This window comes from Equus caballus, chromosome 5, assembly GCF_041296265.1.
Source record: "Equus caballus isolate H_3958 breed thoroughbred chromosome 5, TB-T2T, whole genome shotgun sequence".
NCBI classification, from domain to species: domain Eukaryota; kingdom Metazoa; phylum Chordata; class Mammalia; order Perissodactyla; family Equidae; genus Equus; species Equus caballus.
In genome coordinates, this window is record NC_091688.1 from 31,101,361 (window position 1) to 31,173,449 (window position 72,089).

General features: G+C 41.3%; 1 pseudogene; it reads left to right on the forward strand.

Moving 5' to 3' along the window:
• Nucleotides 1–25,114: 25,114 nt before the first annotated feature.
• LOC111773413 (eukaryotic translation initiation factor 3 subunit J-like) lies at nucleotides 25,115–31,227 on the forward strand (annotated as a pseudogene).
• The last annotated feature ends 40,862 nt before the right edge of the window (nucleotides 31,228–72,089 follow it).

Sequence of the window (72,089 nt, forward strand, 5' to 3'; positions counted from 1 at the left end):
TTCTTAAGTGTGGACTTCGTGAGTTGCATGTAATGAATAGAACATGGCAGAAGTGATGGTGTGTGACTATCTTATAAAAGGCAGGCATCTCCTTCCTGTTCTCTGTCCAGGATCACTCACTCTGGGGGAAGCCAGCTGGCACGTGGTAGCAAAAGGGTGGCCCACTTGGTAAGAAACTGAGGCCTCCAGCCAACAGCCATGTAAGGGACCCATTTGGAAGCAGATTCTTTAGGCCCAGGCAAGGCTTCAGATGACTGCATCCCTGAGCACATCCGAACTGCAACCTCGTGAAAGACCTGGGCCAGAACCACCCAGCTAAGCCGTTCCTGGATTCCTGACACAGAAACGATGAGATAGTACATGTGTGGTGTGTTAAACCAATAAGTTTTAAAGTAATTTCTTACGTAGCAATAAATAACTAATACAACTATACCTTATTGTCTTCATTCTGTTCACATGCCTTTCCCCTTTTCTTACCCCAATCACTCTTTTAACTCCTAGAATTAGTGCTATATCAATAGCTAATTGTTTACTGATTATTTCATGTCATAAGCATAACTATTTCCAACACAGCAAAATCGAATTTTACAGTGACTACCTATATACCACCACCTAGATTTTAATATTTCACTAGTTTTACTTTTTCATATATCTATCCATCCATCCATCCCTCTCCATCCGCCAATCCCTCTTATTTCTGAGGTATTTCTGAGTAAGTTGCAGACATCAGTACACTTTACCTTAAATATTTCAGTATGCAAGTGTGCATAGTAGTAAATAGGTTTCAATATTTATTTACTGTAATTATTCTTATGAAGTTAAATACAATGAAATGAACAATCTTAAGTGTACCTTTGCTGATTTTGACAAATGCATAGACCTGTGTGTATGCCAAGCCCTTAGGAGGACAAGAACATTCATGGATGTAAATTTAAACTCACCGACAATCTGTAAGACTATTTCTTATAATTCTCTGCCTCTCTCATGACATCTAATATTTGATCTGATCACATAGTAGGTGCTCAGCCAATACCTTTTAATCCATTAATGGATGTCACCGGGACCCTTGAAAGAGCAAATAAATGATCCTGATCATTGTGTTTCTGACAGACTGGGAAACAAAGACATTTTGGAGCCTTGAGAAGGGAGAGAAAGGACAGAGAAGCTGCCCTCTGTTCTTTGTCTCTACAAAACCCCTTAAGGAATAGTTTGTCCACTGAAATTAGCATGGTGTAGAGATAGTAAAAATGCTTATGAAAGGCAATTTGTTTTCCATGGAATTCACCAGATGGCCCACACTGTTAGGTATTACTTAAATCTCCACTTGGGAAAACCTGTTATCTCCTTTTCTTATAATAACCCCTTGGCCTGAATATTATGACCTGTACACACAGCAACTGCAAAGCTTTGCTGCAAGCATTTTAATGGCTTTTGAGAGCATGTGAAACAAAGATAAAGTGTAAGTAAAAAATAAAGAGCCATCTTCCGGTTTTAGCATGCAGTAGATAAGGAAAGGAGACAGTTCCACCTCTGTCATTATAAGTCTCAGCTCAATCAACCGGAGCTACCTGTGTGCTCGAACCTGGCGCTCACCTCTGCCTCCTGACTCTCCCTCCATTACTCCCAGCCTGTCCTAGCCCTGGCTGACAGGAGAGAGGTCTGAGCAAGCCCTTTGAAACTGCATGCCGCAACACGCCTCAATTTACAGTAGAATGCCTGCTTTTTTTCTTTTTTGGCTTTCTCCTGTCTTCTTTCCTTGGCCCTCTCTCCTTCTCTCTCATCTTTGTCTATTGCTCTCCTCCCAACACATCTTGTCTTGCTCTTTCAGTCTGTCTCCTCTCACAGTCTATCTTGCTCACATTGGCTCTCACTCACATCATTTTTATCTCTACCTTCTCACGTTTCCTTTTTCTCTCTCTCATCCCTCTTTTTCTCTTGAGCTTTCTTTTTTCCTTTTCACACTTTCAATCTCACAGCAAACACACACTTGCCTAGTTCATTCTCCTTGGCTGCCCTCCTCCGCGCTGAGCCAGCATATTGCCCATTTTAAAACCTTTGTGAAATAGTGCCATTCCTCTTTCCTACATTGGCTAGACTCAGTCTTTTGTAGCAAACTGAAGAGACACGATTTTCAACCGTGAAGGTTGTCCAGAGCTGTCTAATTTGTCAGCCTGCTTCCACCTGCTATATGCGCAGCCTGAAGCCCCATGACAGCCCTCATTTTCCAAACTGAACTTCAACCTTTGCCCTCTGACCCTTTTGTTCACATCCTGTTATTGCAAAGGGACAGAAACACAACCCACTGGCACCTTATTACAGTTTTAATTTCCCGCGTAGTTCCACCATCTCATTTTCACCTTCAACATCTCGCTCTCTCTGCGGTAGCTCCCCTGTGCTCTCTGATGAAACAGAGTCCTGAAATCACATTTGCATTTTCTCTGAGTAAGATCAATGCTAAGATGAGATTTCTTTGAAGGTTTTTTCAGTCCTCTGACCTTCTCTGATTCTGAATGAATATACTGATTATCTTATAGCTCTTCCTCTTTTCACATTCAATATAAAACACATAGATTAATATGACTCTTTTAAGAATATATTTTTTTTAATTTTCTGAGATTTCGTTGATGTTATTGTTGTTATTTCTGCTACTGCTGCTTCTGTCCTGCATCTGACCAATAGACTTTGTGTTCCTCAAACCAGGCTTTCAGTCCAGGAAAGCAGACATTGCTGGTCAAAAGCATCTAGTTTCTGTGTGTTCCCACATGGTAAGTTCATTTTGTTCTGAAATTATGGTTAAACTGAATGTCTAGACTAGTTATAAATTTCTTTTTCATTATGCCCCCTCATTAATTCCAAAAAAATTAATTTATCTTGAAACTTTTAGACATGCAACTAGAAAAGTCAATGAATGATCTTAACTTAAAAATACTTAATTGAAATCCTTCAGCAACATGAGTGCATAATTGCATTTAAAACATCTCTATGAAACACTAGGTGGTAAACAGCTTCCCACTCAGCACCCAGCAAAGGACCTTACACATTGTGGACTAGACTCAGAGCTGTTATATGGAGGAAATTATGTCCTTTGTCTTTGAATTTCTAGCAGTTAGCAAGGTAGCTGACTCTTAATATCTACTCAATAAACTCACGAAATTAATTAATCAGATCCCATTAATGAACCAAATCATTAGTCAGCATTATCTTTTTGCATTCTAGAAGTTCCAGGAGGAAAGAAATTGATGAAATCTGTGGATATCCACAATAGCATGCTTGGAAGGAAAAATGTTGCTGCTTCTCTCTGTATCTCAGTTTCTTCATCTATAAAATAAAAAGAGTCAAATAGATAATGTCTTAGGTCTACGACGTGTCCAATATTATAAAATGATCATCCTGGTCTAGCCCCATGTGAACACAACCTACGTACATAACCAGGAGGATTCAAGATTTAACAGAGAATTCACAAGACTTTCAGTTACACTGAGCATGAACAGCGTATATATTATAGATATAAAGATGACTAAATGTGCTCCATCTTCTCCAAATTTCCACAGTCTAGCAAGAAAAGCAACTGTCTATAAAAAGTAGTCTGATGGTAGTTACCATTCTGAGTTTCTTAAAAAAAGGGTACATATTTTTCTCTCTCTTTCTCTTCCTCCCCCTTTCCTAAAAGACTTTCCAACCGACTGCATTCCCTATCTGTTTTTAGAGCACCATTTTTTTTCACATCAATTAAAAAGAACTCAGCTCTGAATATAAAACATCTGACCTAGGATATTAATAGTGAGCACAAACAGGGGGCCTTGACTTTAACCATGAAAGTCCTTGGGGGCTACAAGCAAAGGATCAGGAGGGAGAGGGTAGATTAAGGCTCAACCAGATCAAATCAAGGAGGGCAACATAAAATCCTTCAAAGAATGGAAAGCCTGCCATACATCAAGCACTGTGCTTGACACTTTGACAACAGCAGAAAGGGAATCACATAATGAGGAACAAGATATTGTTTCTGTCCTCAGAGAACTTATTTTCTAATAGGGAAGAGGCATGGCTCATATCAAAGGAGAGAAATAAGCAATGCTCATTGGGAAACACTGACAAGACCCTGATGCCAACTGGAAGAATTGAGAAATGCTATGTTTTATGGGGATGCTGGACCTTAAGCAAACACTTGAAAAATGAATGAAAATCTAAATGACAAAGATGGGGCTGGGGGTAGGTAAGTAGTGTGTGGAGACTGGAGGAAGATGTCCCAGATTACTCTGGAAAAATAGCTTGAGAATAGATGGTAATGTCCCTGTACTGATTTTTAACCTGATTCAGAAGGAAAAGTGGAGCTGTGGAGGTTTTTAGGTAGAGGAATTCTAAGTTTTAGGCAGATTACTACGGTAGAAGTGCATAGAATAGGTTAATGAAGGGAAAAACAGGAACTCAGTCAGCTATTAGAGATGCTAGAAGAAGTCTGTTCAGTAGTCTTAATTTTGTTCGCTAAATGTTCCAATTTTGCTCCCTCCCAGAACATGATAGGATTTACTTCCCTACTCCCATGAGGTTGAACATGGCCACATGATTTGCTTTGACCAATAAAACTGAACAGAAGTGACATGTATTGCTTCAGGACAGAAGCATTTTATTCCCAGTGCAAAACACTGTGCTTTCTCTCTATCCTTCTCTCTCTCAGTAACTCAGTAATTCTAGATGACAGGAGCTTCTTCAGTCTATATCTCTGACTGGAGACGATGTGGAACAGAAGCCCTGTGTACTGATGTGCGATGGACATGCAGCAATAAGAGAAATAAACCTTTGGTATTTTAAGCCACTGAGATTTGAAGGTTGGTACCACATTACCTAACCTCTTCTCGCTGATGACTTTCTTCTAATATAGTCTTGCTTTGGGCCAGTTAACACTTTTTCTCTTCACTTTTGTTACATGTTATCTTTTTTCTTTAAGAAAAACTGCTCTGTAGCCATGCCAGCACAGTCAGGAAAAGTACATTGTCTTTGGGTCTAAACCACTTTATCACTTACAAAGACCACGGTCTCCAAACCATCACCCTATCACTCTCCCTTTAGGGTGTCGAGGAGAGGCACAGACTTGACCACAGGCTGGATAAGTTGAAAGAGTAAAAATTGCTTCTGATGTAAATTGGATAACAGTACATTCTATCCCTGATTCTCTCCTTTTAAAACTCTGAGGGAGCTGTTTCTAGTGTTTTCCACAATAGTCAATTTCCACTTCTCCTACACTGCATAATGTCTTGACTTTAAGTAAATGGCTCAGCCTCCTTTTTTGTAGAGAAGAGGATGCTTAGCTCCCTCAACTGTCAGCAGTCTGATGGAGCTTTGGACTCGGAGGCAGAGATTGGCTCAAATGTCACCCACCTTCTCTGGGAAGTCTTCCCTGATAATGGGATGCCTCCTACCCCCCCAGCGAGGACTGCCACTCATAATCATGAAAGTTGAGAGGAGGAGGGTGAGAGCTGGAGGGAATCTAAGTTAGAGTCAATTTGCCAAGCTTTGTGCCTGGCTGGGGGTTGCATTGGCCTGAAACAAGAAGCACATTTGTCTAATTTCCTCAGTTGCATAGTATGTGCTAACTACGTTGCTCCAATTCCACCAAGACCCATACCACAATCACCGAACTCTACTCCCTCCCCCAGGCAAGATGCTCATTCCTGTACTTCCACATCATCCTATGAAGGCCCTCTCCCACCCTTTATAACACCATATTGTAATTATTCTTGGACTTTGCCTACTTCTCCCACAATGCCATGAGTTCCTTGAGGACATATTATGAGCTTTATTCACTTCGGTATCCTTAGATCTTAACACTATTTACTAAATATTTGGTGACTTAATAACTAATAACCAGTGGATGAATAAACCCAGATTCTGCTAACTAGTGGTGTGACTTTGAGAACAGCTGTCCCCCTCTGAGTCTCTGTTCCACTACTTGAAACAAGAAGATTGGATTGGGTGATCCCGAGTGTCCTTCTGTCTCTAAAACCCCTTTACAATAAGTCTAACTTCACACCTTTCCATTTCAAATTCCTCCATATTTTCCCTTTCTCATGCTCTCCTTCCTCTCTATTTCAGAATCTCAAGGTGTCCTTCTTTTCCAAGCATTTTCTCCCTCCTCTTGTGTAAGTATCTTCTTTGTAGAGTCTTTAAACATCTGGCTAGTTCCTTTACTCTTCACCTCATTACCACATGCCAATTTCCTAGTTGGCCTCTCGTATTGACTGAAGCCTTTGGTATTTGGTTGAGTCAACTGTTCTAATCTAGATTTCATCATCATTCTGGGTGGCTTCCGTTTTCCTGTAAAGAACAGAATCCATTAATTTTGTCTCAGTTCTCTCCCTCTTCAATTCCTGTCATTTTTAACTCCTTGGAATCATTCACACAAATGGCCACACCTAGACCTTGATATCACAGGGAACTACTCTACATTGTAACTCTTAAAGAACTCCAGCACACACTTGCACCAATCACAGCCTCTTAACGGTCTCGCTCTCCCACTCCCCGGTGTGGATAATTTCTGTTGTTCAGTTTCCAACCAGAGAACCATTTTCTTGATCACAATTTTCTCCAAAACTTACTTGCCTCTGCTTGATTTTATTTCCTTACTTATCTGGCTCATAAAACGTGGCTTACATCATCAGCCTCTTTCTTGTTAACACACTTCAGCCAGCTCGAGCTTTGTCTTTCCTCTATATTCAGTCAGCCAGTGCTAAATCAAGTATTTGCCATTTCTGATCCTAAAGCAAACCTTCAAGCTCTACTAGAGAAAATGCCACAATCACTCATATTGGTTCCACAGATTCTTTGTTTCCAACTTCAGCTTCCCACCCCTCATAGCTCCTAGAAAACGTTCTCTACGTCTCTGGATAGCGATCTCTCCCCTTCCCTTCAAGAAGGATTTTAAACAGTCCTTAAGCTTCCCATCCCAGTACTTCTTCTCTGACAATTTTACCTCCTCATTCTCTTGGGAAATAGAGGTATCCAGGCAGACTCTTGAGTTCTTGCTCTACTGTCATGCCATCCCCTCCTCAGAGAGGTTAAGTGACTCATTTAAGTCACACAGCTGTTAAATGATAATGAGGCTTGTAATCCAGGTCCATCTGACTTCAAAGCCTATATCTTTAAGCATTATGCTACATAGAGAAGTGATTAAGAACATGGACCCTTGAGCTACGCAGCCTGGTTAAATCCTAACGCAGCCACTTACCAGCTCTGTGACCTTGGGCTGTGTCTCAGTCTCCCAGTAATGAAGTTGTTACAGTACCTACCTCATACAGCTGTTGTTAGGATTACATGAGTTAATACTTATAAATTGCTTAGAACTGTGGCTGGGGCACAGAGTTATGCTCACTAAACCGTAGCTATTATTAGAGGAAAACTAATCTGGCGTATTACTGGATGATAGAAGTCAAAGGGGAATTTTAAGAAATATGGATGAGAAATGATCAAGCGTATTACACATTGCACAGAAGTTTAAAAGGATAGGTAATTTAAAAAATAATATTGTGTTTGTTGAATAGGGGGTCAACCATGAAGGGTGAAAGATTTCATAGACGAACCTGGATCAAAGTCCTGGTTTTTGCAGAGTCTTGGGAAAAGTAAGTAACTTATATGCTTAGTGCTCAACATGCAGCACAATTTTATTAATATTATTGCTTCCTCTTCAGCCACACCTTCACTGTCCTGCACTGCTCCTCTTTTCCCCGCAATTTTTATTCCCAATGTTTAATTCAAGACTCTCCTTTTCTCTTTTCTCTGCCCCCTCCATCAGAGATCTCATTCATTCCCCAGTTCCAATTATCAGAAGTATGACTTTATCCACATCTCTAGGAGATGCCTACTCAAGGCCAGTGATTCTCAAGCCTGGCTGAACATCAGAGTCACTTGGGCCTCACCCCTCAGGGATTCTGATTCAATTAGCCTGGGATGAACCCAGGTATTTTTTTTAACTCTCCAGCTAATTTTAATATGAAACTAGCTTCTAATTTGCAAATCTCTGCTAAAGTTTTCTACTTGGATTGTGATTACTCTCAAATTCAACATGTTTAAATCCAAATTCATCATTGCTACCAGTTGTATTAATTAGGCAATTTTGAGTTCAATTATGAGTAATAAGAAGCCTAACTAAGCTTAACACACAAAGTGTTATGGGTTTGGGGGTTTTTTTTCCCTTTTTCTGCACAGGAAATGCAGAGGTAGGCAGTGCTGGCTTTAGTTTTAGTGAGCCAATGATGCCAGGGCTGAGGTCTCTGAAATACTCTTGGACTTTCCTTCATGATCCTGGGATGTTAACTATAGTTCTTATCTTCTTTCCAGGTAGGAGAAGAAGGAAGGACAGAAGCTGGAAATGGTGGCACCTCTGCCAAGAAAGCAAAAGCTTTACCCAGAAATCGGAACAGGCTTTTATTTGTTTCACTGGCCAGTGTCCTGTCACATGACCACTCTATCACATGGCACAGGAATCTGAGGAAGTGAGGTTCTATCTTTCCCCCTATGATGATAAAGGAAGGAGGAAAAGGGATTGAAACAGATGCCATGTATAGTATCTGCCTGCCGTGAGGTTTGTCTCAGGAATTTCCTTTTTTCATTGTGTTTTTGTTAATTGAATAGTTGTTTTCCTGGTCAACCAGTTTTAAAACCTGGTGTCACCCTCAGCCCTCCCCCACTTCTCCAATTCAATACCTTTCCAAGTGAGACTTTAACCCTAAAATGCTTTTATTCCTTTCCAACTGTATTTGCCATCATCCTAACTCAGACCCTTCATATCTTTGGCCTGGACAGAACACTTGCGTCTTTGCCTCCAGTCTCTTTGTACTCTGCCCAAACCATCTTGCACACCGACAGTCATCTTACCAAAGTAATCAGAAGCTGTTCATGGACTTCCTGTTGCCAACCAAAGGCCAGACTCCTTGGCCTTGCCTTCAAGGCCCTTCACTGTCCATTCCTGCAGACTGGGTTGCTCACTGGATACGTTCTAGACTTTTCCACTCTGTGCTACTGTTCATGCCCTACTTCTTGTCCAGAATGCCTGCCTTCTCTCTTTTTTTCCTCCACCTCTTTAAACTTCTCCCCATATGATAGTTACATCAAGATCGAGGACAAGGACTTTTTCTTAAGCCACAATGCTGGAGTCAAAGAACTCATTGTGATAACTCAACATGTTCCAACACTCAACCCACAGAGGGCTGCATTCCTCTGGGTTTATTCTCTCACATTCTTATGACTGGAAGTGGCCTGAGGCTCTTGCCTGGAAAGACATGAGACACACAGGATAGGCAAGCGCAAGATAAAGAAATACTATTTGACTCACTGGTCTTCAGAGAACAATTTTATGGACTTACTTTCTGCCATTGAAGAGGTAACCTCTGTAGGTCTAGGGCAAAAGAAGCATGGTTTCAGCTTGCCTTGAGCCAAGGTAAAGGATGCTTTCTGGGGGCTAGCCCAACTCACAAGGCGGTTACACTGGGACTAGGACCAAAGTCTCATTTGTAAGAACACATATGCATTTAACTCTCTCTCTCTCTCATTCTCTCTTGCTATCCCTCTCGCTCGCTCTCTCTCTCTCTCCCTCTCTCAATCTCCATCTCTCTCAATCTCTTCTTTTTTGTTGTTGTTGAGAAAGTATGAGATAGCTAATTTTTGTATGTGTGTGTGAGGAAGATTGGCCCTGAGCTAATATCTGTTGTCAATCTTTCTCTCTTTTATTTTTTCTCCCCAAAGCCCCAGTACATATTTGTATACCCTAGTTGTAAGTCATTCTGGTTCTTCTATGTGGGATGCCGCCACAGCATGGCTTGATGAGTGGTGCATAGGTCTGCATCCAGGATCTGAATCTGTGAACCCCAGGCCATGGAAGCAGAGTGCACAAACTTATCCACTCAGCCATGGGACAGGCCCCATCATTCTCTCTGTCTCAAGATGTGTATGAAGAAAAGAGAGGCTCTGTGGCTGGGGTGCCCTGGTAAATGTTTAACAACCAGCTATTAAAGGAAAAAGCCTTTATTTGTCATGTTTGTCAATTTCTATACTGTAAATACTCCCACCATGACCAATTTCAAGCTACCAACATGATACCACTGAACACAGAGCTGAGAAGAGAAGCACGCAATAGGCTCTTGCAAGCCCATGTGAGCTGGTACCAACACACTGTTGTGTGTTATTCATTTACGGAATGGCTATTTATTGTCTACTATATTCTAGGTTGAGCGATCTAGATACCGCAGGAAAGAAGACAGACGTGATCCCTTGCTCTAATGATGTTTACAACCTACAAGGGGGACAAAAGTTAATTTTCCAGGAATCCAGGCTTCTATCATCTTTTCCACCTTTGATCCAATTTACTTTTAATTTATGCTATATAAATTATTATTTTTATCATTTATGTGTATAAATTATTATGTAGATGTCTTTTGTCCTTCATTAACTCCCTCAGAATTGCTATCCCCTCAAATGATCTTCCCAGCATTTCTAACCAGCATCTTGTACCTAGTAGGCTTCTGTACATATTGATTAAAGAAATGAGTAAGTGTAGGAATGGTTGATGGGTTCACTTGTTTTTTGGTACAAGGGGAGGGTAGCTGAGATTGGAGTTGAAGTGGAGAGAATATCCATTAACAAAACCTCTTCCCTTTTAGTTCACTCTGTTCCCACCATTCCCAAGTAAGTGAGTTCATTATGCAAGTCAAACTTGGAGTGACTTCATCCTTACCCTCCTTCCCCATTCAGTTCCAAATAAAAATGAGTTACACAGAACCCACCAGCAGCACTTTATGAGTGCTAGAAATTGCTACCGTGCATCCTTAATAGCAGAGTAATCAAAAGTTATGATGCGTTTTTCTGTAATCACAAGAAATGATACCCACTTAGTGCTAAGTAAAGCAAATTCCTACCAAAAAAAGGCAAAAGCATTTCAATTTTCATTTTGAAATGAGTGAGTCAGAATCAATTTGGTAAAGCAGTTAACAGCAACTGTGCGCCCCTTTCCAGTTCATAACAGGTACAATTTTCTTTTAACAAACAGCCGAGCAGAGGTCTCTGATGCTGGATTAACATGGTGTGTTCAAACCTTCCTACTATTGTGTATTTAAAGTGGGTAATAGAGGCCATTAGAGAGACACCAACATGAATCTTAAGAAGCAGACCAATTTGCCAGCATTAAGAACATATCCTTAGAAAAAAATAAATATAAATAAAGTGGTAAGGAGTTTTTTCATGGGATTTCAGAACACTACAGCCTAAAAGTGCATCCCCAGTGTCTTTGTGTGAGCTATTAGCAACTGTGCCAAACCCAAGTTAGTGAAGGAAAGAAATATCTTAATTTTCTAAAGAGCATTTGTGCATTGTATATCCTCACTCTTTCCCCCAAAATGAGGATGTCAGCTAAAAAGAGACAAGTGTTAAATTTTAATTGGGTTGAGAAGACCAACATTCTCCCATTTCTTCGTCACACACACACAGACACACACTCTGTCTTCTCTGGGAACTGTAAAGACAGTTGACAAAATATATTTGTCTAATGTAATTATGTGTCCTAAGGAACTGATTTACAAAAAAAAAAAATCATTGTACCTTAAATTAACACCATAGCACATTTTTCCTATGTCTCCTTTCTTCTTTTTCCTTCTCTCTCTTTCTGTCTTTAATTCTTTACAAAACCATATTGTAAACGTGTGTGTATGTGTGTGTCTACACAAATACTTTTTAAAATTTAGCAGCAAGTTTTAATAAGAATTGCTGAAGCACCATGAAAAACTCATATTCTCGGAAGCAATTGGCATTTTTGGTCTTTTTGTTTTTCTTGCAGTTTATTTAATTAGTTAGTTCAACATTTAAACAAGAAAACTACATTGCAGCTGTTAAGATAAAATCCCTAATACACAGCATCCTGAGGTTGCTATCCAAAGACACCACAGTCATCTGACAGATACACGATCCTGGGTACTATTATTTTTTTGAAGACCTACAAATAATGAGAGCAGACTGGGTGGATAAAAATTATTAAAACATAAACCACTAGAAATGAAGTCACTTCAATAATGCAATGTCCTAGTTTCTTATTTTTCAAACTTCAAATAAGTGCTTCCCAAATTTTCACTGAAGCGGCTGTTGAAATCAATATTGTAGGATTCTAATCGTAAGACTCAATTAATATGATGCGGGCAAAAAGCTGGGTATTGATCCAGCTGATGTGAATAAAAGTCAATGAGCGCTCCTGTAGTCAAAACACACCTGGAGGAAAAATAACAAGGGTCCTACTTTTATTTATATGTGGGGGTTACGCTTCTTATGTGCTCCCCTAGCCCCGGGGATCCAGTCTCGCTTGGAGAGAACAGATCTTGTTTCATGAACTTGGAGAGACTGCCGTGCCGTTACTAAAGCAGGGACCATACTTTGGATGCAGTATGGTGGATGTAGATCCCAGGTTTGAAAATACAGTAAAATTTGCTGAAACTATTTATGAAGAATAGGTCATTTGTCCTTTCGTAATGACCCACATTGAAAACTAACCTGGCTTCTGTTTTTATCTGAAAGAAAGCCTTTGAGGTGAAGCTGAATAAAAAAGGAGACATATTTCTGTTGGAAAATTTATTAACAGGATGATTCCTATACACAGATACAAATGTAAGAAGGTTGAGAAGTGCTTATGCCGAAATACTCACAGTGATAGGTTATCGCCTATTAATAAGATTATAGGTACTTTAATCTTCTTTATGTTTATGATATGTATTTTCTGATTTTTCTGTAATTACTCCATATTACCTGTCAAGTAAAAATGAAAACAAACACACAACTATCCAGAGATGTTTTTGATATGAGTGAGATGCACCCAGGGGAAGAACCTGAGATGACCCAAAGAGTAGAACCCAGTGGAAGCCAACAAAAAGTGTGCAAGTCGAGGTCAAGAGACAGCAACTGGAGAAATGGTCTGAGCAGTAGAGAATGGCTAAAATGTCCTGGTCACGGAAGGGTAGCTGGCGAGCTGCAGCCTGGGAAATAGGGGGAAAGATAAAACCATTAAACCATTAAGACTTCAGTCTGTTGTCAGCTCATCCCTTTCTATGGAACTTTTGCAGGTTATTGATCAGACCAGCCCCGGCCAAGAGCCAGCATATAAGATTGGGTATACTGGTTGTACCATGCACAGGAGTCTCTGTAATTGACTGTGTGGGAGCTGAGATCCAGTCCACTCTGCACTTGCCATATCTAGTTCTCTGGCATGGAATAGAACCTCCGAGAGGAACCGACACCTTTTTCTAATCACTGAATAGCATTGTACGGGCCAGTACAATGTGAACTAGGGAACTAGTTCTATTCTAAGAACAGGTATTTTAAAACCCAGCCGTGGTTTTCTATCAGTATTTTTAGTATTCAAATGCAGCTGAATGCAGTCATAAGGATATTTTCATGAGTGCATCCCAATGCACCATCACTTCCTCTGCCAAATCCACATTTGGGCAATTGAGCACAGTAGTTAAGCAGCCCCAAGGGGCAAATTTGCCAATTGTTAAAGGCAATTGAAATAAGAGTTTATAATGGGATACAATTTTGAAACAACAATTCTATTATTTGACACTAAGAATGTTTCTTCTTTTATATGAACTAAAGAAGGAATTATCACCTTAAAAGATGGTTTTAAAGAAAGGGCAGATTTGACACTAAATGTGGAGGAAAGTGACAATTAAGAAAGGGAACTAGTAAAGTATAACCATTTGGCAAATATTGTCTGCGTGAATGCCTGTGACAAGTACACATCACCTTGCAAATAGAGGATTTACAGAGGTTATCATGAGTTTAGCCAGTGGCTAAACATAGTCTAAAAAGGGACTACAGTCACCCAGCTCCTTGACCTGTGTCCTATAGGCCTTATCTATGGTTATAGTCACCTTGGATAGGCCCAAAGGGAAGAGAAATATGAAAAGGAGGAAAAGAAAGCATTACTGATTGTCTATGATAGGTGAAGCAGTACACCAAATCCTTTTCATGTAATATTTCATTTATTCATAATCTCATTAATTTACAATTGATTGTATTGATTATTGATTGTTCAGTATGTAATGTCAACATTAGATCTTGGCCAGGCCTGGCATTCAAGGAGATAGGAAAGAAGTTATCACCCTGGTCCTGTAGACAATTGCCCATAAGAACCAGGGTATGAGTTGCCCAAGAAATGCCAGGCTGTTCACAAGGATGAGAAATCCGGAGTGGGAAGCAGAGGCTGCATAGGACAGTGAAGGAAGGGGAGCTTTGTCAGTTTTCTAAGTAACTCATCACAGTGGCTAGAGGCCCCAGGGAAGTCTGGGGCCACAAATCCCACCCTGAGCCTTGGACACGAAGAGTAGAAATGAGCTGAGAGAGGAGGGTAGGGATGCGTGAGGCTGTCAGTTCAGGTGGCAAAAGATTCCTTCTTAACCTCTTTTTTTTCTTTTTACTAAATCCATCCCTATGGATGCTTTTAAAAGGATATTGTTGAATAGAACACAAAAGGAGCACTCGATTTTGAAATGTAGGATAGGGACATGATAGAATCAGAATCATAGAATCTTATAGCTGGAAGGAAACATGGAGAGCCCCTAGGCAAGTTTTCACAGCGTGTTCTGTGGAGTTCTGTGTTCCGTGGCACCTCAGGGCTTTAGTAGGGGGCTGGAGGGGGGCAGTGAGGGGCTTGGCTGATATAGGGCAGAGGCTAATTTGACTCTCTTTTCTATATTTTCTATACAAGATCTCCTTTAGAGGAAAAAACAGAGAAATTCTAGTGTGTTAAAAAAAATTAAAAAGGAGAGGAGTCAAGCATCTCTTTTTACCAATGAAGTCCTCGGGCTGAGCCCGAGATAAGGTGACTTGCCCAAGGATCTGCAAGTTGATGGCACTTCCTCCAGGCTCCTGACTCTCACCACTACACCAGGCTGCCTCTCACTATGCAGCCTAATTCCCTATGCGATGGTTTAATTAAAACTGTGGCCATTTTGGTTTCCATCTTGAGATTCTAATTATTTTATGTTAAATATCTTGGTAGCTAATAAAGATGAATTAAATGTGTAAATACAAATTAAGTTTAAATAATATTTTAAACAGTGTTCGGGCCCTCCATCTCTCTGTCTGCCTGGACTTTAATATTTTAAAGATTTTTTTTTTTTCCTTTTTCTCCCCAAAGCCCCCCGGTACATAGTTGTATATTCTTCGTTGTGGGTCCTTCTAGTTGTGGCATGTGGGACACTGCCTCAGTGTGGTTTGATGAGCAGTGCCATGTCCGCGCCCAGGATTCGAACCAACGAAACACTGGGCCGCCTGCAGCGGAATGCACGAACTTAACCACTCGGCCACAGGGCCAGCCCCATGGACTTTAACATTTTAATCTATTACTGCCTCTGCAGATAAAACTTTATGCCATTTCGAGGATAATGCCTCATAACTTCTTTCTTCAAGGTCAAGGTATTATTTTTTTATGAGGAAAATTATTCTCTTAAACGAACCAAGTATAATTACCAAGTGTTTTTTATCCTGCAAGAATTTACATAGAAGTGATAAACAGTAAGTGACAATCGAGTTCTAATTCCATCCCAACCAACTCTGGTACTGCCGTAAACCTCTGGAAACAAAGTCGGAAACCACAGGAAACCCAATGTTGCATTTACCACCTCTGGTTTTACGCTCTTAGTTGCAGACGCAAAGGATTAGGGTCTGGAGCTACGAGAGAGGCAGGGTCCTAGAATCCCACCTGCCTTACCAATGTCTCCCCATAGAGGTCATAAATAATAATAATAATAATAATAATAATAATAAGCACATATGTGTGTCTATGTCCAGCATTGTTAATGTGCTCTCCATGCATTATCTCATTGAATCCTCACAACGACACCATCAGCGGGCACCAAGTATTGTTCTATTTTAAAGAAAAAGAAATGAAGGCACAAAGATAAAGTACTTTGGTCAAAGTCACAGGATTCAACCCAGGTGGCCCAACTCCAGAGCCTAGAAAGCAGGACCCCTAGAGAGGCAATGCAGATGTAATTTAGGTGAGTGACTCAGAAATCAGACCAAAGAAAACAAAAATAGCCGCTGTAAGAAGGACTGTGTTAGAGATAGCACAAAAATGGAAGGACATGGGACTCTCCTTTTGGGGAGGTCAAACCTCCCAAAAGGAATCAGGGAGGAGAGATGAGGACAGAAGAGGTGGGGGCAGGGGGTGATGCTGTACGTTAAGATGCTCCACTCTTGTCGATCCATCCTCCAATCTAAGAACTGATTCTGGAAACTAAGAAGCCAAAGGAGTACAAGAGTAGGAAGGAAGGAACAGTTTAGACCACCTGGGGGTGGAAGTGGCATAGGGGGAAGCTTGGGGAGGGGGAAAGGCCCGGGCACTGGAGAATTGCAAGCAGCAGCTGTGGGGAAGCTGAAAAAGGCCTGTGGAGATGGACAGGGGAGCTCACCAAGAATAAGCCCTAGTGGGTCATAGGAGAAGCAGAACGTGAGACAGGAGGAAGAGGTGCCAAATGAGCCGGGAGTGGGTGGCACCTTTGTCCATACTCCTGTCCCCTAGAGAGCACATGCCACCTCATTCACTACTCCTCCATCTTGACAGACTCCTTAAAAGCAACGACTATGTCTAGTTCCTCTTGAATCCTTCACGAATACCACATTTTTCAACACCCAAACAGGGCAGAAAGTAAACTACACACAGTATTTAAATTTAGTGCAATCCTGGCTGGACATAAAGTTGTCATCTAACAGTGTTTTGCACACGCTAGCAATGGACACTCAGTAATTACCAACTGGATCAGATGGAGCTGAATGAATTGGCAACTCCCTTGCGGGGAGTTGCAGGTATCAGGCAGAGATAGTGATAAGTAAGCAGATTTTTCTCCACTTCTAAAATCACCCCTGGCTTGGACAAAGACAGTGACATTCTCTGAGAGGGCAAGTTTTAAAGCTGATGCAACTCCTGCCCATAGCCTTCTCTCATTAACAAAACCATTCACAAGTAAAAGCAGGAAGAGCCCGGATGGTGAGAAGAGAGGGTCAGAAGCTGCGGGAGAGCAGGCTCCCAGTTCATCACGTGGGGACTAACTGGAGGAAGGTTTCCCTAACAGAGAAACTTGGAGAGAGTGAGGGAACCCCAAAACTAAAACCACCAGCTCTGCTGCTCTGCTTATTGCTAGTGCTGCCCATACGCATCTGTTTCCATTTGAAACAAATGAAAACCTCCCTTTTCTCTTGTTGACATCAAAGCCAGAGACCTGGCCAAAGCTCATTGTCATAACTGCTACCATTAATAATACTTAGGATCGTGATTACAATGCCGTCTACTCTGAGGCTGTGAAGAAAGAAGCGCAGGCAACAGACAATAGGGACCAGACTCTGCGGCATGCAGAGAATGTGTGCACCATCCCAGCCTCACACCAGATTTCGGGCAGAGCCTCAGAGAGGTGGTACTCCTCGAGCTCAGCCACTTCGGCAGGATGGGGACAGCCAGCTGGGGTAGGGCCAGCAGTGACCGATCGGCTGCTTCTCCACTCCGAGGCTTACTTCAGCTCTGTTTTCAGTTCTTCCGGTGTGAACGCAAGGTCAGGCCCATCCATCTCCTCCCCTCTTTGCTTTTTCTTATCATCCTGCCTGAATCTGAGTGACAAACAGCGGTCCTCACCACTTTCAACAATACCCAGATTTGTAAGGATTTAACTGACCCAAACACACCATACAATTAGCACAGGCCCTGGGGACCTCAAAAAAAAAAACCAGACGGAGGACTTAAATAAAACATCATCAATGCCTCCTCTCCTTTCTTTCTCTCTCTGGCGGTTCACCGGAACTGGGGGTGAGGGTGGGGAAGATTTCTGATAGCTGAGAGCTGCCTCCGTCCATTTTGGCTCTGCTTGAAACACCCAGAAGAGTGGAGTTGGGTTAAACTTAGCTCCGAGTGGAAAGAAACGACAACAGCATTGCAAATGTTTAAAGCTTATAAAAATAGACGCAGGGCTATAGCTGTTCCCTCTCCCCAGGCTTGGCATGTACTTGGCACTCAAATATTTGTGGAATGAATAAAGATTATATGCAAAATTGTACTGGAACACAATGTTTTCTGTATTTTCCGGCCTTTGGCAATCTCTGTCCTCTCCTCTTTTCCACCCATGCCTGACACTTTAAGCTCCTGTGGCAGTGAGCTGTCTTTTACTCCCAAAGCCACCACACATTTTCTCACTGAGTGTGTCCATCCACAGGGCCTTTCCCCAGCATCTATCTTAAAAAGTTGACTCATCTTTGCGAACCTTGCCTTGGTACCATAGAGTCCAGGAAGGCTGATGGGGAGTTTATTTCTCTTCTTTCTGCCTGATCTCTGTCTACTCCATGCATCTGTTATACATATCACAGGGTATTGCCATTTATCTGCTATCATTTCAGTTGTCTATACTAACTACTCCTAGTTCCATGCTGGCAAGGATTGTGACTTCAGTGATTAGCACAGTGATGGGCATATAATCGGTTCTTGAAGAAGTTCGATGAATGAATAAATGACCTTCAATTGATTCAAATCAAACTGGGGGGGAAAAAGACTTTCCATGACCCAAAGTGTGCCCAAACACCAACAATTAGTTTCACAAATACACACAGTTGATAATAAGGAAAGCAAAGAAAAAACTATCCCAAACCCATTATCCCCCTGTTAAACAAAAAGCTAGAGACACAAGAACTAGTAACGATGAAATATTAGCAGCAATTCCATTTCATATAGGCAGGAAGAAGAGCATGCTGAATTTGAGGTTTAATATTTTCAGGTGCACCCATTTCCCAGGGGCACGATTCCTTCCACTGTTCTCGCTGGAGTGCAAGCCACTGCTGATTTCTGGGAGGCTATTTGGTATAAAAATTATTTCACTGAACCGTGACTCCATATAATAGCCTTGAAATCATCACTGCATCTTCAACCAAAACAACATTTATCTACTTTGCACTCAAGGCTGTTGTTATTAGAACTTACACAATAGATTCCATCCAGAATTTGGTGCTGTCTCTAAAAATGAATATTCATTGTCTTTAAAAAGAGTGAGAATAAATTCCGCTTTTGCCTTGGATTTCCAGAAGCTCAAAATTATACCGAGTGTTCAGTAGTCTTAATAGCTTATCCCTAATTACTAATTTTAATTATAATTTCCTTTTTCTCCATATTTTCTGACCATTTCCTAATATTTATATCAGCTACCCTGTGTACACAAGTGTATGAGTGTGTGTGTTTTTTATTGTAAACTATCTCAAATCCATTCAGGATACAGGCAGACTATAAATCATACATTAGACAAAAAGAAATGTAGAAAAGCAATCAGGCAGGACTGGGAACCAAGAGCTGGCTCTCAGGCACCTCTTTAGACTGAGGACTCCCCACAACCTTAATCTCCTGGCTTGAACCTTATGAAATTGCCAGTATGCTTTCATTTTTGACCTACAAAAATGGCATTTTTTTAGCCCAATTCCTGCTTCCCATTGGTTAATTTCAGAACCTCTGAGGTTTCCAGTACTTCCTGGTTCTGTGCATTCTGAGCTAATTTTTACTCTGCCCCGGTGGTTTCCAAGCTCAGCTGTCTATTGGAACCATCTCTGGAGCTTTTAACTATCCTTACCCTGGGCCTTACCCCAAAGCAATTAAACCAATATCTTAAAAAAACAACCCAATATATCTCTTAGAATCGGACACAGGCATCAACATTTTTTAAAGCTTTCTAGGTGACACTACACAGAAGTAGTTGAGAACCACTGTCCTGTGGGAACTGCCCTCTTTATGTTTCAAATATACTTCCATCTAAAGATCTGAGAATAGATGCCGCTGAGCTCCGCCAAGATCATCCAGTTATCAAGAGGACCCTAGAGACATCATCCTTACAGACCCATCTGTCCTTATAGACCAAGAGATTGACCTGCAACCTGATTCTCTTGTTTAGACTCCCAAACCTTTATCATTTCCAGTCTGTAATTCCATTGCCCCAAGGTTGCCCATAAACTAAGAATACTATGGCCTATCTCTCCATCTCTTTGGCATTATCAGATGAAATCTTTTCTCTTTACTAATTGGCTAAGCACAAAAATAGTCCAATACTAGGAACACGGTCTCTAAGAACTTCTCTCTCCACCTCTGGTTAGGAAACGTTGCATGTGATGAAGCCTCTTCTTCCAGAAACACCTGTTTTCCAAAACAGAAAGCCTAGAAAGAAATCTGTTCTCATCTTCGTTTGCCCAACTCTGCTTTCATGATGATTGCTCGGCCTACAAAACTATCTGTAAACAGGCATCTGCTCCAATTCTAAATGTTCAGCAATGATTTGCCTTGCCTTCAGAGACCTCTACACTATCCATCTTGGCTCGGCACCCTTAAGAGCCAGTGATGTAAGCCAGATGCTGAGAGCTTCAGGCTGAGGCTGACATCATCCCCTTGTCAGGGACTCTGCCATCTCCCGCCATTGGCCGCTGCCGTGTGTGCCGAAGTTAAAGGTGGGCACTTAGCACATTTATTACATACGGGGCTTATTAGATAACTGGGCTCTGTTGTGATAAATTGGCTATGTGCTTCATTTGGACTCTCAATGCTCTGCAGGTTTTTCTAATTTAGTTTTGCCATGGCTCAGCCAAGATGGGATTCAGAGAAAGAAGAAGAAGGGAAGGGGGGGGATGGAGAGAAAAAACCTTGTGTTGTATATCAAATCCTTGCTTTGCCTCTTGCTGGCTCTGAAATGAAGGGCCTTTTAAGCTGCCATCCCCAACAGCATCCACAGAGCTGTCTTCCTCTGGGAGGTTTGTTTTTCTTAAAGTGCCCCAGCTCTTTCATGATGACTCCTCCATTCATTATGAATAGTTGCTGCTTTGGTCCAAAGCTGTCACTTTTTTTTTCTTTTTTCCCTTCCTTTTAAGTTTGGATTTAAATGTGAGCACATGCACACTCACACACACCTCCTCGGCAGCACTGCTAAACACGGGCGAGCAGGAGGGAGGAAGGGAGATGGAAAAAGGAGGTGGGAGAGGGCTTTTGGCTGTGCCCTGTGTGAATTGCTCTGTACCTGCAGCCTTTGAGAGGCTTCAGATCTCCCTCCCTCCAAGCGAACGCCAGGGCATCGAAGGCTGCTTTGAAACGTGGCAGGCTTTGAGTGCATATGTGCGTGCTTGTGCCATGAAACACGAAAATCTATTTCCCTATCAGAGTGACTGACATTTCTTTCCTCCTTAATGCAGGCCTTGATCTTTTCCCGACTGAGTTTTCTGATTCCCTCCAGCTTGCCTTATCAGTAGGTGAACCCTCATCAAAGGACACAGAAATCATATGGTCCCTGATGCCAGGCCTGGTTTAGCCCATTGGGGCCACTGACCACATCCCAAGGGCAACATCTGGGGAGCAGATGCCAGTTCAGTGGCCTTGAATGAAGAAATACCGAATGCCACCCGCTCCCAAGTTGTACAAACTTGGAGAGCAGCAAGAGGTTTGCCTACTTCTTGTACCTTTCTATAATATCACTGGGGTCATCTACTGCAGAGAGTGCTCTGCTAGCCCCCTGCCAATCCTATTCCATATCATCCCCCTAATTTTACTCAAACTACTCTTTAAACAAAGATTAGATTTTATTGAGTAGCAGCTGGGTTTAGTGGGTAAGCTCTGGACTTTGGAGTCAAATAGGCAGAGGTATTCCCAGCTCCACTCCTTAGTTGTATTTATATGTTATTTAACCATTCCATGACTCAATTTCTCCATCAGTAAAGTACATAGAATGACTGCGCCCACCTCACAGGATTGTAGTATCTACAGACAAAACTCCTGGAACAGAGCCTGGCTCATAAGAGCTCCATAATTGTTCACCATTATCATTATGATGATTTCTCAGATATATGAAAAGTATCAAAGCACTTGCCAGCTTCTTGTGCATCCCTCTTCTCCTTTCCTTTGAGAAGGGATTCCAGATCCTACTTCAACAAGGGAAGGGCCGAGACGACGGCAGCCCAGTGGAGGAGGGGGAGGGGGAGGGGGAGGAAGAAGTAAAGAGCTGGGCAGAACAGAAGCTGAGCACCACTGCCATTGCTTCCAGTGTGACAGAGACCCAAGGACTCAGGACACATGGTTCCTATTGCTCAAGTCTCTCCATTCTAAGCTGTACATTTTTCTACACTCTAATGTTTCTGAAATCAAGATGTATTTTCAGTTAACGTGTATGTCTAATACAGTAGCATTTTTTTCTCAAAAAGGAAGTACTCTGTTGATGGTACATCCTGGAATTGATGACATCTTTAGAATTCAGAAGATAACGTATTTCAAAAGGAAGTATGGCTTTTCAGCCCTACTCTGTGTACCAAGTACCAGTCTGGCTTAGAATAGCCAAGACGGCAGCTGGCCATTTGTTGTCTAGTATTTTGGTATCATTCTGTTAGGAAATGGAGGAAAAGAGTAGAGGCCTGCTGGAATTCCTGGTGACCTCAGAGCATCATGAGAATCTCTCGTTAGGATGTGACTCTGGCCATAATTCAACATCACAATGCAGTGATGACTATACCAATACCTAACTTCTTTCAGAGTGAACCGCCATTTGTAAAGACCCATGCTGTGAGTCTCAGAGCCCTAGAGAGTAAGTAATCATCATATGTATTGCTCCCTGGGTATTTGATAGTTGGTTACCTCAACCATTAACATTTACTGAGTGCCCATCACGTGCCAGGTACTGGTAAGAACTTGGGATACAAAGGTGAATATGGCCTCGAGTAACTTACAGGTTGAGAAAGGAGATAGATAAGAAAGACGTGTCTCTTAATTGTATTATAAAGGCAGGTATTACATTCTCTCTAAACCTCACAATTCTGCAGGTTTGGATTTCTTATTCCCAGTTTACAGATGGGGAACCGATGCTTTTAAGTGGTTGAGAGACCTGCTCAAGGACAAATAAAACCTTTAAGAGGTGCAATTAACATTTAAACATGATTTAATACTGCAACTGGCCCCACCTCGGCATTCGTGATTCTCTTACACTGCTCCGCTTTTTGTTTATGCTTGTTTGTCTTTTCCATGCTTCCTATCAGTTTCTAACATATTATACTGTTTACTTATTATTTTAGCATTTTTTAAAATTTTCTGTCTCGATCCACTGGAATGTAAATGCCATAATGATTCTGGCTTGCTCACTGCACATAGTAAGTTTTAATAAATAGTTGTTGAATAAACAGTTATCAGATGGTTCTGAAGGCTTAACTCTTTCTTCTGATCTCTATCATAATGCCCATAAGTCCATAATAAGTACTACTTAGAGGTTTAAATAAAATGCTGTGGGAGCTCAGAGAAAGACTTAAAAATATTGGCTAAACTTGAGTGCAGAAACCTGGAAAAGTGGGAAAGCAGAGTTTATCAATGTATGGCCCCCTGACAACCTGTTTCAGAATTGTATCAGGACCTGCGAAAAACTCACGTTCCTGAATCCCACCCTAGACGAACTACATTGCATTTCCTGAGCCTAGGCATGCGCGTTGTAACACACTTCCCGGGTGGTTGGCATAAACCCCCAAAGCCTTAGAGTCACTGAAGGGTTAAAGATGGGAGACGAGGCCTGGGGAAAGGGTGGAGGAGAGACAATAGTAATACTGAATGCTTTTATAGATGAAGAATCGAGGACCAGACGAGTTTAGTCACTTATCCCAAATCACAAAACCTATAAGTCAGAATTTGGTGTCAAGGTTCTTTCCGGTATATTTTCTTGGCTTTAGAGCTTTTACTTCTTTATATCTCTACAATGTAGTGCTTTATCCACAGTCACTCAAAAAATATTTCTTGAATAAGCTGATGCCTTACACTGTGGAACTAGATTGAGTAATTGCTCTTACTCTCTCAACTCTTGGCAATGGGGTCTCCTTATTTATATGAATCTCCCAGCCAACCCCTCAAAGCTCAGACTTTAAAATCTAGGGATTTGAGGAGGCCAAAAGCAGACAGACTGCTCTGCTCATGGTGGCATCTATCCCCTGTCTGGCAGGAAGGGAGTCAGCGGTGTGGTAGGGGCAGCCTGGGTGTGGGAAGCAGGTAGGAAAAAAATGGAGGAGAGTGAAGCATTCCAGTCTGGCTGGACTACTTTGGACTTTTACAGAGTGGCACAGTTCGCAACCAACTCAAGGTTGGCAAGACGCACACATAATCTAACAAAGGGTTTCCATGGAGCAGCAGCCTCCAGGTTAGCTTGGCTTTCTGCTACATCCTTGGACATCACCTCTAATTCTGGGGTGTATCAATCCTTTACTTTGCCAACCAACAGCTTAATTCAGAAACAACAATAAAAACAGGAAGCTCATCAAGTGTTATTTTTACCAGAAGTTTCCAGGAAAAAAAAAAAAGAAAAAAATTAAAACACACCCTGACACCATCCCATGCCCCGTCATATCCCATTTTTACAGTTTAGCTGTGGGGTGTGTGATCCGCAGCCAGAAATAAAACAGAACTGGAAGAGTCAGCCATCTGTCTGGAAGCGCATACAGTCCCAGATGGCGCTTCCTTTCTGGCTTTCTGGTAACAATCTCCTCTGTCTAACGAAATGAGGCAGAAATTGCCCAGTGAGTTAGTGGGGGTGATGAACCCCCGCCTCCCGGCTCTGGCGCTAGAATTTGAAATCCCCCAGCCATGCTGAATTTATCTGTACTTATTACCTTGCCCTTGCTATCGTCATGCATCAGAGTTGTGTCTCTATATTTTCAAAATGAGTGTGCATGAATTTTTCAAGGGCCAGAACTATTTTCTCCTCTTATGCATCAAGTCTTAGGCCGCCCAAAGGATGACGTACTTTCTGTACCCTGCACACAGTGGTGACAAACACCTACTGACCAACTAACTGGCTTACTAACCATCCAAGCACCTTGCTGGAAGAGAGGAAAGGATTCTCACAAGCCCTGGTAACCACAACGTGCCTTTGCTCTCTATCCGTCAGTTGCCCAGAGTCAGTTCTTTGAAGTCAATTCTACGTCAACCCAAGCATGTACAGTCTTTAAGTTAGGAACTGGGGTAGAAGGGAGGGCGAGAGATGGCTAATCAGAATGATGTTATATAAAGACCCCTGGGATGGCCTTCAGAAGACTGTCTTTTCTACTAACGGGTAGCGAGACCATGGACAAGTAAGATATTTCATCTTCAGGAACTTGAGATTTCTCACTTCACGTAATAAATTCAGAGCTCTTTGGACATCAGAACTGGAGATTGCATCTTACTCATCCTTGTGTTGACTCCATTGTCTGGCACAGACAATGAGTTCCCAAATTGAGCTGCATCCGAGTCACCTGGAGGGCTTGTTACAGCACAGATTGCTGGCTCCACCCCCAGAGTTTTGGATTCAATAGGTCTGGTGCAAGAACCAAGGATTTTCATTCTAACAAGTTCCCAAGAGATGTTGATGCTGCAGGTCCAGGAACCACACTAGGAGACCCTTGGGCTAGCATCTGCCACACACATAGCAAGAATTCAGGAAACATTTGTTGACATGAATGAACGCACCAAGGAATCTGCCAAAGGACTTGAGAAACAGGTAACTTTTGGCACGAATCTAAGAAGTGCCGACAATATGAGCACCTCCTTCTTTGAGTTTATAGTCATTGACTAGTGACTATATATAGGGCTCAGCGTGGCCCTTCAACGTACAAAGAAGAAACAAGTATTCCTTCAGGCCAGAAGGTTCTCCGGTTGATGAAACTTCAGCAAGCTGAGAAGACAACCCAGAAGTTTGCACAGGAAGATAACCCGAATGGTGTCCGGAATGAAATAACTATTTTCTTAGTAGTAAGGATATGTTAACACCAGGAAGAGAGAAAATTAAGTAAAGCAAGTTAAACATATATTACTAATATATTTCTTTTATGAATCTGTATATATACACCTTTTCTCTGGGAAAAAAAAAAACTTCCTTTAAAGATTAAAAACACGTATAACACAAAAACAGTTTCAGAATCTTCAGTTTTATCCATTGGTTTACAACAATTGTTTGGCCATCACAGCAGCCAACTTCATCTATCCTTAAAATGCTGAGTAAATGAATTGATTGTCCTTCTACCTGTAGGTTAATGTTGTTAAGCCGGTGAGGAGCTCATTAATCAAGGATAGCCTTTTTCTTGACTAAGGTGACCTGTAACTAGGTAAATTAAAATTCGAGATAGGGTACCATCTGAAACAAAAAACTTCCTGTAGACTTCCCTGAAATTAAAATTAGGCTAGAAGACTACAAGTAAAACATTAGTGGCTTCACATTTTCAACCTTACCATTTCAACCTTTCCCATGAACAAGTCACAAGAAGCCTGTTCTTCATTTCCTTAGCCAAAACTAACTGAATTAAAGGAGTGGGAGCCAAATCCATAATTATAATAGAGCTTTTTAACTCTCCTCTCTCAATAATTGAGAAAAAATGTAGACCAAAAACTCAATTGCTTACATCTAAATTCTGTGACATCAACTAACGTTTAGTTAAAGGTCTACATCGTTGTCCATTGGCCCCAGACATGCCCCCCACTCACCCTGGGAATCTCATATTTTCATGGGACCCTGCAGCTTGTTGGAATCATAGCTGTAGCCTCTAGGAGATGAGACAGATCTAATAACACTCCTCCGTCTTGTATAAAGTGTGAGTCATCTCTTCTTCTACGAGAGGCCAATACATTTAAAGGTTTGCTTTTGTAATAGCAACTGATTTAAACACCACAAGGGGAGGTCCTCAAGGATCTGCCTCCAATGCCACAGACGCCTTTTCCCCTTTATTGAGAAGGTTCTGGCTGGAGATGATAATTGACCAGAATACTGTCATGGGTATGAAAATTATAGACACAGATTTCCCTCCTCCTTCAGCTAAGAGGAAACCTAGACTATGTGTCCTGAGGTTAAAGAGAGTTGTGTCAAGGTTCCCATGCTTTTATCTTCGTGAATATATGAATAATTTTTCCTTCTCTCCATTCTTTCTACCCACCCCATGTACAGATTGGTGCTGTCTTTGTTCCTATAAAAGTTTCTTATGTACTGAATAAAATCCAAGTTATTTTTGTGGCATATCCACAAACCTGTCCTACTGACTAAAATAACCTCATCTCCCAACTCTCTTCTATCTACTAACCATGCAAACCAAAACTATCCTTCACCTTCCGTGTTTTTGCATTTTCCTATCCCATTCCCCCAACAAGGCTCTCTTCATCCTCCAGAGCTTGTCTCATGTTACCTCCTCCATGAAGCATTCTGGGTCTGCCTCTTCCATGCGTCCATGACCTCCTGGGCATGCCTCCTCTGTAGCTACGATCACCCTGTATTATAGTTGTGTACTTGTATGTCAGTATCCTGAGGGCAGAAACAGGGCCTTATGGTGCATATTAAGTGTGTCTTCAAGTTTGTGGAATAAATGCATGAACAACAGCAGAATAAGACCCTTAATTTACTCTTGTAGGGTCTTAGCTGGGCTGTCACACCCAGCTGGACTACCATGTCCGCTGAGCTATACCGTAAGCTCCCTGTAGTCTATTGGTCACTAGACAAGCTGTGGCAGCTCCGTGAAAGGAGAGAGGGTGGCTCATTTTAGAAGCAGAATGTAAGCTGTTAGGATCTTGGAATCCTAACCATGGATGACTTTATCTTTGTCACTTTATGGCTCCTCTGGTGTCACTTAGACAGTAAAATCTCCTACCCCTTTTACATGAGGTGTAAATGTGTTTTCACACTTCTGCCTGGTGAAGTACTTTCTGTAATGGTGATGGTTAATTACCTGACAATGAATTCCCTCTCCCAAGAGGAGAGGGAGGGACGGTGGCGGGAGGACACAGGAAGTTATTTGGGTCACACTCCCTCAGAGAGCAAGCCAAACAGACATGTGCTCTTCCTTGGGAAGTGTTTTCTCCAGGGCTACCCATTTCTGCCCGCAACCCCTCCCATCCCTTCACTTCTTACTCATTTTCTCCCTCTGTTTCCTCTGTCAAATCACAGAAAACACCAAGTAACCCTCTGGGCTTTTAGGAGATTTCATTGTACTTGGTAATGTATGATTTATAAACATAAATAAAATAAATAGAATTCTGAGGGAATAAATTCTAAGTGGAATATCAATAAATCTCCTCCCTCCGATGATGTCTCTATGATTTTCTCCTTCTTCCCTTCTTCGCACCCCCTTTCCCACATCGGGAGAGTGGTCGGTTCTTTCCATCAGAAGAAATTAGGGGGAGGGAAAGGCGAGTAGGGAGTAGGGGGAGAGGTTGTGTGAGAAATGTAGCACAAAGCTGCATTGAAATGTAAATTCCTTCAAATTATTAAGCACCAGAGAGCAGCTCTCGCCAGCCCTTTGTTCCTCAGAGTCAGAATGTGTAATCTAGAAGAATAAATATCCAGTCAGTTATCAGCCACACAAAGAAATTTGGGCCATACATATTCAGAGCCCCAAGTCCCACAGATACCCCTCATGCTCATCAGGAAAGTTCTGGTCACAGCCCCCAATCACTCGTCTGAATACTTCTAAATGGGGGTCAGGATTATAGTCATTTTCTGTCCGCCCCACCTCCCACCCGTGAACCCTATCAGCTGTCTGGAAACCTAGACCTCCTACTAAGGGCTTTAAACACAAGGCCATCTGGTTTGCTCCTTTTTTCAGCCTCGCAGTGGTGATGCATTGGCTGGGGCCTTCCTTTCCCATGGAGGAGACTTTCTCAACATTCTGCCCAGAGTTGCACTCCTCACAGCTTGGGATGAATGACTCTGTAGTCTAATTTACATTTTTAGTTCCCTCTTCGCTTCAGGAACCCACAGATCTTCCAAGTAGGAGAGCAGACTATGATCAGTCCACTCCTCGCCCTTCTTCCCATTTTCAAACAAAACATTCAGCTCTAAACCCATAAGGTTGGTAATGGCACGTTTTACAAGCATGCACTGTCAGCGGCATTACAAATGGTGCCTTCGTGGCTTAGTAGACTCCACGACCCGCGTCACCGTCTCTCAGGTGTCTGCCTCTTCTGGATTGTGGTCAGACTCCAGAGATTTATTCTTTGCCCTTCTTCCACTGCTCTTCCTCCCGCTCATGTGTGTAGAACACACTAGGCACTCAGAAAGATGACTGACAGATTTTGTAAACCCATATGGTAAATTAAGAGGGGACTCCATGGGCGTGCGTCCACATTCGTGAATACTGTGTTTTCTTAAGTCTTGGCCTTTCTTTTTAAATGGGTTTTGTAGAGCAATAGCTGTTGTGAAAGAATAGCCATTTGATCTTACCTGTCAACCCAGAGTCTGCTTTCCCAGGAACAGCACGTTTCCTTGTTATTACATAGTTCTTGGTAACGCATGTCACTTTTGTTTCAACACTTATCAAAGCCTGACTTAACTCTTGTAAGGCCTGCGTTTCTCCTTGTAGATTATAATCTCTTTAAAAATATGAATCATATAGTAGTCATTTTGTTACACAAAAGTCCTAAAGGTTGTCTTAAATCAAGGAAGAACTCAATAAATGCCTGCTGGTTTGAGTTCGAGTGAATCGCCCCCTCATACACCCTGTCACCAGGTGTCCTTTACCAAAAATTCCGTTCTTGCCAGGGGCCCAGGAATCTTCAGGCTCTGGGATGGGTTCCGGCTTCACCAAGAGGCCTTTCTTTCAGAATGTTATATTGCCCAAGTCTCCTCCCTTCTGTTCCTGACTATCCTTATAATTATCCTCCTTCTTTCACCCTTGGGATTTATGTCCCATAGAACTCTGCCAAAATGTGCACCCCATTGTGACATTAGATACATGGCATATCCAACCTTATCTTTTTTGCTAGCTTTTCAACCAGCTACTTTGCTGTGTGAATGCTCCTGAGCATGACCCGCCAAATGGCATGGGTACTGATAGGCCTGGCTGGCCAAGACCTTCTTCAGCCTCAGCACGTGATGTTGTGATTTGAAATAAGAAATAGAGATTTGGTCTTCACTCATTTCTGGCACAGAGCTCCTAAAACCCTTGGAATTTCTTAAGTGATGAGAGGGATAAATGTGTCTTTTGTTAGGTTAATGAGGTGATCTTTGGAAAGCACCTCAGGATGGGGCTGGTGGTCGGTGGAGTTAACCATGTCCTTAGAGGGGTGGATCGTTCAGACCCTTCCCCCACACCCCTCACTTCCCAACCCCTGGGGAGGGGAGAGGGGCTGGAGATTGAGTTCAGTTGCCACTGGCCATTGATTCAATCAATCATGCCTACAAAATGAAGCCTCCGTAAAAACCCAAAAGGTTTGGATTTGGAGAGCTTCTAGTTTGGGGAAGCAGAATGCTTCCACATGCCACCATGCTGGGCCCCAAACTCCATGGAGACAGAAACTCCTTTGTTTTCGACCTCACCTTAGGTATCTGTTCATCTGACTGTTGATTCGTATCCTTCAATATCCTTTGTAATAAACCAGTGATCTAGTGAGTAAACAGGTTTCCTGAATTCTGTGAGCTGCTCTAGCAAATTAATCAGACCCAAGGAGGGGGGTTCTCTGATTTATAGCCAATCCATCAGAAGTACAGGTAACAGCCCAGACTTGCAATTGTCATCCTGAGTGGGAGGGGGCATTGGACCCTCCAGGTTGGATGCAGACGTGCTGTGTGTGGAGCCCTGTGCAGGTGGTCGGGGCCCGCAGTACACTGGTGGGGACAGCTGGGAAGGCAGGGGTACGGTTGTCAGGATAAACAAGACGACGATGATGTGAAAGGAAAGAAAGAGAAGTACAACCAGAAGTAAAAGTTTCAGAAAGGAAAAAAGTGAGAAAATCAAAGAGAAAGAACAGCAACAGGAAAAAATAAAAAGAGTTTAGAAGAACCTAACATGCTCACATCAGAGAACAATTAGCAGCTAAACCGAGGCCAGGCTCAAGAAATTACAGGAGGAGTCGGACCTCAAATTAGCCAAAGAAACATTTGGTGTTAATAACAGAGCTTATGGAATCGATGCTTTGAATCCGTTTTCAAGAGATGACTTCATAGATTTTGCAAAGTTACTAAGAAATAAAAAATACACTATATGAAAAGGCACTATATTATGCAAGAGTTTGGAGTCCTTTTCTTTGGAAATTGATGACTTAAAGAAGATTATCAATTCATTGACTGGGCTTTGCAGTGACAAGCAGAAGCAGGGGAAGCGAAAAGAAGAAGGTAGGCTATTTGGAGTGGATTAAAGGCCACCGGGATAGACAGTGTGGCATACCACGGCGATGGTCTTGGCGGAGGACACGTGTAAGATTTTGAAGACCTCATGTGACGTTTTGATCATCTCCTGGTGTCTTCTTTGTGTTGTGTGCAATCCCTTCGACATGTAGGACAACTTCCTGTCCTTTCAGTTCTGCCAAATGCTACAGTTCTAAGTGTAGCACCTTTGTGCTCGCCATTGAACAGCTGGACAATCAAGTGCCACTGTGAGAACCAGAGAACAGGATCTTGCTGCCTAGGACTTAAAATCTGGAAGCTCAGGTGATACTACATCGTAGTTTAAAAAAAGATCCTAATAATGTTGTCATTGTTGCTGTCCCATTCTGTAGCAGCAGTGTGGCTAAATTGGAAACAAAGGTTGCAACAGGACCAAAAATTGTGTAGTATGTACTACCATTCAACTACCATTCAGCCTTAACCATACCTCCTTGAACTACTTCATAACTTATCAAGAAAAGCAGTTTTCAAAAAGGACATGTGGTGTGCACCCAGTATTAAAATTGAGCTCAAGGATTTAAAAAACGCATTGTGAAGAAGAATGCTTATCTCAGAGCGAAAACACTACTGTTGAAAAGCCATGAGTTTGATCCTTAAAAATCAAATGACCAAAACCCTGCAACTTGGAAGCTGAAGGTACACCTTGGTGGCATCACAAGTTATGGAATCTCCTGAGTGTCAATGGGTCTTGACTGTTTAGTTTTTATTGATCAGAATATTTCCAATAATGGAGCACTTCAGATGGGGGAGAGAAACTCTGGATCTTTTTTATTTGCCTGATAGAAGCATCTGGAAAACAAAATCTCCTTTGTTGTCCTAGGCTGTGATGGGACGACTTTACCCAGATCTTGGCGTTTCTTTTCCCTTATAAAACGTGCTCAGCAAACTGCACCAGTTAACTACAGTTTGGTGAATTGCTATGTTAACAATTATGACATCTGCAATGTTTTAGAAAGCACTTAATTTAATAAATCACTTTTGTGAGGACTTAAAGAGAACACTTTGAAACAGGGAGTTTAAAATATATATTTGATTTTTTTCCTAAAAAACTAGATGCATGGGAAGGAAATCAAAGAGATTTGTGGTTTGGAATAACACGTGAGCCATCTTCCACATGGGAAATGATTTATTTAAGCGGAGATAGCCAAATAAAGTTGGCTACCTCATGTCAATCATCACACACAATAATAATAATAATAATAATAATAATAATAATAAAAGGACCTTGAAAAGTGGTTGTCCTAAGACTCTTAAGAAGGCCCCAAAGGGACAATCGCACTGTATGCTTCCCAACCAGCATCCTAAAGACTCTCTTCACCCACCTTTCTTCCCTTTGCGTCCAGGAAGGCTGCTATCTACGGCAACCTCTTCTGCTATTGTTACCCAATAATTTTTCTCTCAAATTTTCCCCCTAAATTGCAGCCCTCCCTAACTAATTCTATTTTTCTTCCCTCCTGTTTTTCTCTGATTTAGGATTTTATGAGGTAAAGAAATTTAACCTCCAAGCTTTTAAAGATTCTTTCTTTGACCCACTATTCAGATCAGCACAATAGATCCTAGCCTGTAAATATAAGTTAATTTGGAGTTTGTTATCAAAGACTGGGAATACAAAAGCAGCCCACATGTTGTCCACATCACCAACTGGCTATAGATTTTTTTTTTTTTTTTGAGGAAGATTAGCCCTGAGCTAACATCTGCTGTCAATCCTCCTCTTTTTGCTGAAGAAGGCTGGCCCTGAGCTAACATCCGTGCCCATCCTCCTCTACTTTATATGCGGGACACCTACCACAGCATGGCTTGCCAAGCGGTGCCATGTCTGCACCCAGGATCCGAACCTGCGAACTCGAGGCCACTGAAGCGGAACATGCACATTTAATTGCTGTGCCACGGGGCTGGCCCCCGGATATAGATTTTTAATTTGAATTCTTCAGCGGATTTTTGCGTTTTTTTCTTTTTGCTGAAATTCAGGTTCCTCCTCTCCCTCTGTCTCCTGACAGTTCTCAAGCTTCTTGGTTTGTTTTGCATCTTTGTTTTGTGTCCTTTCTTTCCAAACTGGAGACAAACCTAGTAACTGATAAACTGTGTCTTTGCATCAGCAGTTAGCTATCCAAATAACTGATCAGGAAGTACCAAATCCATCCTGTAGCTTTGTCATGGCAATTTCATTTACTAAAGACAGTTTAGGAGGAAAAAGGGGAACAAAAGCTAGGATAAAAATCAGGATCTGTTCCCAATGAAAAGAAAACAGGAGGTGCACAATTGCCCTCAGGCCAAAGGATATTTTATCTGTGGGTTCCAGCATCCTCTCAAAATTACCCTGTAATTCCCCTCATTTTCCATAGCGGTGAGGCACAGACAGGTTGCCTTCTGCTCCAGTCATACTGAATGGTAATAGGAGATGAAGAAGAGAGGAATGAGATAGCTTCGCCCAGATGTTTGCAGTCCTTCAGTAATTCCCCCTCCAGGGCAGAGGAATTTAGATGCAGGTGAAGGGAAGTGAGAGTTAGGAAGAGAGACGATGCGAAAGTGAGAAGTCACTACTCTAGTGAAATCCACTGAGTCATCCCACCTGCAAAGAAGAGGAGGACACAGCCCAGGCGCCATATCAAAGTCCCCTACCTGAGACAAAGTCAACTGTCTTCTACAGGTCGTTGTGTAACCACCTGTTTCCCTGGGATGGTGCTAGGTATCCTGAAATGGAGTGTAAAGCCCCTGCGGGAAAACCTAGCCCAGCTCCAGCTAGAAAGAGTTGAGTCAATCACATTCTCAGTTTATAGGGTTTGTTTCTCCTTCTCCCACGTTGTAGATAGACTTGTGGCTCCCTGTGCTGTATATGCTTCCCCTCTGCATACAGAGCTGCCTTTCCCCACCCCTAATATTCATGCAGCAAGAACTTAAGCATCGGGGACATGCGGAGACACTGGCAGTAAAAGGGTCACAAGTGGTTCATTCATACAGAATTTTAAAAGATCTATGAGTTGATAAATGGGAATAGAAGCCAAGAGAAGGTGCATGGCATATGATCTCTGAACGTTTAAGTCCAATAGATCCTAAACCAAAACACATTTCCCCCACTTACCAGTTTTGGCTCCCAATTTAGCTATTCTGAGACTTAGTTTCTCATTTACAAAAAAGAGAAAATAATGTGCTCAAAGAAACACTTATTGTCCCCCTGACTCCTTTTCTCCTCTTACCTCTGGTAGCAAGTTATACCATCAGAGAGAGTAATATTAGCAAAAGAAGGTATTTGTTTTTAGCTTTTGGTTTTGATTTTGCAGCTGATCCATTCTGAGGCTTGAAAGTCCCAAGCTCGATCCTACAGAGGACAGAAGAATCTAAAGGTTCCCAGTCCCTGATGCTGCCCTTCTGGATGATGTGAGAAATGATGGCTCCATAGCTCTGACCTCAAAGCTCTCAGCCAGGATGAAGCCAGAACCTTGTGGGGATGGGGAAAGTAGGGTGTTCAAAATAACTGAAGAGGACTTTGAGTAGGAAAAAGAGGGAAGGAGAACTGAGAGAAAAGGCCATCAACGCTGTAAGGCAAAGTGGAAGGGTTACTGATAACTGTCTCGTAGGCTTTTGAAAAAATTATCAATATGTATTAACGGGCATATGATATTTTACATACATATGTGTATATATATATATGAAGTGCCTAGCAAAAGGTGGTCACTAAATAAGTGGTTATTACTTTATCATTATTATTACAATGACAGTTAATATTTATAGGTGCTGAGTGTTCTTAGAGATGGTCTAGTCCATATTGCCACACTGGTAGCTATCATTGTCTTTCCCCCTCCATCCTCCCTGTCTTCCCTCCCTCATAGTTAATCTGTAATAGAGAATGTATCATCTACGTCTCATATATTCTGAACCTGGAGCGAGACAGGAAGCCGACCAATAGGGTTTTATACAGCTGCCTCTGGGACCTTTCTTATGTGAAATCATTTTTCTTGGGATGTCCTACCTGAGGTACCAATATTATGTTTTTCAGTAAGGACAGATAGTTAACTCTTATTAATGCTCTGTCTACCTTTTAGTTTGGGGTTTTCATGATTGAAACACAATCAAACCCGCAGTGAGTCCTTAGTCCATCAAACTGTCAACAACACCTCCGCAAGAGCTGGAAACATAGAAAATATTATGCCAATACGGGGATGTAAAAAGAAGGGCTCTCTTTTATTGGGAACATCTGGCACAGTTTGTTAGAACACTCTAACCATGTGGCCCTGCGAGCTCTCACTCTGATAAATGAGAACCAGCACGGATGTGGGTACACACAGGCTCACCGCTCCCCACAAAAATCATTCCAGCCTTCCAGCCAGTAGCTTTCCTCACAATTTTGTCTTTTTTCTCTAATTTCAACCACATGTCTTTCTAGGTTTGAAGCTGCCTACCTCCCTACAAAACCTACATTTGGCAAAAACCCCAAGGCTTGGAAGGTAAGGGATTTCAAGATATTCCTTCTCTCATACTTATTGTTCTTCATGCCCACACTCATTTTCTTGTCTCATTCCCCGCAAACGCCCACGTACCTTGGGCCTACCTCCTTCCACTGCTGCTTCACAGGGATTAGCCCACAGTGAGAGAGAAACAGAGCTGGGTCTGTATTTTCTCTGTCCATCACACTGTTATCCAGAGAGAGTGCCAAGCAGGATACCTCATAAGCACTCGAGACTTGATAGAACGTACAAATGAGTAACATTTGCTCTAACGTCTAAATGTGTTCATCGTCTTCTCTCAAGTAAACAAATTGCTTCCCCCTAGGTCCCAAATCCCGTATGGTAGCTGAACTATATCATTTTGAAATTGAAGATGGGTCCCCAGTATTGGGACACAAGAGTGAGAGAAGAGCAAAGTCATGAGGAGTGAGATACCAAGTCTTGAAAAAAGAATTCTCTATTTTACTTTAGAACCATGCCTGCTGATTCGTTTTTGGAATGTTAGTTAATTCCTCTCTCTCCTAACCCATTGTCAACTTTTTAAGATCACTCTCCCTTCATTAGCAGTGCCACCCACATCCCTAAAGAAAAAAATGTGAGTCATATAGATTACAGCCATCGGTTAATATTGTTTCTTTATTTATCGAACGACAAATATTTATTGAATGCCATCTTTGTTGCAGACACTGAATCTGGACACTAAGGATTCAACAGTGAAGAAAAGCAGTATGTCAGGCGGTGACATACGACGGTCGAGAAAATAAAATCAGGGCAGATGTATAGGAAGTATTTTTAAGTAGGGTGGTTAGGAATAGTGTCCTTGATAAGATGCCGTTTGAAAAGAGAGCTGACAGAAGTGAGAGTGTGAGCCACACGGAAACCCAGAGGAAAAGCATCCAGGAAGAGGGAACAGCAAGTACAAAGGCCCTGAGGCAGGACTATGCTGGCCTTTTGGAGAAACTAAAAGGAGGTTAGTGTGGCTGGCCATTTGGTAGGCTATCATAAGAATTTTGGCTTTTATTCTGAGATGGAACGCCAAGGACAAAGGAGTTATATGGTCTGATTCGTGCTTTCAAAAGGAATTTTTCTGGTGGCTAGCTTGAGAACAGAGTATAGGGTGACAAGGCTGAAGGCAGTGAGGCCATAGATGATGGCCACCTTAAACCAGAAGGATAAAGATAAAGGTGGGAGCAATGGGTGGAATTGGGGTATCCTTTGCAGGTAGAGCTGGTAGGATTGGATGATGAATTGGTTATGGAATGTAAAAAAAGAAAAAAAGATTCAAAGATGACAGTAAAGTTTCTATTCTGAGGAAATATAAGAACAAAATTGCCATTTACTAAGATGAGGAGAATGGGGGAGGGTGAACAAGTGTGAGGGGACGATCAGGAGTGAGGTTTGAGACACGTTAAGTGTGGGATGCCCTGTAGACATCCAAGACTAAATTCGGAACAGGCAGCTGGACTCAGGGAGAGGTCAGGATTAGAATTACACATCTGGTAATCCACAGTATACAGAGCATATTAAAGTCACGAGGCTGGATGGCTTCATGTTGGCAGTAAATGGAGATAGAGAAGAGAAGAAGTCTGAGCATCATGCCATGGGTTACTCTAGACTTTAAAGATCCATGAGGAAGAATCAGCAACGGGACAGGAGAAGGAATTGCAATGAATTAGGAAGTAAGCCCGGAGAGTGTGGGACTCTGGAAGCGAAGTGACTAAGGAGAGTGACCATCGATGTCCAATGCTGCTGGTAGGAAAGATAGATGAGGAGTAGGAATGGACCATTGGACTTCACAACAGGGGGGTTGTGAGTGACCTTAATAAAAGCACTTTGGTGAAGAAGTGGAGGCAAAACCCTGACTGGAGTAGGTGCAAAGGGACTGCAAGATATTGGTGGTAAAGAGAACTCCAAGGCCTTTTATTATAACAGACAACAGAGACATGAGACAGTAACTGGAGAAGGATGTGGGGGCAAAACGACTTTTGTTTTTTCTCTTTTTTTAACATGGGGAACATTACAGCATGTTTATATGTAAATGAGAATCATCTGATAAACAGGGAGAATTTTGATGATGCAGGTGAGAAAAGGGAGACTTGCTGGAGAGATTTCCTTGAGTAGTAAGACCGGTGGGAATACAGTTCACAAGTGGAGAGCTTGGCCTCAGGAAGGAGCATGGAGAGTCCAACTCTTACACTGAGCAGCGGGAGATAATACTCAGGTTCCATTCAAGCCCAGCTCAGCATTCTGTCTTAACTTTACTGGTCAGCTCTGAAAGAAGACCGTTCCTGTTCATACACAACCTGATCTTGTATCTCTACTCTTCCATTGATTTATTTATTCAACAGGGTATAATTGAGCAGTCCCAGTGTGTGAAATACAAAAATGAGGACAGAAAAATGAACACAGTATTTTCCTATTTGGGGAAATAGGTCTATTACCAAAAGAAAATGCAGTCTACCAGGAGACATAGGGTGTGTGTCTATAACACTGTAAACCTACACAGTACATGATAAACTTCATAAAAGAGGCATAGCCATATGCAACAAGAGGTTAGGGAGAAGAAACTATGTGGACTCAAGTCTGGTTTCTTGGAAAAGGCGATGTATGAAAAGGATTTCACCCAACAAAGCGAGGAATGTGGCCCCACGTAGATGCCATACATGAGCAAAAGCATTTCAATGGGAAAACTTAGGGGATATAATCTGATTGCCCTCTGTGGAACCTATACCGTCCTCCATTGCCGCACCATTTTTTGCTTTGTTTTGTTTTGTCATTGTTATAAGGATCAAGAGAGACAGCCTTGCTAGGGAAAGATCTGAAACTAAATCTAACCATTCATTATATGAGGTTCTCATTAGTCAACGTCCCTCTTCAAATTCAAGTCTAGTTAATAATAAAAAAAAATTTTCAAGAGATCTGATCTCTGTTCTTTCTAAAGATGGAAGCACATTTAAGTGTTGCCAAAGACACAGTACAAATCCAAGAGAGAGGTTGGCTTAGAGCCAAGGAATATTTCTGCCTTATCTAGACGCACACACACACTCACACACACACACACATGCACACAATGTGTAATGGCTGGGTGAAACCACTTTTCTTAGTTATTATTTCCTGACATGATAATGAAGAGTAGAGGGAAAAGGAGGGTCCATTTTCTGTGTTGTATCTAAGAAAGAGGTGAGAAGAAACTTTCTGAGAACTCATACATTCAGCAAACTTTGACAGACTGCTATGTGACGGGCACTAGGCTGGCCATGGATAGGGACAAGGGGCACTAAAATAACCCTTGACCTCTCGCCATACTCCAGAAATACATACTAATGGAACAGACTGAGTTGTGCGAGCCTGTGTGTCTACCACCCCCACCTCAAATAAAACGGTTTCTAAGCTTTTACAGCGGTCTCAGGGATTGATAATTTTCAAAGCATGGGTACATGTATTACTTCATTTGCCCCCCATATGCATTCAGTCTAGCTCCAGCCTTATCACCGGCTCCGCTCCACACAGGTGCATCGTTACCAAGCTCTGGTCGGGGGACACATACTCCAGGGATATATTAGCAGGAGAACTTTCTGCAAACAAGCAAGAAGTTTACCAAAAATTTCAGATTAAAATTTCTACATGGGCTGTTCTTTTACAAATAATCCAGCTGTGCAGTAGTGGCCCAATGAATGTGTCCTCCTCAGCTGGATTGTGATGACGAGATCTCCATTGGTTGGTTTTACTTTTGATCTTGATTGAAAAATTGTACTTTGGGAACTGTTGCAGCATAAATAAAGATTGCTATCCACATGTTACAGTACATAGGGTACCTTGTTATATCTCGTCTCTGAGGTATATATTCTGTCTTTGAGAAAGCAGACAGACATGCCAACCATAGTCTTCCATCCTCACTCCAATGGGCCATTTTCTCCTGGTTTCTCCTTGTCCAGAGACAAAACTGAGGTCAAAGCAATGGTTCCTGTCCTGTTCTGTCCTGAAGCAAGAAGGAAATAATTTGATGATAGCAGGAGGTGTTTGTACAAACTAACCCGCTTATAAAGACGGAGCCCATGGACTCCCCATCAGGTCTAAAAAGGGCTCTGGCAGTCCCCTCACCCTCAACTCTGCTCCCCTCATGGGGTAGAGAGAGTGCTGCCCTCTTATGGGATATAGTTCTTAACCCCTAAATCACAAGAAATAACAGTGAATAATGTATATTAGCTTTACAAGTTACAGCATGTGGCGAGATGGGTGGAGCTGGCACTCTCATTTCCATTTTACAGTTGAGGAAGTCGAGGCCCACGTTGATTGAGTGACTCATACACAATCACCCAGAGCCAGTAGGTGACGAGCACCGTCTTGAACCCAGCTTTTCTGATTCTATGTCCAGAGGGCTCTCTGATTCTCTGTGTTGTCTCCACAAAGCAGAGCTGAGAGACACTTGGCTGAGAACAAGTTCGTATGTTTTATAAAGTACATGAAAAGTCTTAATGGCCCCTTAATCCTCCCTTTGCTTTCTCTGCAATACCAACCCAGAATAATATTCCTGGTTAAATATAGTCTTTCCTCCTGGCTTGCTTTTAGGATGCAAATTCCCCCAGGATAGGGTTACTCTAAGTCTCTTCAGGGAATCATGTAAGAAATGGAACTAATGCAGGCTTTGGAGCCTACCTCACCCAGTTCAAACCCCAGCGTGGCCATGGACTGGCTCCGTGATCTGCAGCAACTCATTTTATATTTCTGGCAATTAAATTCCTTACCTATATAATAACAGTATTATATATGTATGTTAATGCCATTGAGTTGATTCCGACTCCTAGCCACCCTGTGTACAGCACAGCAGAACTCTGCTCGGTCTTTTTGCACCATCCTCTCACCTGCCAGCACTATGTCAGACAATGCTCTACTGCTATTCATAGGGTTTTCAGGGCCAATTTTTTTGGAAAGGGGTGACCAAGTCCTTCTTCCTAGACTGTCTTAGTTTGGAAGCTCTGCTGAAACCTGACACCATGGGTGACCCTGCTCATATTTGAAATACTGGTGGCATAGCTTTTAGCATCACAGCAACACAGAGCTGCCACAGTATGACAACAGACAGGTGGTGTGGTTCCCTGACCAGGAGAGTGCTGAATCTTAACCACTAGACCACCAGAGTTATATGTATAGCACAGTTATTGCAGATTTTAGATAATATATGCAAAGTGACTGACTCATGGTACACAATCAATAAGCAATACAATTTTTGAACATATGTAGTCAGGTATGATATCTAGAGCCTGGCAGCTTAGAGTGGACTCTGCCTCTCACTCACTATGTTACCTTAGAAAAGGTAACTGCTCTGTACCTTAGTTTCACATTTGCAAAACGGTATCATAATATAACAGGATTATCCTAAGGATTAAATGCATTAGTGTATTTAAAATTGTGCCCAGTGCATAAAAAAGCATGGACTGTAATGATTATCATACATCCTCTGTGGGGAGGAGCTCCTGTTCTCCATCTATAAAATGGAAATGGTAAACTACAGACATCTCTCGGTCTTTCTATCCTTGGCATCCTATGATGACAGGGTTTCCTCTCCACAGAATGGGCCAAAGGAACCAGAGGAGAGGAGACACCGTGGAGGAAGGAAAACCAAGAGGAGAGCCACAGAGACAGAGTCTGCCACTTCCACAAAGCTGTTCTCCACAAGATGCCCACTCCATGTGTGACCGTTGGGAAGGGGTATACCCCATCCCCTGCTAAAGCCCTTCCACAGATGCCCTCTGCCTCACCAAGGAACACCCAGTCCTTCCACCTGGAACCTCCTCATCCATCCAGCTCTCTAGTTCCTGGGTCCCTCCCTTCCCAAGGTTCCCTGACATTGATTTCCACTCCCAAGACACATGTTTTTATCCCTTGTGTGTGCAGCATGAAAACTGAAAACTGCTCGGCCCCTGGGACGGAATGGAGAAAGATTAAGGATGCTCAGGCCCTGGCACTCAGCCCTGCTCAGAGCTCCTGAAGTGTTTGTGCATCACACAGACATAATGGCTGAGGGAGTGTGTGTGTGTGTGTGTGTGTGTGTGTGTGTATGCGTCCACATTTCAGGCAGAGGCACCATAAAGCAATATTTATCTACTCACCTTCTCAACCTAAACGGGGCACCCAGGTGCCCTTCACGTCCGTAGAGCAGAGGTCAACCCCTGAGTGAGGGAGGTCACCGTTGAAATGAGTTCGAGGGCCAAATTATCGTCCCTCCCAGACACTGGTTTGCTGTGCAGAACCAATTTGAAAATGTGGCCTGATCAGCAGTCTAGCCCGAGGAGAGACCAGGACCAGTGGAAAGGGATGCAATAAATCAAGGCTCAGTTGCCCTGAGTGGGGAGCCTGGCTGAACCAGCCCAGGCAGCTGAGAGGCAGGATTGAGATGCATTGGCAGAGCTGTGACGGTGACCCGCAGACTGAAATAATTGGGGGTGGGGGAGGTGCGCTGTGGGTCAGACTGAGGGGCACTGAAGAATGGCTGCGTGGAGAAAGCTTTCAAAAGACCTGCCTAGACACTGACAGGCTTCGGTCAGAGTAATTATCTGCCGTGCTCATACGTGCTAAATCCACTTTTAAAGGAGAGACGCAAGCTCACACAAATACACAGGCACAAAAGGAAGGAAAACCCTTCTTGAAGAAAACGAAGTGCTGTGTAGCAAAAACAATAGACTCCAGAGGGAAAGGTGAGCGAAACTTACAGAACTTCATTTCAAGGCAAACAGTGCCCTCTAGAGGCCAGAGTGCTAGATGCAGGCGAGGTTGAACAAAAGAAGTTCAGTGAAATGAAGTGCTGGAGATGACTCTTCCGCTTTGGGTGTTCTCGGAAACTGGGCTCTATATAGGGGGTGGCGGTGTGGGGGGGAGTCCCACGCATTTGCCACTTCTGCACGAGTGTCCATCATCCCATCATTCTCCTACTTTTCTCGGAAGACTGAGATAACTCTAGTCACCGCAAATAGACGTTTTGACAAACACAATTTTCCGTGTCCGTCTTTGGCGGTAGAAATGGGGGGTTTTTCAGACAGAATGTCATAGAAAAATTCAGTACAATTCTGGATGGGTGGGAGGAGAAAGGGGGACATAAAATATATATTTTGGATCCTATATCTTGGAGAATTTGATCTTTCCTTTCTCCATAAAGGTCCATGCAGAAGTTATCACTTTCGAAAGTGGAAGAGTCCCCTCATGGGTCCCGTCATGATCCCATGAGCCACTCTAAACCCTCCCTTCCTGAGTTCTGTTCAGTCCTCATTTTCCTGGATACTTCCTTCCCAGCATCTCCCTCGTCTCTCCCTTCTCTTCCACCTCTCCCCAAGGATCCCCTCGCCAGGCCAAGGAGCAGTATAGCATAGTGAAAAAGCAGATGCTTCCAAGCTAAACAGATGTGGATTCAAAGTTCAAAGTTATTGACTTTGGGCCATGGACATAGTGATCTGGGCCTCCTCTGTGTCCTCATCTTAAGAGATGTCTGGTAACAGCCTTCTCACTGTGTCACAGGGAGGAGTAAGTGACATAGTGAAGGTAAGATGTCTGGCACAGTACAGCGGACAGAGCTGGTGCTCAACAAAAATCGTTTACCTCCCTCTTCCGTTCCCCGTCGCCACTGAGAAGTGGCAGACGCCCTATCTCTATTCTCTTCATCTCCGGGCCACACTGCACACAAATGCTACCAGACAACCTTCCTGAACCACAACTTCATCAGGCCATCCCCTTACAGCACCCTTGTCATCTGCAGGATAAATCCACACTCCTCGGCATTCAATGTCCTCCTCAATCCATGGCCAGTTCACCTCCACTCCTTAGGTCTTACTGCTACTCAACCTGACCATCTAACCCAGACTACGGTCTGCTTGCCACCCCCAAATATACTACCCATGTCCTTCCCTGATGCCCCATCAGGAAACTCCCCCATGCTCACACCCACCCCACTCCTCTCCACTATCCAAATCGTACCCATCCTTCTAAGCCAAACTCAACTCCACATGCTCGTGGAGCCTCCTCTGGCTTTTCCTAATCTGTGGTGACCTCTGGACCCTTTGAGCTTCTATAGCACATTGTATCTATACTTTTAGCCTTACTAATATTAAAATAAATACTGTAAACCTGATAAGAATGATGCCCATCTGCAAGTATTGACATGGAAAGGCAGCTCTGATATACTGGGATATATATAGACATGGATAAAAATAATATTCATTTTCTGAGCCATTTCTGTTAACAACAAGAAAAATAAGTGTATACATATATAAATATATATATATACACATATACATGTATATATATGAATGCATGGCAATGGCAGAGAACTTTTTACTTTTTATTCTGTGCATTCTAGGTTTGAAGATTTTCGCAGACCATGCATATATTTTTTTATTTAAAAAAACTTTTTGAAATAACTCAGCAACCATTCATGGGGCACCTCCTGTGTGCCAAGCACCGATCTAGGTGCTAGGAATTGCCAAAGGTGGTCCTTGCTGCCTGCAGAGTTCACAGTCTACTGGAAGAGAAGCCAGCAGACCACTGAGCTGGATACGTGCTACGTGCTGTGAAATCAGGAGACGCGAAGTCCAGGGGGCCCCAGAGGAGCAGAATGCTGGCTGTCAGAGGAGATAATTGAGGCTGGGCAAGGGGCCATCACACTGGAACCACGATGGGAAGGATGAGTGGGCGTCTAGCAGGTGGAGAAGAAAGATTTGGGCCTTCTAGGTGGATGGGGAAGCACATGGAAAGACAGAGAAGCATTCCAGTGCTCGCCTTGTTTGGGAACTGGCGAGTAACTTTGTGTGGACAGAGAAGAGCGTACACAGTATGGAGGCAGGAGACGTGACTACAAAGAAGGCCTGGGGCCTTGCTGTGAAGATGGCTGTGGGATGAGATTGGAAATTCACTCTTGATACAACAGGGAACCACAGATAGCGTTAAGCATGGATATGGTATGATCACACACTTCCTGGTATCGTTCTTTATGTCATTGTGTGTGTAATAATTTCTCTGTGTCTCTTGGTCCCCTTCCCCCTCATGGAGCTCAAGGCTCTCCAGGGGAACAATAGAGGCAGCTGGGAACTTGTTCCCAGACAGAGTGGTGACATTGACTCAAACACATTGTCCATAATTCTTCTTAGAAAGTGAAAGCAGCGTCTATCTCAGGTTCAGTGCTCTGGTCGTAACCTTGGTTCAGGAATATAGCATCTCGTTTCTCAGAATTGAGAATGTTCAACAGAATAGACTCCACTACAGCCCCCCTTCCTCTCTTCTCCTCCCTTCCCAGCCCCCACACCCAGCTTCCCCCGGGAAGCCTTCCACAAGGCGGAGCCCATGGCCCACTGCGCTGCTTTTGTGGATGTGCTGGCAAGATGGCTGGTTGGCCCACAGAGCATCCACATGGCTCCTGGTGATAACACCTCTAGCAAGAGAAAAGAAAAATGGTTTTCTGTTGACGGCAGTGTGTACCGCCGGCTGAGCTGTTTGGCAGAGTCTCTGCAGCTGTGTATTCAGGATGCTACATTTAAGCCAAAAAAAAAAAAACAAACCACTTCTGAACAATATAATCAATACAGACTGAAATTTGGTTGACCACTTAAGAATTTGCTTGCTTCTCCCTGCCAAATACTGCTCTGTGAGGGAGGGAGCTGCGCTACAAGCATGAGCCCCCCAAAAAGTTTAAACCCCCACTGTGCAGAAAAACAGGGACAGATTCTGCCACATGTGGTGCCACTTGGCTGAATTTCCCAACTGCTCAGATGATTTCTAAGGCAAATCTTCTCAATGGATGGAAGGGAAACAGAAGCACCATTTCACAATCTGGGCAGGGAGCAAGCGTATGAGGTGAGGAAGCTGGAAGGGTGGAACGATTCCATGTAAGGTAGACTTAAATGAAAAACGCAAGTCGCCATGCTGATGTGCTCAAAAAACTACACCTGCCCAACACAGAGGCCGCCTGCTCCTCCAAATGCCCACGCTTCCAACAACTTAGTTCTGAGCCAACCAGGCCTGGGACCTCTTTTCCCTCCTTCCTTGGGGCCCATGTTTGTACATGGATGACATACTTATGGGTGAAGGCTTTCGACTGTCTGGTACAGGGGGACGGGGTTGGTTATGTTTCCTTCCTTGCTTAATTTTTAAAGGCATGTTGACATTAGAAATTGAACCCAAGTTTGGTAGAAATTAAGTCAGTCTGGACGCTTATACATGTCTGTTATTCACTCTTAAAAGTCAGGGTGAGACTGAGTAGAATTAAACTAAATCTGGGCCAGGGAGCTAGGAATATTTTGTTGCTCTCCAAAACCAGAGGCACCCACCCCCTGAGGTCCTGAGGGAACGTGCACAGTGAACGAATAAGTCTGGCTCCCAAAATCAATGCTGTGAACGCTGGGAGGTCAAGTAGCACTTCCCGATTCCGACTACCGCGAATAGCTTCGGATGGAAACAGGCTGTGAAGCCTCATGTTTATTTCACTTCTTCTAGTTCCCAAGTCCTGGTGCCTGATTTCTCTACCTTCCAGAACCCTGGAAAAAAGAATGGAACAAGCAAGAAGGCCATATGAGCAGACCCACTCTGTGTGAAAATGGGACATGAGAGAGAGAGCAAGAGGCACAAAGGAGAAAAAGGAAGCTTTGATACACAATGACTTCACAAATATGGACTAGTCAGGGACCTGGTAACTGACTCATCAGATCAGGCCCATTCCACTCTGCTGTGCAAATATATGATGGCTTCATTTTGTTTCAGGCTTTCCAGAAAACTTTACATTGTTGGAACTAGAAAAGACCTCAAAGATCACTCAGTGGAACTAATCATTTTTATAAAGTAAACACCATCAAAACTACTGTAGGACTTGCGCAAGGTCACACAACTGGTCAGTGGTACAACAGCTGCTACAGTCTGGGTGTCCTGATGCCTAGCACTTTCCACAATACCATCCTGCCATGTATGACATCACTTGGTAGTTCTTTTGTAACCGTGATTGTTTTCATTTTTCCCCCAGTAATGAGGTATCCATTTCGTATTTCAGAAAGAAAACATCTTAAATATCCATGAGTGTTAAACAGGTTTATATATCTCTAATACCCTGGGGTCACTCTGAATGGATTCTGGAATAAATTATCAAGTTTTGGATAAAAGGGGTTCTCTCTAGACTAAGTATACAAATTCTCTGCTGGGGCTCAAATTGGGACATGTATTCGCTCAAATTAGCGAATGAGGCAGTTTTATCATGGATGTGCTCCCAGGCTCCCCGAACACTTTTCTACAAACAAAATTCCATGTTGCTATTATTATGTTATCATTTTGAAGTTCAGAAAAATTAGGCCACTGATTCCTTATGGGAGTCTGATCTCTCAGAAGGTGTGCAGGTTAGAAGTATTTAGCAGAAAGGGTGGAGGGGGCAGAGGCCTGGTGGGAAATATGGGTTCCCAAAGCCTATAGTTATAGGAGGTTTCACTTGGCCATTAATTGCAAAACAATCAAATCCTCATCTTGTTCCAATTGGGGCTAAGTGGGTGACATTTACAAGTAAGGAAAGGGAAAAGGGGGCCACCCAGCAGGAGTTCTTTGCTCTGCCCTGCACCCAGATCACAGGTCATGATTTTACACCATTTCTAGTATAAATCAGAACCTCAGAGACATCAAGCTGTAGCAGGAGTGTTCAGTATGACACAGAACTGATCTCTTGCAAAGTCAGAGATTTTGACACTGTTGGGTGGGTATGCTAGACAAATAAAATGGTGGGTGGGTTACAGAGGTCTGTGATTTTCTTCTGAAAAACCTTCTGAACTTGCAGTCTTTAAAATGGGCAAGAGGCAAGCCTCCATTGTGACTTTCTGGTTGACCTGCTGCGTCCCTTTAGCAGGGATGTCCCAGGGAAGGAGGGACCCCAGGACAATCACCAGTAGGGCAAGGGCAGGGAAAAAATCACTCTAACACCTTCCACTCTCTTCCCAACCTTGTCTGAATGTCTCAACCTTCGGGGAACTCTAGGAAAAGATGACATCAAGACAACGTTGAAGGGGAAAGAATACAAAAAACACTATGCTCTCAGAGAGTGGAAAATGAAGAGGAAAAAATCATACCAACTTGGTTTCAGTGACCGATATAATGATGTATTTGTTCATTCAGTGAATATTTTGACTATGTGTTAGGCAATCATTGAGAATCTCCTGGTGAACAAACCCAGTGGTATTTACTGCCTAGTGGGGGAAACAAACAATATAGAATAAACACAAAAAATAAATCTATAACGTATTAGGATAAGCTGGATTGGGCTTGGCTGTGATAACCAACAAACATCAAACTTTCAGCAGCTCAACATGAATATTTCAAGTCCAATGCCACCAAGTAGCTCTCCTCCATCTTGTAGCTACACTGTCTGGAACATGTGGCCTCCCCAAGTCATTGAAGAAGGACAAGAGAGAGTAGAAGGATGCACAGGATGCCTTTAGGGACCAGGCCCAGAAGTGCCTCACATCACTTCTCTCTACATCCCATTGGACAAAACCCAGTCACTGGCCACCTTGTAGCTTCTAGAGAAGCTGGGCATTGTAGGAGAGCACATGGATATTTGTTCAGCACTAATGGTCTCTGGCACATATAATTACAGATTCTGAGACATTTCAAATGATAGGACCCTTACCTTATCCAAGAATAAACCTATAAAGTAATTGACTTCCAGAACCCTTACCATCCTAGCAGAGGTGGGAGGGGAAGGTGACTTATTGATCTACTTCCCAATCCACTCACTCTCCTGAGTGTAGACACAACTATTGGGCTCTGCCCCTGATTCACATATACCTTCTGGCAGGCCACAGCCATTGACCCATTGATTCATTGTTTTCCTCTCATTGTTTAGATTCTCCTCAAGTCTCACTCTGACCCTTTGCAATCTCTCTCTGGTCACCCACTGGACCTGCAAATTCCTCGCACACATTTGAATACAGCGTGCATTCACTGAGCCTGAATTAGAGGCTCTTTTGAGAAGTGAGAGCAGACGATTCATTTGTTCCTCCTGCACCTCAACAGGCTCATCTCTGCCTGGGCTTGTACTGTAACCCCAGCCTAAAATGATGCCTCCTCCTCTTCACCCAGCTAAAGCTGTCCTTCTATGGCCCTGCTTAAATCCTATCACATGCATAAAGTTTGTGAATCTCACACATTAACTTACAGAATCAATTTTTTTTTTTAATTTCAGGCTTCTCCTTCTCAAAAAGATTATAAGTTCCTTGAAGAAAGGGAGCGAGACAGGATTTATCTTCCAGTTCCCACAGTGACTTCATGTGAATGTGTGTGAGAAAGAAGCTCCCCTGAGTCTCTCTAAGGACAGGGAGCCTATCCCTTCATGTGGCTCTGCAGGGTGAGCTGTGCCATTACTTCCCCCTGGAGCCTAGGTGACCCCAGAACAGACCAGGAAAAGACTGGGACAAAAATATAGGCAGTAAGCTGAAGAAAGGTAATATGAAAAGATTGGCACCTCTGGGCTTGAAGCCTGTTAGAACAGGGTTCAAATTCTGAGTTCACTCTTCCTATAGTTGAGTGATTACCTCCTTTTACTGAGCCCTAGATTGATCATTTAAAAAAATGCAATAATACCATCTGCCTTTCAGTGATGCAGTGAGGGTTAAAGAACATATATGGGAAGTTCCCAGTACTTTTCAAAGTGAACCCTTAAAAATGGTGGTATTGCCCTGTGGTTTTCCTTCATATGCTCTATCTACTCTTAATAGTTCCTTCTTGCTTTTTGTTGTGTGTTTCTCTAGTTCTACCCCTGGTGAACATCAGTTCTATCCAGTTTTTTAATTCCCTAATGAAATGCCTCTGACAGGGTTAGTTATGGACTATAAAGCAACCCTCTTGCAGGGTTTTCTTGCTAGGATATGGCAAAGGTCATTGGCCCATCAAAAACTGTTTTTGGCTTTGACATATTCCTGTCCAATCAGTTGTGGCCCTCATGACAGGGTGGCGTGGCCCAAAATTCAGCATCCCATGTTTAAGGGACTACCTACACTACCTTTTTTTTATAAAGTGATTATATCACTAGCAGGTACTGAGTTGTTGGTACTCAATAAATATTTATTGAAAAAACAAATGTGGGGATCTTTCATTGAGCCTACCATCATTGCAGAAATGCTGAGGAACAAACAACTAGCAGAGCGGTGCTTCTCGAACTCTAATGGGCATACAAATCATCCGTGGATCTTATTAAACCTGCAGATTCTAATCCCTCAGGTCTGGGATGAGCCCTGCTTTTCTAACAAGCTCCCAGGAGATGCTGTCACTGCAGGTTCATGGTTTACTGCAAAGTAGTAAAGACCCCAATCATTGAGTCTTCCCTACATCCTTCACTAATGATCTACTTCTGTGATAGCCACCCACATAGGTGGAATATTAATGCCATTGCCAACTTCTCTTTTAGGAAGATGGAGAGGATAGAGTACCAAATGAAATTTTGTTCATGGTTCAAGTAGAAAAAATGAAAGAGGGTAAGTCAAGGCATTGGGCCACCAGCCTCATGTTGATACTCACTGTGCAACTAGACTGTTCATCTGTCTACAACTATGAGTTCTTTAAAGGTAAGTACCTCACCTTACTGGTTTCATATGCCCATTACCTGTATAGTGCTTGGTATGTACATGGTACATATTCAACAAATATTTGTTGAACAGAAATGTATTTCTCTGGTATACCCTAAAATGTCTAGTGCACACAGCAGGCACTCAATAAAAGCTTGTTGAATGAATGAATAGAGATGGAAAGAAGTAATGACTATGGTCCTGGGTAGAGGAAATTATTATTTCTCATCAGAATCATCTGCACAAGATCATCTCTTAAGGCTAGATGGGTACTAAGGGAAATAACCCTGATGTTAGACCAAGTCCTTGGAAACGAACAGGCCTCAGCGGACAATCCAAATTGGTTTGGGTACCATCTGGTGCTATGATTGAAGCATTTTTCATGCTCACTAATAAAGAACTCAGGCTTTAAAGGCTGAAGGCTTTGGGGAGGATTGGGTCAAACCAGTGACTCCTGTGGGCTGAGCATGAAATCAACCTGCAGTGGTTGCAGAGGGAGCTGCTGACTTGGGTCACTGTTTCCTTCTCCCATCGCCAGGATCATGCCCTATAAGGAAGCAAATGCACACTCCAGGGGAAGAGCTCCAGGGCCTGTGCTTTGTAAGGAGCCCACCAGGGAGTACCTGACTGCGAGGCTGGAGCAATGAAAGACTCCTTTCTCTGCACTTGGCTCATAAAAGAGTCCCCATGGCTGGAGTCCACCAGCTCTGTGCAATCTCCCACAGCAGAGCAGCTCTGAGACCTGCAGACAGGCAGGGGGACAAACGAAGGAGAAACGCTGCCAATACTGGGAACAAAAGCTTGTTCGCATTGCTGGAGTTACACGGGATGTAGCCTGGGAGTTTTGCTTTCATGGAAAAAAAAAAAAGAGCATTTGGAGTCTGGTATGGAGAGGACAGAACAAAATTTTTATTCTTCTTGGAGAAAACTGGCGGGTGGCACCAAAACACAAGTGTGTTTTCAGAGCAGACAAATTTCATACAAGATTGTCAAGACGCATGTTCTCCTTTCTTCAGACTGTCTTCATGTGCCCTTCTTTGAAGTTAGACCCCCAGAGAAATTCTCAGAGAAGGACTATGGGACTTTGCTTTCGTGCCTCTTGTTTTTGTTTTTGTGTTTTGCTTAATTTCCTCTTTTTTCTTCTCTCCAGCTGTCTGGCTGGAATGAGCTAAGGCATGGCAGTGCCTGGTGGCAAAGAGTTGATAAGGATCAAACTTGAAAAGCATTCCCCAAATTTAACTGGTAGCCCAAACTGTGTTTAAAGAGGTGGCCTTAGCTAGTAGTAACTAACAACAGTTAGTTACTGTTTTGATCACTTACCACGTAGCAGGAACCAGTCATAGCACTTCACCTACGTTAACTCAATTAATTGTACAAGTGGACTCCTCAGGTAGGTACCATAATAATCAATGACACTTTAAAGATGAGGCGATTGTAAAACAGGGAGGTCAAGTAACTGTTGCAAGGTCGCTCAGAGAATAAACCACGAAGCCGGTCAGTCTGGCCCCAGAGTCAGCCTTAAACACTGCACTCTGGGGCCTCTGAGAAGGAACATCACGGCTGGCCGGTCACCATGGTGACTCCTCCCGTGCAGCCCTCTCTAACAACTAGGTAGGCTGCCTGTCTTCTTCTGGCTTTGGTTTTGTCACTGGACACCACCTCCCAATCTTTCACTTCTATTTCATGCACTGAAGTCGGTTCTCAGGGAAATTTCACTAAGGCCCCAGGGACACCCCAACCAAGAGCCCGGGTCTGGTGTTTGTTTCTGTGCTCTGCGAGGGAAAATTAAACCTTCAAACCCCTCTCTGTGTTCTTTCAACTACCCTACTTTGCCTTTCTTTCAGCCCACTCCATCCTCTTCCCTTCCTGATAATCCTTAGCACCTTAGAGAAGAGATTTTCAGCTTTGTATTTAGACATTTTGTCACATTTATTTCACTGCCTTAAGTCAATCTTACTATTCTCTAATTTTAGGTCAGTGTCTCCAATGAACTCAAAAGCGGAAACCATGCATATGCTTCATCTATATTTCCCACACAGCATAGCAGAGCTGTTGAGTGAATAATTCAGTGAACAAACAAAACTACCTTTTTCTTTCCCTGACTCTTATTCTCCTGACATCAGCAAGTCAAAGGACATAGGTTAAAGTTTAGGTGGCCAAGAAATGCTGGGATGGGTTATGGCATGTGCATTATGAAAACATCAGAAACTCATAGTTATCATCCCTGTAATCAGGACCCCGGGTTGACTCCACTCCTTATTTTCTGCTGAGACATCTCCCCATTACCTCTTAGTCTAGGAACACTGACTTCAAGGGCCAGCTTAGGGTGGATGCGCCACTCTAGGTTTTCAGAACTGAAAATGTCATATTTGGTAGGGAGTGAAGGAGGGAGGGAAGAGGAGAGCATTTGAACCATTGCTTCTGGATCAATACACCTACCTAGATACTCATGACAACCAAAGAAAATGGGAACAGAGAAGCATATCATCTTAAATTAATTAAGTTCCTTAAAGCCCCACCGGCTGTCTTTCTCTAGGTTTCCAGCATAGTAGTTGGGAATTCGAGGATGCCTTGATGTGACTTACAGCTCAGGTATTCTGTTTTGACTACAAGAATAGGAAGATATACTTGTCACTCTCTATCTTCCAACTAGCCCCATACTTGATTCATATTCAGCCTTTCTCTGTGCTAGCCAGCATTCCCCCAGCAAAGTGTGGTACAAAGAACACAGGCTCTAAAGTCAAACAGCCTTTGATCCAAAGCCCGTTTCCATAATTTATTAACTATGGGACCTTGGGCCCATTATTTAATTTTTCTGGGTTGTCATGACGATGAAATGAGGCATCGTGGATAAGTACTTAGTACAGCTTCTGGCTTAGCTAATTTTGAGTAGTATTGACCAAGTTCTCCACCTTTCTTCTAACTCCTCCTATTTTCTTCTTTCCTCAGGTTGTTCCTTTTGGTAAATCTTCTGTTTGTAAGTCTTTGCAATTTCTCCTTAGCTCCTTACAACTATTTCTTACAACTATTTTTTTCTAAATTCCAGCTCCAAGTTGAAAAAGAAAGAAAACAGAAAAGCTATAACTCAATTCAACTTGGAAATTCTAAGTGGCAAAGCACTGCAAATCAGCCATGGCCTGAGAGGGAATAAAATGTTATTGAGATTCCGGAAATCTGGAGGCACCATCTGGGAGTAAAACTTGTGAAGAAACAAATCAGTGTTTCCTTTATTCAGAGATACTTGTGCCTCGGAGATCACAGCAGCCCTGAGCAATTTTCAGGGATGGGACCCGAAACAGTGTCATGTATTGGAGACGAGGGGAAAAAACCAACTGAACTGTGAGTCAGGAGAGAGGAGTTGGAGTCTCTAATTGGATGTGTCTCTTACCAAATCAATCGTCTCTCTCAGCCTTTGTTACTTTGGCCAACATTCGGGCTCATGTGAGACCCCTGTACAGGTGTATGGCTAACTTCATAGCATAAGCTCTCCAGAATCTTATAACCATAAATATTCTTCAGGAAGCCCTCCTGAGAACTCATTTATGCTATCAGGAATCTACATTTTTTACTTTTGCTGCATTCTTGTGTAGGGGAACAACATTTGCCACATCAAAATGTATCTCTTTGGCTTGAGGATTATTTTAGGCTGGTTATTTTTAAGAAACAAAAGACTCAGGAAGAAACTTTGGCCTCCCCTCCATTACTGCCTAAAAAGGATTTATATAGAGGATCCATTCCAGGAACGAGCTATCACCATGGATAACTATAGCATAATATGAACTGAGTGTGATTGACAGGGAGAAATCTATCAAGGCCCTTTGATCAAAGTCCTCTCTGTGTCCCATGGTCTCTAGATGGCCCAACCAACATTTGTTTACCAAACATTAACTCTTTACATCTTCCTGTAAACTGCCTCCTTTTCCTTTGAGGTCCCAGACCACTGCCTGCTTCTCCTTAGTCTAGAATGACATTATACCTCATTTTGCTTGATTGTATTTGGAATTTTTCATGCTGACATGAATTCCCCATGTGCACATATTAAATCTGATTTTCTCCTGTTAATATCCTGTCTCATATCAATTTAATTCTTAGACCAACCGGAAGAACTTAGAAAAGGATAGAGGAGAAATTGCTTCTTCCCAGACACTAGTAACAGGAAAAGGAACTACAGGAAGACAAGATGATATGAGGCAAACGAGTATCTTTCAGGTTGTGGTGTGGATTCAGGAACCACCCAGTTCAATTGCCTACAACATCTCTATGTTTTCATTATGAGGAATAAGAAATGCATGCATGACATATAAGGTAGAAGAAGATTGTGCTTAGAGAAGGGTAGATCATAAGCGAGTTCAAAAAGAGGAAAAGTTCAGTCATATCTGAGTGGAGAGAAGAACAGTGGGAAAGCTTTATGGAGAAGGTAGTTTTTGAGTTAGATTCTAAGGGATGACCGGATTTGTTAGATGAAAATGCAAAGTAAAGTAATCCAGTTATGAGTACCACAAAAGCCAAGCAGAGGTAGGAAAGAATAGGATATATTTTTTTTTTAAAGTGAAGAGTTCAACTTGGAAGGAGCATAGAGAATATTTAAGGAAATAATGAATGTGAGACTAGAAAAAGGCCATAGGAAGGGGGCAGAGGGATATTGCACTTTAGATTAAAGAATTTCAACAGTGGGATGCCAGAAAGCTGCCAATGTGCTGAAGATAAGCTAGTGTCTGCCTTCACGTGGGAACTGGTCTTCAGAGTGGATATTCATTCGTTACTATCCTTATACAGACATTGAGCATTCTACCTTTTCGACTAAGATCTTGCACTTCTCCCCTCCATTTTATCATTGGATAGTGAATCATTGATATCAAATTTGGAACGGAATTCAGAAATTATCTAGTTTATCTTCCCATTTTATTGATAAGAAAACTGAGACTTAGAGAGCTCTACAAGGCCAACCAGCCAGTGGAGGTCACATATTTCAACTCACACTCCAGGGTTTTTCTCCACCTCCTGAGTCCGCTTCCCATGATGAGATGACTTCTTCATTTTCTCTTTTTTCACTCCAGGGCTAGTTTTCTCATTAGCATTGTTAATGTACTTTGGAAACATGCCTGTTTTGCAATAGAGTAATGGCTTTGCTAAGCAGCAGCTTCCTTTAAACCACTTTCCTCTTAAAGAGCAAAAGACTACTTGGCTCTCCTCCAAAGATTCTTGGAATATTTAACTCAGTGGGCTACCCAGAAAATAATGTTGTCAGCACAATATGCATGCTAGAGTAGGGAACAGTGAAGAAGGAGTCACTTCCCAATAAAACACTGATAACTGGATGGAACTGTCTTCTGGAAAAGTCTTTGAAAATAGGCTAGGTAATGTCAACCTATGCTTCCTTGAGGTAGGTTAAATGTTAACTGACTCAGGGCAGGAAAATGGAAATAAATGGCATTGGTATTTTTAAATCCAAAAATATTTTTGTTTGATATGAGATTTTATATCGTAATTAATCCAAATCTTAAAATTTATAGAATTCAAAATAATCTCATACATAAAACTATTTTTGATAGTAGTTAAATAATGCACTGTAAGAAATGTGTGTATTAATTTTCAATTGCTGTGTAACAATTTACCTCAAACTTGGTGACTTAAAACAACACACATTTATTATCTTACAGCTTCCGTGGGTCAGAGCTGGGCACAGCATAATTGGGTTCCCTGCTCAGTGTTTCACAAGGCCAAAAGCAAAGTATCAGCAGGGCTCCATTCTCATCTGGAGCTCAAGATCCTATTCCAAGGTCATTCAGGTTGTTCGCAGAATTCATCTACTTACGGTTGTAGACCTGAGATCCCACTTTCTTGTTGACTCTTAGCTAGGGACGTTTCTCAGCTCTTAGTGACTGCCCTCAGGTTCAAGACATGTAGCCCGCTTCATAGTCAGTTCACAACATGGCTTTTGCTTTTTTCCCAGGTCCACAGGAAGATTACTTCCTGTCTCTATAAAGGGCTCACCTGAGTAGGTCAGATCCACCAAAGATAATCTTCCATCTGATTAACTCGAAGTCAACTGATTAGGGACTTTTAATTACATCCTTATAATTCCTTTTGCCATATAACGCAACATAATTATGGGAGTGATATCCAATCATATTTACAGATCCTACACACACTCACAGGGAAGGGATTATACAGAGCATGTACACCAGGGGACAGGGGATACATGTACACCAGGGGACACTTGGGGTCATCTTAGAATTCTGGGGTCATCTTAGAATTCTGCCTACCACGTATGCAGTGTGTACGTATCCTTGCTTCCCTTCCAGTCTACGAGCGTCCTCAGGACAGGGATCAGAATTGAAATTGTTGGTTGAGTTAATGAAAGAAAGAACTAATTGAAATTAGTTTCCCTAAGCTTTTAAATGTCTTTAGTTTATATCTGGTTATATTGAGAGATTTTGGCACCAATTATAATTAAGCATAAATTTCCATAAATAAATGGCAGTTTATAACAAAGATTTGCTAATACAGCTGGTACTTTTCAGGAGTAAAATTTCATAAAATCAGTGTAATGACAGGGCTGGCCCCGTGGCCGAGTGGTTAAGTCTGTGCACTCTGCTGCAGGCGGCCCAGTGTTTCGTTGATTCGAATCCTGGGCACGGACATGGCACTGCTCATCAAACCACACTGAGGCAGCGTCCCACATGCTACAACTAGAAGGACTCACAACGAAGAATATACAACTATGTACTGGGGGGCTTTGGGGAGAAAAAGGAAAAAATAAAATCTTTAAAAAAAAAAAATCAGTGTAATGACTAATTCCTTCTCAGAGCCAGCCTATTCATCAATATGTATTTATTGGAAACCAACTTTGTATGTATAGTCATATGCCGCATAACACTGTTTCTGCCAGCAATGAACCTCATAATCCCATAAGATTAGTCCCATATAGCCTCAATGTGTGGTAGGCTATATGATCTAGCTTCGTGTAAGTACACTCTGTGATGTTCGCACAAGGACAAAATCACCTGACAACTCATTTCTCAGAGCATATCCCTGTCGTTAAGCAATGCATGACTGTACTGAGAAAATGTTAGACTATACAGGAGACAAAACAAAACAAAAGAAAAGAATATGAGACATCACCTTTTTTCTCAAGGAGTTTACAGCATAGTAGGGAAGACAGCTCTAAAGCACATGAAATAATATTAAACAACACAAGACAGAAGAGTTTATATTACATCTCAGTGAGTGGCACAGAAATACACTGCAAAAAACTTACAGAATTAGGTGATCAAGATTGGCTGGTGAAGGAAGAGAAGTTTCTAAATTATATCCATTCTTAAAAGCTAAGTAGGAGAGATTAGACTTAGTCTGTCAGACAAGAGAGCTGTTGAAAGCTTTGAACTATGACATAAAGCAATGAAAGCTGTACATAAGGAAAATGAGTGTGAAAAGAGTTTTGTAGGATGGATTAAAGGAGAAGAGGCTATAGGTGTGGAAATCACTTAGAAAGCTAATGTAGTAATCCAGATGTGAAGTGATGAGTGCCTGGACCAGTGGTAGTATTAGGAGTAGACAGATGATACAATAAGAGACATTTTAAATGAGAATATAGAAGGATTTGGTCTTTAACTTGATAAAGGGGATAAAATAAAGTTGAAATCTACAATTTTAAATTTAGGTGGCCATGGCATGATTGATGGCTGCACAACAAAATCCATTTCCTTTTTTCTTCCTGGGCAAATAGCTGAACTACATTTCCCATCTTCTCTGGCAGATTGGTGAGGCCATGACACTGAGCTCTAGCCCATTGGAGAGGGCAGAGATTATGTAGTACTCTAATGTCTGGCCTATAAAGTCGTCTATGCAAACCCTGTTCTCTCTCTCCCTTCTAACTGTCTAGATTGCAGACAACCCTAAGGGGCCCAAAATGACAGTATGGAGAAGGGTCACCCTATGGACCTGTCCTCCCACTGTGTGCTGTTATGTAGAGAGAAAACTAAATTCAATTGAGCTTGAACCACAGTACATTTTTGTCTATTTATTTTCGAAATGAGACTACCTAAACAGTGTCTTAGGAAATGGTGGCACCACTAACAGAAGTGGTGATTTGGGAAGGGAATGTTCATTTGGGGATTTTAGAAAAGACCATCACAGAGTGGAAAGCATATTAGGCAGCTGGTGGTATAGCAAGATCAAAGCTTAAGAGAAAAGACTTAGTAGGAAATAGGGATTTGTTATTTGCAAAGGAATAGTTTGTTGACATCACAGAATAGAAGAATTCTCAGATGAAGAGTGTAAGAAAATAGGGGTAAGAGTTGAGGACCGAGTCTCAAACATATGTTCCTAGTTAGGGAGTAGAAGAAGGAAGAAGAGCCAGTGAAGAATTGAGAGAGCAGGTTTAGAGACATAGGAACGTGTCTAACAAAGAGAGCTCACGTTTAAATTTCTTCCTGATGCATCTTCCACTGACCAATAGCAGAGTAAGCCCCGATAACAGCTCTATCCTCAACTAAGGGACATGTCCCATGTAAGTCAGCCACTCCTCATTCATTGCCTAACTCTTTTAGATCCACTGAATGCCCGTTAACACTCAAATGAAGTTGTTGAAAACAACGAATTGGCTAGAAAACAGGTAGCATTAGGGAAGAAGAAAAAGCACAAGGTCTGATTTATGAAAACATTATTATATCTGCCTTTACTTGACTAAAAATTGGTTATGCACATTTGGATATTTCATTTGTTTTACTTTGTAATCAGTATATCTGAGCTTTTAATGGCAAAATATAATTAATTAGTTGTCTATATGAACTCAATGTTTCAGCTGATTTTTTTCCACGAAACTGTTCAAATTATTCGGCTTTTATTGGCATTATGTGGGCACAACCTCGGAGGCAGCCCCACAAACCAAAAGAAATATCGAAAGTCTAATTTTGACCTTGAGGTTTGATCTATAGCAATCATTCTACGAAAGGAGCAGTAAATTTTGATTTGTCCACAGTTTAAAAGTAAAGCCCTAAAAATGGGTGTGATTCTGTTCTGAGTTCAGGAAATAAATACAAGTTATTTTTTTGTTGTTAATAATAATAATTACACTTCGGGATAGTCCTTATTTAAAGGAAAAGGAAGAAGTTCAAAGCAAAAAAATTGTCCTTAAATTAAATGTCAATTGCACAGAAATTTCAAAACAGGGATAATTTTGGGTAGAGGGTAAAGAATACAACCATTTCTGTGTTTAACTAGCAGTAAGATATCTTGTTGTTAATTCTCACAAGTGGCTAAAGGAGAAACCCTCAGGCGGAGAGGGAAAATATGCCCATCAGTCAGCCAGCCCACAAGGAGTTTAAACATAGCCTTGCAGACACTCAACAAATATGCATTGCCTGCCTGATCCTCCTGCCTTTTCCCCATTGAGACGATGTGTTCCAGGCATGGTGATCAGCACCACATTTAACTTAGCCGGGTGGGGAATAGAATTACAAAAAGATGTGATTTATTTAAGGCCACATCTGCAAGATACCAAAGTAATGGATCATTGCAATCAATCTAGTCAAAAGAATCAGTCAAGTTAGAGAAAACAAGTAAATCAGATTTATTATTTAACAATGCTGACAAATCTAGTGAATTATCTGAGATATTCACTCTCCTTTGGTGCTTTTTGCACCATACAAAGACAGAGATCCTTGATATAAAACACAACTTTACTTATTCTCTTTGTCATTCAAGGCTCTACTTTTCCCTCCCCCCTGCCTTGTTTTTTGGTGAGGAAGATTGGCCCTGAGCTAACATCTGTTGCCAATCTTCCTCATTTTTTTTCATTCCTCCCCAAAGCCCCATTACATAGTTGTACATCCTAGTTGTAAGTCATTCTAGTTCTTCTATGTGGGATGCTGCCACAGCATGGCTTGATGAGTGGTGTGTAGGTCTATGCCCAGGATCCAAACTGTCAAAACCCGGGCCACCAAAGCAGAGCATGTGAACTTAACCACTACACCACCAGGTCAGCCATACTCCTCTCTTTTTTTATACAGCTAACTTTTCCGAACTTTCAGGCAGACAAAATAACAATGATGGAAATGACTCAATGATCTTTTTAATTTCTTAGGCTCTTTCAACCTCTGTAGACCCCACTTTAATGCAAATCAAACTTGGGTGGATTGTACATTACCTACTGAGAAATTGTTTCAATTAGAAATTTAATTACACTGTCTTGAGGAAATGGAAACGACAGTTTCTTTGAATTTTATACATTATGGAAACCTCCAAAGTGCTATAAATCTGCTAATTGATTTCTGTACCTGTAATGTTTGATTAGGTGTATTTTATTGTCTTCTTGGTTTTAATTAACCCTGGGCTTGTCAAAATGCTTCCAACGACAAAGGATATATGATGAAGTGTGATAAACTCTATTAACAGAGGCTGACTTTTGTCAGTAATTGCTCTCATGCACAAGAGTTATTAGAAATTAGCACACAGAAAAAAAGAAACTGTACTTTTGGTAACAACTTTTATTGGCAGCCATAAATCTGTGGATTGCCCCCTATGCGCTGGTGATAAGCAAATGTGAGTGACCATCGGGTCCTAGAGAAGATCAATCACTCACTAGATGGCATATAAATAATAAGAGTGACAAAACAGAAAGAATTATGAAGTCTGAGTGATAAGAGCCAAAATTAGACCAATATCCCTAACTGTTCAAATTAAGGAACTGGATCCAGAGGGAGGACATAAATGCAAAATCCAAGCCACCACAGCTGCAGCTGACCCCAAGCAGGTACTGGATAGGTGTTTGTGCAATTAATATCAGAATAAATTAATCCACCAATCAATGAGCTTTCCCAGACGATTAGGATTGTTTTTCATTCCACAATCATTTTAACCATAACTTCCTATCGAAGTGGTCAATATAGATCTTTCTATTGAAAACAGAAAGAGAAACATTTATATTCCACTAGCTACTGCTTTAGAAACAGAAAAGAGGTGGCAACAGTTGATTTGTTTGTCTAACTATTATAGTTCTGTTTTCTTTACAGTCTGACATGGTAGTCCAATACCAGCAAAGTCTCTTTGGTTTTAATCTCTGAGATACAGACAGAAGCACTCCTCCAGAAAAATATCTTTGGAAAACTCTATCCTACACTGATATCATGTTACAACCCTGAACACATGATGTGTGACATAATTTAATGTAATCGGACAACTTTGCCCAATCAGATTAGACAATTATCCATGATGCCTGGATCTTAGAGGCAACTTCTGAGTTAAAAATCATTGTAGTGGGGATTGTGGTATTGGTGATAATGTGGAGGTAAATGATCATAATTAGGAGGATAACTGCTAGATTACTCTATTTACCAACTCAAAATTTGCTGGCTACTTTCTGGTGGAAAATGTAATGGGACCTTAAGATTCTCAACCAATGATGTGTTATTACAAATCCAATCTGCTATTATTATTCATTCTTTCAAAAATATGTTTATTAAGCGTGTTCACCATAGGCAAGGCACTATGCTAAGCAATCTAGGAGACACAAAGACGGATTAAAACACGAGTTATGCTCAAGAACCTTATGGTTTCCCAGAAGAAATAAAACAGATTAGGCAGGAAATAAGTGAATTAATACATGTAAAGTATTTGAATAGTGTCTGATAGATTAAAATTCAGTACAAGAATTTTAAAATTCAGTATAAGTAATGGAAAAGTGCCATGTATTAAGAAGTGATAAGCATATGTGAGTTAAATAAGAGATTATGTTTATATGAAGATATAGGAAAAATGTTGTGGGAAAAATGGCATTGAAGTTGGGCTTTAAAGTATGTATTCAGTTTTAACAAATAGAAATAGTCAGAAAGTATAATCCAGGGAAAAATGCAAAATCTTCTTTATGGCATGGACAAAGAAGAGCAAATTTTCTAGGTACCTGAGAAGAAAAGGAGTAGAGGAGCTAAGATCAGAAAGGCAAGAGGAGAAAGCCATCTAATGCCAGGCTGAAGAGTTTGGACTTTCTCAGTAGAAGTGAGACATCTGGTACGATACTGACTTGTTATGCACTATAGTGTACTCTGCATCCCAAGTTCAGAGTGGTTCTACCCCAAGAACCCTCCTAGACAGAGCTTAGTCTTCCTGTAGAGTGAATCCATGAGAGAAAAGGAAGAGCAGACATGAGTAAGTGGTGTTGGGAAGACCATCTGATCTGCCCAGCAACTGAGAAGCTGCAGAAGTGTCTGGCATCTAAGTTTAAAGAGCACTAGCTTTTGAGCTGAGAGATGGTGAGAAGCCCTGCTGGCCATTGTACCTCTGGCCCATAGGGATAGACATTACTATTTCAGCTTCATCACCAACACCGACCCCATGGAGAGTGCACAGCAGCTGAATCTGAGCCCCAAGAGCTAATGGAGCAATGACATAAAGGAAAAAGAAATAAACCAAATATCCAAAAAGAGGAATAGCAAGCCAAGCACCCAGCACAAACTCCTTCCTAATGAAGAGGAACTCTGGGAGGAGAGAGATGGCAATTTGACCATAATTTGAAAATAATGATGATAATAATACTATGAGCACTTAAGGAAAGTAAATTAAAGCATAGACACCTCCTAGAACTTGAAATGTAAGTTTTGAATTTTGGAATTTGGTAAATGCAACCCAAGAATTCTATATCCAGCCAAGATAGCAATCATCTATCTAACAAGGTAAGAGAAAGATATACAGGAATTTAGAAAATACGTCACTCACATACCCTACCTGAGAAAAATAGTAATAAAAAGGACTTTAAACAACAAATGAATCCCAAGGAAGAACTTAAGTTAGGGGAAGAGGAAAAAAAAGGAAAAAAAGATGAGAGATGAACCTTGCAATATGTGTAATTGAATCTAAAAGAATAATGACAGAGTGATGGATAATGAACAGCATCACTGTGAAGCTGGAATTCTTAGAATAGAAGGCACATGATTCAACAGAAAAGTTAAATATAGTTTAAAATTAAAGGTATAAAACTACTTCAGCATTATCTAGGGGTTGTAGATCTAGGGGATGAGTGAATTAATTATAAAAATATTATCTTGTTGGGAAAGAGAGGAAAAGAAAAAATATTCTAAAAATCTCATTTTATTGGGGTGGGGAATCAGTGGATGATAGAATGTCTTGGAAAGAGGAAACAGTTGGTATTTTATTTTCAAAGAATAGTAAAGAAATACACTCAACAAATAGCTGTAGGCCCTCATCAAATATTTGTTGAAGTAATAAATTACAGGTGCTGAGAAAGAGAAAATGCCATAAGTTGCATAGAGAATGATTTTAGAACCTCCAAACATGAGATAAAGTGACTAAATGGTAACTTCGTCAACTAGCATGAAAAATGAAATACTACGTTAAACGTAAAGTAGAATGGAAAGATTGTCATCAAGTACACGCATTGTTTTCATTAAATGTGAATATGCTGAATTCTCTTATTAAAATATAGAGACCGAGACTTTCTAGATCAAAGGAACAAAGCTCAGCTCTCTATTGTTTATGACCTTGTTACTCAAAGTGCGCAGAACCAGCCACATCAGCATTACCAGGAACCTATTAGAAATGCAAAATCCCAGGTCCCACCACAGACCCACTGACAAGAACTTCAGTTTAACAAGATCCCCAGGCGATTCACATGCACATTAGAGTTTGAGAAGCATCATTTTACAAGAAACACATTTAAAACAAATTTAGAATATTGTAAATAGAGAGGTAGGCAAAGAGGTACCAGACGAATGCAAACAAACAAAAAATGTTAGTGTCAATGTTTATATCAGACAAGGTGATGCTTAAGGTTAGTTAAGAAATAGAGCAAAGAGAGAAATTGTCTGTTGATTTTTTAAAAGCCCAATTTATTATGTTTGTTTGACCTTGGACTCACAAAAGTAGATTATTTGTAATTCCTGGTTCAGGATATGGTCTCAGCATTGGTCCATTTATAGCCTACTCTTATTTAGTTATTCGGCTATTTCATTCATTATTTTTAATTATGTTACAAACACCTGAGAAACCCTACCCAAAATAACTGGTAAGAAAGAAACAATAATCTACACCTAATCATATCATCCCTCCCCATCTCACCCTCCTGTCTTCCTCCACTTGATAGAAATATCACCCTGAGTCCTGAATTTACCATGCACTTGCTTTCCTTTTTATATAATTTCCTTCCATCTGTATGTTCTTAAATCACACACACACACACTTTGGAAATCTTTGGAGAGCTACTTTTTCACTGACATCTTCTTGCTAAGATTCATCCATTTTGCTGTGTGTCCTCATAGTTTGGATTGTTGTAGGATATTCCACTGAACTATAGTTCATCCTTCCATTCTCCCATTGATGACTTTTGGGTTTCTATATGTTTTGATTTCGTTAACCAGTGCTGCTATGAACATTCTTGTACATGTCCCTTGCTGTAGATATGGCAAGAGTGTCTCTTGGGTATATACATTGGCATATAGGGTATGCGACTATTTGGAAGATGATGCCTAATTGTCTTTCAAAGTAAAGAGCACAATATAAGGGTTCCTTCCTGTCTGTGTCCTCTCTGACACTTGATATGGTAGCCTTTTAAAAAAACGTTTGTCTATCAAAAGGGTGTAAATGTTAAGTCATTGTGATTTTGATTTGCATTTGCCCGATCCTAATCAAGGCAAGCATTTCTCCATATTTGTATTGGTTCTATTAGTTCCTTTTCTGTGGAAGGTCTGTTTGTAATTTTCACCTATTTTTCTATTGTTTGCACAAAAAGGACATAATCAAACGGATCTGGTGGACAAAAGTATATAAGGGCATGGGAACAGCATGGTGCAATCAACAAATTAAGTTTCACCCACACACAACTCCTGTGTGTGTGCGCGCGCGTGTACGTGTGCCTGTGTGTGGAGAGAGAGAGAAAGAGATAGAAAAATTTACATCTTTAAAAACGAGAATGTAAATTTGTTTCATGTGTCCACGGAATATTTACAAAAATATACCACGTAACTGTGATAAAACAAATTTTAACAATTCTCAGCAGAGAGATTTTATAATTTGTTTCAATTCAGTTAGAAATAAATAAAGAAAAGATGGCATAAGAATTTTAACTCATTAGAAATTAAGAAAATTAGTCCTACAAAGCTGTTGATCCAAAAGGAGGTCAAAATTGAAATTACAATCTCTAGAAAGAAATTGAGTATGCTTCATATTATAATCCGTAAGAAATATCTGTCTCTACTCAAAAGAAAATTTTAGTAAGTGTTATTTTAAAATTTATTAAAAATGAAAATGTTTATTTTTAAATAATAAATAATAGTAACAAAAGAGCTTAGTACTCAATTTAAGAACTTAAAAAGGAACAAAAGGATTCAAAAGAAAATAGAATAATAAAGATAAGTGCCACAATTAAAACCAAAAATGTTAGAGAAAATTAATAACTCTTAAAACTATTTGAAAGAACTATTTCCACATAACACTGTTTAAGGGGGAAAAAAGAGAGAGTAAAAATGTAAAAATTAGAAAAGGAAATAAGGAAGGGATTTTGAAAATTAGAAAAGTATATAACATGTAAATCTGCAGAGCCATATTTTAAAACCTAGAGAAAATAGATAAAGTACTAATAAAATTTAAGTGAGTAAAATAACCTGCGAAGAAACAGAAAATTTGAATAAGCCCACATACCATAAAAGGATTTGGAAAATAATTAAATTTCTATCATTTAATTCAATATTGTTTAAACTATTTTATGCAATAGAAAAATACGGGAAGTTCTGTAATTTATCTTATGGACAAAGTATAACTTTAATACTAAAATTTGAAAAAATATTACAGAAACTGAGACCTGAATATATTGTGGTAATTTTTCGAATTTTATATAGAAATAACCCCAGGCGCATCTAGTCGGGAAACACAAAAAAAGGCAAACAACTATAACAACAACCAAAAAAATAAATAAAAGCCAATAAACTCAAATTGTTGACTACAGAGGGTAAAAAAAGAAGTATGGACTCATATTTCTCCTTTTAACATTAAATGCCAGAAGCCTAGAAAAGAATAGATCAATAACTACTGAGTACAAAGGAAATAGCTCTGATTCAAGGATTCCATGTTCAGTGAAGTTCTAATTCACGTGTTAAGAAAAAGATACTCTCAAATATATAAGGACTAAGAAAAGATGCCATTTATGTACCAAGCTTGAAAATGTTTACTTCAATTCATGTGCTATTAACTGAGAAATACATCAACATAAAATGAAAAAGATGAAAAAACTGTGAGCATATACTGATCTAAAGGATTATTGAAAACATATTTTAAAAAAGGAATGAGAAGAGAAAATTTTTTCATACAAAAATAATTTTCTAGGAGATAGAAAAGCTTTTTGTGTCAATTTCATTTTCTTACATAGAGAGGTTGTCAGTTTTAACTACTGAGGGTGATATAACCTTAAAGTACCAAGGGTTTAGTCTTTGGATTCCTTTTCTTTTTGATCTCTACTCATTTCTTTGATGATCTCATCCAGCCCGGTAGTTTTAAATCATATCAACCCACTGTTGACTTCTAAATTTATATCTCTAGCCCTGATGTCTCCCCTGACTATAGACTCATATATCCCATTACCTAATCTATATCTCCACTTGGATCTCTAATAGGCGTGCAAACTTAGCAAGATCAAACCAAACTCAGGTTTTCTCATCCACAATCTACTTTCTGTCTTCCTCCGTCTCAAAAACTGACACCACCGTTGGTACCATTGCTCAAGCAAAAGAACCCTCAAGTGATGGTTGACTCCTGTTTTTCTCTGATAAGCCACAGCTAATCTATTAGCAAATCCTGGTGTCTCTATATGGAATATGTCTGGAACTCAACCATTTCTCACTATCTTTGCCATTACCACCTTGTCCATGTCTTTCATCTGTATTTTTGCAAGAGACTCCTAACAAATTTCCTTCCTCCTCCGGAAATTCTCCACACAAGAGCCAGTGACCTTTCTAAACTGTGTCACATCATACTGCTGCTCTGCTCAGTGCCTTAACATCTCCGTCAGCATTAAATCCAAAGCTCTCAGCAGAGCCTTCAAGGTCCTCCATTCCTCATGCCCCTCCTCCCACCGTTTCTCACCTCATCTCCCACCATTCTCCCCAGCAGCCCTTTTACTAGAGCTGTACTCAACTCTGCCAAAGAAGTTCCCACCTCAGACACTTAGCCAATGCTGTTTGCAGTATCAGGAATGCTCTTCCCCAAATAGCAGCATGGCTTACTTGTCTGTGGGTCTTCATTCAAATGTCACCTTATGGAAGACGTCTTCTCTGACCACCTTTATAAATTAAAGCACAATCCCCATTTCCTATCCTTTTCTCCTGCTCTGTTCTTTTTCTTCACAGCACTCAATGCCATCTGACATATTTACTTTTAGACATTTGTTGGCTGCTGTCTTCATTAAAAAGTAAACTACACGGGCACAGAATCTTCAGTGCTTCTAAGACTGAGGTGCCCAGCACAGAATAGCCCCCAATAAATATTTATTGAGTAAGTGAATAAGGTAATTACAAGTAATACATACACACACACATCACACAGAGCTGCATTCCTAAAAGCGTTATTGACAACACTAATTCCACATGATATTAGCAAGAGATATGTCAAATAAGCTTAAGAAATGCAGGGTTAAATAAAGTTTCTTGGATTCTTGATTTATTCAATACATATTTATGGAGTTCCTACTATTCATATAGAACAGGCAGACACTGAGGCTCTATCAATGAACAAGTTAGGCAAGTTCCTGTTTTTATGGAGTTTACAGTCTAGCCAGGAAAACAGCCATTAATCAAGATGCTTTGAGAATGCATAATGTGGATCTGATCTATAGTGTAGAAGTTTTCCCCGATGAAACCATATTTAATTTGTAAACTAGACGAACGAGTTATCCAGGTTCAGAAGTACGGCAAAGAAGTCTGGGCAGTATAAACAGTTGGGGTGGACTCCTGAGTCAGGAAGGATCTTGGCACATTCATGAAACTAATTGAGTCAGAGTGTCACGAGATTGCTAGGAACCGCACTGCAGGAGTTCACAGACTGTGTTAAGGATTTGGCATTTGGTCTAAAGGCAATGGGAAACCATTGATGAGTTTTAAGTAGGACTCCTCAGAGCCCTTAAAATCTGAATATGAATTGTAAATGTCTAGGAATAAGTGTTTCCTCAATTTATTTGATTATGAAAACTACTTTTTATAGAACTTCTCAATGGAACTATTATTCTACAGAATATATTTTGAGAAATGTTACACCAGAGGGGAAAAAATAATTATCAAAGAAAACATACTTTGAGTAGAAAACTGAAAAGAAAAAAACTAACATAAATGAGGCTTTTTGTATCAGTGAGATCCATAAATATATAGAGACTAAATCTTATTGTGACAGGGGAAAACTCACATATTGGTTCCAAAGCCAAAATCCAAATTTGTGCTGTTTATAAAGATTAGTCTAATGTTGGTAACGAGTGACTCAGCCTTTCCACTTCTAATTTTTTACCCAAGAGGAACGAAAACATAGGTCCACACAAACATTTGTATACAAAAATTCAAGGCAACTTTATTTGTAATAGCAAAAACTAGAAATAATCCAAATGTCCATTAAGAGGTGAATCAATAAATAAACTGTGGATACAGTAGATTATCACATAACAATAAATAGGAATGAACCATTGACATATGCAGAAATACGGATGAATCTCAAAAATCATTATGCTGAATGAAAGAAGAAGACACAAAATAGTATATACTAAATGATTCCATTTATAGAAAATTCTAGAAGATGGGAAATAATCTATAGTGACAGAATAGAGATCAGTGGTGGCCTGGGACCAGAGCAGAGGAAGTGATGGACTGAAAAGAGGCACAATGAAACTTTAGGGAAGAGGAAAATGTCCTGTGCCATGACTCTGGTTGTGGTTCCTTGAGTATACACATCTGTCAAAATGCATCTAATTGTGTGTATTAAGTGAGAATCAGTTTATTTTATGTAAAATTTACTACATTAAAGTTATTAAAAATTGAAGGAAAAAAGATAAAACTAAAACAGGGAGCATGCCTGGCACTTCATACAGCACATGGTAGATGCTCAATAAATAAGGAAAAAATTGATTAACACAAATAATGTATTTGTTTTAATGGATATATAGAAATCTGTATCTAACTTAGGGAGAATATATATTTGTGCAGTTGGCTACAAAGAAAGTAGACTCCAAAACTCTCTTGCAATGCAATAAAACTAGAAAATAACAAAATGACAAAGCTGCAACAACTTGAAAGAATGTGAACACTTATTTCAAAGAGAAAATAAAAGACAAAAAAAGGAGAGAAACAAAAATATACAAATTCAGAAGTGAGAAAGGTGTTATAATTACAAATACAGTTAAAACTAAAATAATTTTTTAAAATATAAAATATATAGTATAACAATTAACTTGAAAAATCTAGATGAAGTAGACATATTTCTAGGAAAACCTAAATTAACCAAAACTTATTCTAGATGAGATAGGAAATTTGAATGGACCAGTAATAAGATAGGATATTGTGTATGTGTCAAAGATTAGAAAACGTGCACACAAGCACAACATAGAAATAATATACAAATATCATTTATGAATTTAAATACAAAAAATTCCACATAAAACATTAGCAATGAGTCATACAATTCATTAAAAAGTTTTGCATGACCATGTTGAACTTATTCCAAGAAGGTTAAGTTGGAGCAAAAGAAGCAACAAGTGACATTACTTGTGTTGTTTTTCTTAAATGCTTAAAAAAACACTTCTTGTTCAGTGGTTTTTCACCTTTAGTATGATTATATTATTTAAAAAAGAAAAGTCATTGAATAATGATTGTAACAAAAGGATTCAATAAAAGCAAACTGCAATTCATAATAAAAATTCTGAGTAAAAGAGGCATAGAATGAAAATTTCTAAAAGCAATAAAGAGCATGAACTAGAAATCAATAACAAATGTAAAATTACACAGTGAAACAGTGGATGTATTTCCTTAAAGTGGAAAATGAGAGAAATGCCTGCTCTAATTACCAGTTAAACATGATTCTGGAACTAAAAGCAAATGAAATAAAAGAAACAAAAAGACATATATATATTCCTTGAGATTCAACCAAAATAAAAACAACTATTAGAACTACTAAAGAATTTAAGAAGTGGCTGGAGGATGACGTCAACATGGCAGGGTAGGCAGACTCTGAACTCACCTTCTCCCACAGACACAACAAATTTATAACTGCTCTTGGAACAATTACTCCTGAGAAAGAACTGAAAACTGGATTAAAAAAATCCCCACAACAAGGGACAGTGCTGACTGAGGTGGAAGAGGCAGAAATTGCTTTCTGGAGAGGAAAAAGCCACCTTCTAGCTGTGGCACTTCGTGGCCAGCCAGGAGCAATCTTAAGGTAGGAAGCCTTCCCTGGAGGAGTGTGGGACCTGAGCAGGAGAGTGTTACCACTATGAGCAGCTTCTGGACTCAGCACAACCAAGGCAATATCTGGCTTTGCTGGCTATTAACTACAACGGGGAATACCCCCAGAAAAGCTATCAGACATAAGGGGGGAAAAGCCTGTAAATAAGGGCCCATACACAAATTCACTCATTTCAGAAATCAACCTAAAATCACCACAAAGTTGCACTGTCATTTGGTGAAAAGAGACTCACGTGGTAGGCTCTGAGCACATCTTGGTGAGAGGTGAGAACCACCCCTCCCCAGGCTGGGACCACCTCTCCAGGGACCGAGACATTGGTGGCAGCCAATATTGGGACCTAGTATAGGTGTGCTGACACAGACACTGGCAGACGCCATTGGAGTTGTTCCTCCGGCCTGTTAGCACAGGGGTCTGCCCCACCCACTAAAGCACCAATTTAATCCAGATAAGCTAAGGCAGGCAGCCAGTCCTAGGGACAGGCCCTACCTAGCAGCAAGCCCTCAGGTAACTTGTGGCCCTGCATAGGCAGGGTGCCTGGAACTTCTACAGCAGGGTCAGTGGGTCTGCCTCTGCAGGGCAGGGCATGCATGAGTGGTAGGTCTGCATTGGTGGAGTGTGTGGGGCCTCTGCAGTGGGATGACTGGATCTGCTTCAGTGAGTTGGGGCATACACATGGGGCAGGACTGCATTGGCAGGGTCTGTGGCCCTGCTTGCAGTGGGGCTTCTCAGCTGCAGCAGATTTGTGCTTCTCAAACAGCTACATGGGGGATTGGCCCCATCTTCCAAAGCCTGAAACAATTGGGTGCTCCCATGCCTGGGGCCAGCCCCACCCAGTTGCAATCCTGAGAGAGCTGACAACAGTTTTGCAGGTGGGAGGCCTACTGCAATTGTAAGCCCCTGAGCCTAGCAGCCAGCCATATTGGGACCTACTCACTTAACAGAAAAACTGCAAAAGGAGTATGCTATTAGACCTCGCAGCCAACTGTACTGGGGAACCTCATGACCAATAAAGTGACTGAAGGGTCTCAGCCACATGCAGCTGAGAATTACAACCAGCCAGCCAGGTAGACAGCCTAGCCTCCGCAGGCACCTGCAACAAGAGCCACCATGCCACCACAACAGAAGGACACATGTAGCCCACAAGGGACACTCTTGGAACATTTGGAACTGGTGACAAGAGGGAAGCACACTGTTGAGTCTCATAAGGCCTCTCTTACATAAGGCCATCTCTCTAAGATCAGGAGACATAGCTGACCTACCCAATACATAGATATAAGCATGGAGAAAGAGGCAAAATGAGGAGATAAAAGAATACATCTTAAGTAAGGGAACAGGACAAAACCCCAGAAAAAGTACTAAACAAAACAGAGATAAACAATCTACCTGACAAAGAGTACAAACTAATAGCCAAAGGATGCTCACTGATCTTGGAAGAAGAATGGATGAACTCAGTGAGAATT